The sequence below is a fragment of the Lepidochelys kempii genome, chromosome 1 (assembly GCF_965140285.1).
Source record: "Lepidochelys kempii isolate rLepKem1 chromosome 1, rLepKem1.hap1, whole genome shotgun sequence".
In the NCBI taxonomy this organism is placed as follows: Eukaryota; Metazoa; Chordata; order Testudines; family Cheloniidae; genus Lepidochelys; species Lepidochelys kempii.
The window spans coordinates 224,840,525-224,904,020 of NC_136380.1; the positions used below are offsets into that span (position 1 = coordinate 224,840,525).

Consider the following 63,496-nt stretch of genomic DNA (forward strand, 5'->3'; position numbering starts at 1 on the left):
TGTATTTGCCTGTAGACATTAGAAATTTTCAGACATGTACTAGACCACTGTTTTGTGACTACTCTACCCACATTGGTTATAAGGCCTTTATTCTTGAAAATATTCCATTAGCCAATTATCTAAAAAGGATGGTGGAAGGAAACAGCCACAGACTCCAACAAATTATATTATTTCCACAAATCACTCACAATTTAAACCACAAACGATTGCATTCATTAATACAGGCAATACTGAAGAGGCAGGTTAGATGGATTGATCAGGTCCAAGGACTGGAGGTGATGAGTAGTCAAAACACTTAGTCTATTGGGAGTGAGAAGAGACTGAATCCTAGGACCCTAATTGATGCTGTTAGTCTTTATTCAAAAGAAGTAACTGGGACTATTCATGAGTGAAATTCAGCATATGGCCAACACACCACTTAAATCCTATTTTTGATATTTTAAGTGGGACTAAAGTGGTACATATACCTTTACGCTGGGACTACAGGAATTACACCACATGAGGAAGGGCTGTAGGAACCTCTAACTTGGGTGAAGGAAACTTCCAAACAGAATTTACAGCTATGTAGTATTAGCAGAGCAACAGGAAATGACAACTGAGCCAATTGATGATTATTTAGTGCTGAGGCGCTCCCGTCAAGGACCAGGATCCCGATGTGCTAGGCTCTGTACAAACACCAAGTAAAAAGACTGATGAGTAATAATAAATGAAGGAGTGAGGCTGAATGGGCAGAGCCAGTCACTGACTTGTAGCTATTTAAAGGTATTTTGTACCACTGGGACAACCCTATGACTAATTATGACAATCAGACCATTAGCCAATGTTAAAAGGAACAAAGATCCCCACACTGCACTTTCCTTTAGGGAGGAAAAGTTCCAAGCCGGTCCAAAACTATGTTTTCATTCCTTGAAGTTACAGGTCGCACACTTGACACAACTGCTTATGGCAACTCTTTGTGGCCATCCCCACAGGGGGACTTAGGATATGGGGCATCATGCCTTTGTCTTTCTAGGGAGTGGGTAGAAGGCAAAGGGGTGGGCGCAGTTACCCCTAGGACAGGAAAGGAAAGGCATCATACCGTGCGGGGACCAGGCTGTGGGCTGCATCACGATTTCTCCCATCTTTTACTAGGGCTGTAAGTAACAATAAGGCAAGAAAAGGCTCAGCTGGGGAACCTAATTGAACATCCTTCCCCCCCGCCCTGTGTCTTTGTCCTTTCGACTGCCAGGATCCCATGGTGACCATCACTGAAGAAAACCATCCTCTTCAACAATCCCACCCGGACCATAGCACCCGGCACGTCAGCGCGGCTCCTTAGCCCCACCAGGGGCCAGGGCAGGTTTCCGTCCCGCCCTGCCCTCGGCCTGGCGGTGCTGGGGCGGGGGGGGCGGGGTAGGCGGGCAGGGCAAGCGCCTCGCGCCATGAAAAGCCGGGCGCACGGGCGAGGGGGCGGGGGCCGGATTGCTCCATCGCGGGCTCGCCAGCGGCGTCGGCAGGGAAGCTCCTCGCGGCAACGCGGCGTTGCACGTGCACCTAGCGGCCCCCTTGGCCTGAGGCTCCTGCCAAGCGGGCAAACGGCCCCAGTCACCAAGGCGCCGCGCCGCTCTCCAAGGTCCTGAACGAGCCCCGCCGCTGGGCTCGGGGCTGGATTTTCCCTCCCCGGCGCTCCGGGCAGGGCCTGGGGCGATGAGCGGCCGCGGCCGCAGGCTGCGGGGAGAGCCGGTTACCCATTTCTCGGACTCGAGCTCCTGGTGATCTGGGAAAGCCGAGGCGGGGAGTAAAAGCCTTGGGCGGGGCAGGGGGCGTTCCCATGGCTGGGCAGAGCCGGGGCTCAGGCAGAGGCAGCCTCTGTGCTGCGACGGCTGCCTGTTCGCTTAAGGGAGGGGGATCGAGATTGTTTGATCCGGGGCGGGGGGGAGGGGACCCCACATGATCCATTTCCCACGTGACGTATTCCGGGGCTTGGAGAGAAGTGGGTGCCCGCAGCCAGCCCTGCAAACGTCATCCCTTTCTCCAGCAAAGGAAAAAGAGGCACACACAAAGACCGCCCGCTCACCCCGAGACATTTACACGTCCAGGCAGCAGAGCCGCGAGCAACATGCAGTGTGGCTTCCACCATGACTGCTGCCGTCCCGGAGGTGCTTTCCAGTGGGGTGGCTGAGAGGCAAAGGAACAGACGCTTGCCTCGGGGACTGGGAAGAGGTATGTGCACTGGTGGGTAGTGGGTGTTGAACGATGTCATGATTCCGGGGGGCTGGGTAGTTCCCCTCCTTCGGGATAGAAATGCGGGGGTTCTCTTCCATTGCTTTGTTGCCTGCGAGTTTTGCCAGCCCTTCTTTCAAACCTGCCCTAGTGTTAAGAAGAGGATGGAGTCCCCGGCCCTAAACCGATTCTCCTGAAAGCAATGTGCAGTTCTGTAGAATAAAGAAGAGGTTTAACCAAAAAAAAAAAAAATCACCAGAAGCTACAAGGGGCTCCACACTTTTGAAAATCAGGCCACTTATTTGTGTGCCTAAAGATGGCAGTTCGGCCTCTGCTTAAAAATCTGGTTAACGTCCTGCCTCCGGTTAAAATTCTTCAGCCCACCAGCGGCTTCCCTTCTTTTGTTCCCGTTTTAAAACGTGGTTTTGTATTTCCGTGTGACTGTTCTGGTAGTCTCCTCCTCTGCCGGAAAGGAGCACACTGTTATCTCTTTGCCAGGGATGGGACACTGGAGCTACCTGGGAAGGCCTTGCAGAGCTCGGAACCACCTTTGCTTGTCGGCAGACAGCAGAGGCTGCAAGTTTTGTTGCCTGCAATTCCATAAATCGGAACCATGTTCCCTGAAAAGTAACGGCAGTATGTGGAGTTCAGCCGGCTGGCTTTCAGCGCTGTGAAAAGGAGTGAGGGTTCCACAGTGCTGTGAAAGTTCCCGCCTGGGCCTGTGTGTGAGGCAAGGTTGGAACAGCATTACTTCTCCCCGGATCCAGATTTTTTAAAACAAGTGCCCGAATTCATGCTCTGAAGGCCTAAATAAGTGTCCTGATTTTCAAAAGAGCTGAGCACCAAGCAGCTCCTCCTGAGGAGAATGAGAGGTGCTGGAGGCATAGCATTTTAAAAAAATCATTTATTCAGGTGCCTAAATATGGATTTAGCAGTCCAGCTGTTGGCCCCCATTTTAAACATCTTGGCCTTTAAGACCTTGAGCAAGACTTCTGTGCCTCAGTTTCCCCACTTGAAAACAAGCACCCTAAAGCTCCCATTCACCAACTGTAAAGTGGGAATAGCTATTCCACAGAGGTGTGGAAGGGATGTAATAATTATTTGTAAAGCATTTTTAAGTCCTCTGATTTTTAAGTCCATAGAACTGCAAAAACCTATTTTAATTTCTTAACGGTTAGAAAAGTAACTTCTAGTAAGAATTTAGCAATCATTTCTAAAGTACATATAAGTTTGTAATTTTTTAAATAGGAAAATCACCAGTCAACATTTTGGTAACAATGATGCAAAAATTTATGTTAAAGGGCCAAATTTGCTGCCAGTGTTAATGGTCAGAGCTCCATAGACCTCAATGGAATTTCATCCATTTACACCCTATAAGAAAATGTCAGTATTTCACTCTTTCCAAGTGTACAGAATTAAATCATACAGGATACATTTTAGAATATGTAAATATTTGATATAGCAGTTGCCACATGGCATCAGATCAGTGGGCCATCCTGTTCAGATTCATGTCTCTAACCATGAACAGTACCAGATGCTTCAGAGGAAGATACAAGAAACCCTGCTGTATGCAGCTTTGGAAAAATTTTAAGGAAGTTTTCTTTGAATACCCAAAGAGACTTGGGTTTCAAAACCCTCCTCTAGACAAAGCCTTCTTCTTTTTCACTAACTAATGCTCTCTTGAAAACAACAGGCCTGATTACAATCTCACTTACACCAATATAACACCATTGACTTTAGTGGCTTTACTCCTGATTTACACCAGCGTGTGTGAGATCAACATTATGTCCAATTTATTGAATAAGTTAGACTTGTCGAGTTTTAGATCCAAAGACTGATGGTTCTGCTTGATAGTTTTAGGACTGCTTTATTGTATTGTATTATTGTTATTAGCCCTACGAGCCAGAAAAATGAAAGCAATTCTTCAAAATTAACTTTAAAAATGCAAATGCAATTCAGGAACCAGAGAAGGAACCAGATGAATAATTGCTTGGCATATTGTCCTTCATACAAGTATAGCACAAACACTTGACAGAATTAATAATATAGAGCCCTGTACTCTCCTTCATTGCGCAGCACAGAGGAGAGTCAAAAGCAGGGCTCGGAAACAGCCAGATCATTCTCTAACGCCATACCACCACCACCTCTCTGAAACTACTTATTCTCCAGAATCTCCGCTTTTATTTTAAACATAAATAAGTCCTTAAGTGTTATGGTTGCAAAGAAAACCCCAAAAATGTGACCCCTGTGTAACTAATGCATAGATGAGTCTACACAGAGCATGGAACAATAGACGTGAGGGGTGTGAACTGCCCTATTCATCTCAGAGAGGGGTTAATTCAGAGGTACAGTGATGATTATTTAAGTGGCAACATTGTTAACCATTTCATTCTTCCTGTGAGAAAGGGGAATCACAGATCTGCACAATTTACTAGACTGACATCTCACTTTGGTGCCATAAATGAATGGTGTTTGAGAGATTGCACCTCTTATCCCCCCCACCCCGGATCAAGAAGGGGTCCTGCCCAAAGAGCCTAGCTGAACCAATGGACACGTTGAAGCCCCACCGAGGGGAACCAAGTGGTATGCCAAATTCTATGTTAAAACTAGAGCAGAACAGAAAAAAAAATGGTCAAAACAGTTTGTCAGAAAAAGCTATTTCAATTAGTTATTTTTTGTAAAATTATAATCACTTCAGTGAAAATTCCTGCAGAGAAAAAATTAAAAAAAAAAAAAATCATTTTGGAAAGTTAGTGATGAGAAAGACTTCACAATTTTATCTTGGATATTATATAGGGTTTTTTCCCATTTTTATTATTTTTACATTACTTCATGACATATCAGTAGGCATATTATACAGTACCAATCTCATAATAGGACATAATACATAGCTGAATATTCTGTTTTTATTTTTAAAGTCATTAAGGGCACCTGCTACTTAATACTGAGTGAAACATCTTATCTTTTTCCTGGATCAAAGTGTCTCCTGTTTGTTTTGTAATGAAAAAGTCTAACACTTTAACACATTATGCACTACTACTGTTACCAACATGTCATGAAATAATGTAAAAAGATAAAAAATGAAATGAACTAAAATAAAATTCTAAATGAAATATTCGCAAAAAGAAAAGGAGTACTTGTGGCACCTTAGAGACTAACCAGTTTATCTGAGCATAAGCTTTCGTGAGCTACAGCTCACTTCATCGGATTCATCGGATGCATCGGAGCTGTAGCTCACGAAAGCTTATGCTCAAATAAATTGGTTAGTCTCTAAGGTGCCACAAGTACTCCTTTTCTTTTTGCAAATACAGACTAACACGGCTGTTACTCTGAAACCTGTCATTAAATGAAATATTGACATTTCAAAATTTTCAAAACTGAAATTCTTTGGAAATTCCATATTGCAGAAAATTGTAAAAGATATTTCTTTTCATTCCAATCTGGAACAAAGATAAATTTTGTTGAAATTTCCCATGAAGCACAAATTCCAAGTTTCTACCAGCTCTATTTTGAACATTTGCACAGTCTACTCTGAGTGGCATCCTATTTTGGCAATTCCAGTTGGTGAAACTTATTTTGTGGGCCCCCGGTCAAAGGCCTTGATTCTGTTCTGATTGATATCAACATAAATCTGGAGTAGCTCCATTGAAGTCAATGAGTTACACTGATGTGAGATTAGAAACGGCCTAGTGAGTTTTAGAAGCAATTTCCCTCTTTCATTTATTTTCCCCTCGGGGGGGGGGGGAAGAATCCATAGTTATATTAATTTATAATAAATGTATGTTAATGTGTCAAAATTTTCACCCATTAATATTTTCTTGGGCAAAAATCCAGCACTCCACAATCTGAGTAACTTCACTAGGGGCTGGGCTGATGCACAAGAGCAGGGCAGAGAAACGGACTGTCTCCAGCCGGACAGCTGCTCCACATAACCTTCTCCTACACAGTGACTGCACTGGGCTCCATAGGAGCTTACGTAGCTCCCCGCCCCATGGTGGTGGAGGATTAAGATCCCTACAGTATTCAGAGTAGCAGCCGTGTTAGTCTGTATTCGCAAAAAGAAAAGGAGGAGTACTTGTGGCACCTTAGAGACTAACAAATTTATTTGAGCGTAAGCTTAGTCTCTAAGGTGCCACAAGTACTCCTATCCTTACAGTAGCAGTTCCTGCCCATGCCACAAAAGGGAGACCCCCTCCTCAAAAGAGCTGAGCTCTGTGCCGACGATGTGCAATCCACACACAGCCCACCAAGATCCACCCCATCATTGTTGGAGAGAACTGCACCTGTTGCACTGCATTTTGTACTCTCAGAGGTGTGGGGGGGGGGCATGTATTTTGGTGCTGGGAGGTGTCACTGCTTTTTGGTGTGATCTTTCTAGGAATCTCATCTTTGCCTAACTGACCCTCCTTAGTTTGTTCTCACTCAGATCAGTTACCAGATCCTCACCTCCAACTGAGTCTGTCAGCCCTTCAATTTTAGGGCTTTCAGTCTCCTGGCTATTTTTCTTGGAAGCAGCTTGAAGCAGAGCTATTACCCCCATGCTATCTTAGGCCTTTGTACTTCCCCTTTCCATCCCTGTGCTCTCCCCTTTATAGCAGGTCTTGTTTTCTCTATTGGTTGCAGCTGTGGTTGCCTGCCTCCATGCTTAGCAGCTCTAGCAGCTGCGTGGGGGGTGTGATCAAGCTGCTTGTTCGTAAACAGGAGAGACCTTCCTCCCCCCTCTCTCTGTGTTCAGTATGGGGTTTGTAAACCCCATTGCAGAGGCCTGATTCTTCTTTATACTGAAGCCACTTTATAGCCATCTGGCAGTGGAAGGGAGTCTGAAAGTGCATGTAAATATGAATTACAGACACTATAAAGCTTCTTTTCACTGCCAGAACAATAAAGCAGCCCCAATGTAAATCAGAATCAGGCTTCATTCATGCATCTACAGCATGAAACAAATATTGTCAGCCCACAGCAGGATCTGTAACCACCCGCTACTCTCTTGTATATCATTCAGTTAACACAGGAGGTCCCTTCTGATGAGAGCTGGATGAATCATGGATTTTTCAGATTGGGAGCCAAGCTGAAAAATCTAGGAGGGGGAAATCTGGTTCAATTCAAACAAACCAATTTTAAAAAAAATTGTCAAATCAAAAAACTAAAAAAAAAAATCATTTTGAATCAACTGAAACAATTTTGGGGGACTCAAAACTTTGTTTTTCATTTCAAGTCAAATGTTTTAAGGTATTTTCCACCCTCTTTTGTGTGCATGGTTTTTTTAAAAAAAGTGGCCAAATTTGAAAATAAAATGTCATTTTGAAATAAAAAGCCAAAAGAAAACATTTCAACCTTTTCAAAACAATTTTTTCAGGGTTTTTTTTTTTCCTTGGCCAAAAGTATTCATTGAATTTGCCTCCAATTTGCAAATAGTTTTGAAGCCCTGAAAATATTCATATTTCAGGGCTTCAATTTCAGCAAAATTTCTATTTGCCAAAAAATTCCCCCAACTCCACTTCTAATGTCAATCTCTGATTCTGTTAAAGAAAATGTTCGATAAATGTATTGAGATTGGCCACATAGCTCCTTTTTCAACCAGCTTTTTTCACAATTTGTAAATAGGGCAACAAAAATCCAGGTACTTAGCACATTTGATTAGTTTGAACTTAATGTTGTAAAGCAAAGCTTCTTTTGAAAGAAATAAGTCATGTGGAGGTCTCATAAAGCCAGAAAATCATCTTATCACCTTAGGAGTTTTTTTACTATGTTAATAAGTATATATAAGGATGCATTACAGGATCATGACATACAAGGATCATTACAGATGCTTTCTTAGGTGCGATGTAGCTACTCAAGATTTAGAACCATAGAGTTTAAGGCCAGAAGGGATCATCTAGTCTGACCTCCTGTATGTCACAGGCTACTAGCACTACCCAGCACCCACACTAAGCCCAACAACAAAAACCAGACCAAAGCAGCACAACACACAGGAGACTAGACTATAATGTACCACAGGCAGAGCGTAGGAGGAACCAAGCTGCACCATTGCCTGAGGTCCAAGCAATAGCAGGGAAATGTTTAAGTGAGATATACCCGGATAATCCTGGCAAGTGACCCTCTCACTCATGTGCTGCTGAGGAAGGTGAAACCGCCCCGCAAGGTTACTGTCAATCTGAGCAGGAGGGAAATTCCTTCCCAACCACATGTATGGTGATCAGTTAAACCCTGAGTATGTCAGCAAGAACCTGCCAGCCAAGCTCCTCAAAGGGAAAGGCTTAGAGAGAGCCTCTATGGCCATGGAGCCTGGATGAGATGCCAGACTTTGTGCTATGGATGTTCCAGGGCCAGGATTTAGATCCAATGCAGAAAACCAAATGCTACAGTCCTTATGAAGTCAAGGGTATTACTCCACACATGTTTAAGTGTAACTGAGGGGAAAATTTGGCCCCTGATGTCTTTCATTGACTCATTTGGGAGCATTAAGCACAGTTGCATCTCTAACCAATTAGAGATATGAAAGTAAGTTGAGGGAGTGGGAATAGTTAGGGTTAGAATTGCTGGGAACAGCCCACAACATATTTGCTAGCTCCACCCCCTGGTGTGGCCATTACTGTTTTCTACTGCACATGTAAAAATCTGTCTGAGACCTTCTGTGCTCCTTCCCATTAATCAAGCAACAGAAAAATTGTTCCCACCAATGCCAAGAAGTCTGGAACAATTTGGCTGCATTGTATATTTTAGAAGAAAATGCAATTTCTAGTAGCTGACAGAAAGGATGTTACCATTTCTGGTATTTGAAAAGCCAATATTTCGATATCGTCCACTCTGGATATTTGAATACCCATAGCACAGCCAGGCAGACACTCTTCACATTCTCAAATGCCAATGTATGAAGGGAGAAAGGAAAAAAAAAGCCAACTATTCCACTCTCAAAAGATAGAACACTTGCTGAAACGGGTCTTTAAATAGTACCATTAATGGATTGAAGGAGGAATCTTCATCAACGACCAATCACAAAAAGTAAATAAAAGAAATGGGCCATAGACACTACTAAATTCTTGCAATAAGTATAATAATAATTATTATTACCACTTATGTAGTGCTGTCACATTCAATCACTTTATGGCCAGGATTTTCAAAAATTGACAAGTGATTTTGCCCAAATTGAGAAACCTGAAACCTTAAAGACCCTGATTTTCAGAGGGTGCGCGCTCGCTTTCTTGAAAATCTGTGCTTATCCCACTAAGGCAAACAATGTAGCTTAGTGGAGCACCACTAGGCCTCAGGAGAACTGGGTTCTAGTCCCACCTGTGTCACAGTCATGCTGGGTGACCTTTGCCCCACCAAAGCAGCTCTCTGTGCTAGAGTTTCTCCATCTGTAAAATGGGGATCATGACACTGACCTTCTTTGTAAAGCACTCTGATCTATATAGGAGGTAGGTATTATTGTAAGGTAGTTTGTCTCCTGAATACCCATGTGAGGGAGGGAGGTATTATTATGGGAACAGAGACAGAAAGATCCAGTGACTTGTCTAAAGCCAAGAGAAGTTAGTAGCAAAACTGGGGTTAGAACACAGGAGTATGTGACTTTGATTCCTCTGCTTGTACTATTTTGTCCTCGGGTGTAAATAGCCCAAGGGACTCAAGTGTAAACATACATATAGTGGGAGTGGGAGCCTCCTTTCAAATCCCAGAATAAACAGGAGCAAAAAATAAGAAAGGATTGTTGTAACAAGCAAATGTTTGTGTGTGTTGGCAGAGGTCCTGCTACATTTGAATATGCTGGAGGAATTGTCAGCGTTAAATAAAGCATACCCCATTAGGAGCCAGAATCTGCTCTCCAGTGCTCTAGATTTAGATGAAGGTTTCTAACCATTAGAGGAGTGAAGTTCTGGAATAGCCTTCCAAGGGGAGCAGTGGAGGCAAAAGACATATCTGGCTTCAAGACAAAGCTTGATAAGTTTGTGGAGGGGATGGTATGATGGGATAACCTAATTTTGGCAATTAATTGATCTTTGACTATTAGCGGTAAATATGCCCAATGGCCTGTGATGGGACACTAGATAAGGTGGGATCTGAGTTACTACAGAGAATTCTTTCCTGGGTGTCTGGCTGGTGAGTCTTGCCCACATGCTCAGGGTTTCAGCTGATTGCCATATTTGGGGTCAGGAAGGAATTTTCCTCCAGGGCAGATTGGCAGCCTTCCTCTGCAGCTTGGGGCACGGGTCACTTGCTGGAGGATTCTCTGAACCTTGAAGTCTTTAAACCATGAGTTGAGGACTTCAATAGCTCAGACATAGGTCAGGGGTTTGTTACAGGAGTGAGTGGGTGAGATTCTGTGGCCTGCATTGTGCAGGAGGTCAGACTAGATGATCATAATGGTCCCTTCTGACCTTAAAGTCTATGAGTCTATTTACAACACTGTAATTCCAGTGATTTCAGTGGGGCTGCTGGACTGTGGATTAACCCTTATGTAACTCAGAGCAGAATCTGGCCCTGTTATTCTATCTGCCTCATAAAGCCTCAGTTTTGTCAGTTAAAATTGCCTGTGGGTAGCCTCAAATTCCCCAATAATGCTTGATATTTTCTAGTGCAGGTGGGGCCCAATTCTCATTGATGTTAAAGCCCCTTTGGACTGCTCTGTCTCTCTCTAAGGGCTTTAAAGTGAGTGTACATGTCGCTTACAGTTTAAGGCCCTTGTATCCTGCCAAAGCAGACACTCAGAGTTTTGCCCATTGATATGCTGGCATTCTTTGCTTGTTTGTGTTGGTTCACCCTCTTATTTTTACAATCAGGTCTTTTAGCAAATATCACATGACCTGCTCCACTGCCCAGCCCCACTGAAACACACACATTCACAGAAGGGGCAAATTCTTCTCTGCTGGCAGTTTCCTGTAAAGAAGAATTCTATCACCTGACTAAGACATTGCTCCTAGTGGCAAGATATAGAAGCAGTGCACCTCTTTGCAATGTGATTGGTTGTTCTCAGCATTTATATCCCGTGTTAATTGGGGTTAAAGAGATAAGACAAGATTGATGACTGAGAGAATCTTTAGCTCACCTTGGCCATTCCCAACTGCTCAGCAGAAAAACCCTGTTTAGGTTTACGCTACAGCTGTAGCCCTGTGCAGCAAATATGCATAACAATATTACTGGACACAAGGTATGTCCTTTTATTAGACTTGGCCCATATCTCCCGCTCAAACTGTGATGGAAAGTTTAAGCTGTATTGTAACGGTTAGCCACTAGGTGGCATTGTGTGAAGAATATGGCCATGCATCTACCTAAGCAACAGAGACAGTCTGCATCTTTTTCCACAATAAAATTGTTGCTGCTAGTGTCCATTTTGCCCTCGTCTCTGCATGACTAACCTGACATGGAGTCAGAAGAAAAACAATAGAAATGGCAGTATTTCATCAAAATGTTAATGTTTTGGGAGCTTCAGCTTTGACAGACCATCAGCCTGGCCTCATTGGACATTGATTTGCATGTTTTGCATCAATTTATTTGAGCAGAAGCTTTCGTGAGCTACAGCTCACTTCATCGGATGCATTCAGTGGAAAATACAGTGGGGAGATTTATATACACACAGAACATGGAACAATGGGTGTTTATCATGCACACTGTAAGGAGAGTGATCACTTAAGATGAGCTATTACCAGCAGGAGAGCAGGGGCGGGGGGAGAAAACCTTTTGTAGTGATAATCAAGTTGGGCCATTTCCAGCAGTTGACAAGAACGTCTAAGGAACAGTGGGGGGGGGAGGAAATAAACATGGGGAAATAGTTTTACTTTGTGTAATGACCCATCCACTCCCAGTCTCTATTCAAGCCCAAGTTAATTGTATCCAGTTTGCAAATTAATTCCAATTCAGCAGTCTCTCATTGGAGTCTGTTTTTGAAGACTTTTTGTTGTAATATTGCAACTTTTAGGTCTGTAATCGAGTGACCAGAGAGAATGAAGTGTTCTCCAATTGGTTTATGATTGGTTTTTCTTTTTGCGAATACAGACTAACACGCCTGCTACTCTGAAACATGTTTTGTATCGCAACTAAACTCCATGAGGAGATGGGGGAGGTGCAGGTTAATTCTCTCTGTCATGGGCAGGGAAGCTGAATATATTTTAAATCTTTTGCCTTTGGAGAAGAAAGCCCCAGGAACAATTATGCTGTGGTGCTGGCTAAGTTTGATGAGCATTCTATACCATAGCACAATGTGATTTATGAGTGAGCATGTTTCTGCCAGTGTGTCCAAAAGCCTAGGGACTCTGTGGAATCTTTTATAAGAGGCTTGTATGACATGGCAGAAAAGTTATTTTAAAGACAAAAAGGAAGAGCCTATTAGAGACAGAGAAGCGACTGGCATTTTTAGACAAAGGGCTGTCAGAGAAACTGAAAATGAAAAGAGATTTAATCATAGGCATCGACTCTATGGGTGCTCCATAGCTCAAGCACCCATGCAGATCAGCTGTTCTGCAGGTGTGGGAGGTGCTTAGGGGAGGGCAAAGAGCAGCGAGTGGCAGGCAGGCGGGGGCCTCAGGGGAGAATGTGGAGCAGGGGCTGGAAGAGGTGGAGTGAGGGCGGTGCCTCGAGGGAAAGGCCAGAGTAGGGATGGGACCTCAGGATGGAGCGGGGTGGAGCACCGCTGGGGAAAAATAAAAAAGTCAGCACCTTTGGATTTAAGCCTTCACGATGCAGTAGAAATGGCAAGACAAAATGTTTGCAAACCAAAATAGAAACTAATGGCCACCAGAAAGAAACCTAGAGGAAGTGACTTAGAAAAAGAGTCACATTAGCAAAAAGCAACTCATAAATCCTCAAGGCATGATGGAGTTAGCCCTAGGCAAAATATAACACTTTTCAGACTCGATGCACAAGATTTGGGAAAGATCACAGTCCAAAAGATGATTGCCCAGCTAAAGGAGCCAAATACCATAAATACACAAAAATTTGACATTTTGCCACTGTCTGCCACACAAAGGCAATACTGAAAGTGACCACTGAGAGTCAAGAGCCATTTTTCCTGGGATCAATCATGTGTAATGACACAGAGCCGGTCTAGAGGATGGAACTGAATATTTGTGGAAAAACTGTTCATCTTAAAATAGATTTGAGTGCAGATGTACATTGTAACAGTCATATCAGGAGTTGTAATCAACTTCAACCTCTCCCACAGCTGAAACTAGCAGATACTGTCCTAGATAGCCCTGGAGGTATTTTGAGCTGAATTGGACAGTTTTCCACAGAAACAACATACAAAACACAAAAGCTTTAATTTTAGGGTGTATATGATTCGAGGACTGGAGGCTGAGAATCTCCTCAGTGGCAGTGTGGTTGCCATGATGGGTGAGAAAGGTGGAAGAAGTTGATGGAATATTTGGTGATATTGGACCTTTAAAAGGAGAGGCTGTAGAAATAATCTTAGGAGAAAATGCTGAACCTTATGTGCCACACGGAATTCTTATCCTGTTACTTCATAAAGAAGAAACGGAGTTAAAGAGAATGGAAAAGCATGGCATAATTGAGAAAATCTTTGAGCCAACTGCATGGTGGGTTCCAATGGTACCTTCAATAAAGAAAAAATGGGAAAATATGAATCTGTGCAAATCTTAAAAGACTTACTGAATCAGTAGTCAGAGCAAAATATATCTTCTCAATACTAGAAGAACATCTTTTCTAAAGTGGCTGGAGCTACTGTATTCTCCATGCTAGATGCCTCAGGTCATTTCTGGCAAATTCCCTTACCCAAAGAGATTGTTAGATTGATTACATTCATTACACCATTTGGGAGAATTTGCTTTCAAAGATTACACTTTGGGATTACAAGCGCTCCTGACATTTTCCAAAGAAAGACGTCCAAGCTACTGAACAATTAAATGGGAGTGTTGCTTATGTGGGTGACATTAGTATATGGGTCATCAATGGAAGAACATGACAAAACTCTCAGTGAAGTTTTGAACTTAATCTGTGAGTCTGGACTCAAGTTAAATAAAGAAAGGCGCGTTTTCTGCCTACACCAAACTGAATCGCTGGGACAAATAATAAACAAGAATGGAATTAGTCCTGACCCTGAGAAAGTAAAAGCAATTACAGAACTGAATGCACCAACAAATGTAGCAGAACTAAGATGCATACTAGGGATGGTAAACTATCTTCACCAATACCTTGCCACAGTGACTAAACCACTGAATGAACTATTAAGGTTCAATACATCCTCGCTAGGGGGGCCAAATCAAGGGAATGCCTTCAAAAAGGTAAAAGAAATTATCTAAGATGCTCCCGTTTTAAAATTCTATGATGTAAAACTCACAATGGTCAGTGCTGAAGCCAGTAGCTATGGCCTTGGTGGTATGTTGTTGCAACTACATGGATCTGAGTGGAAGCCAGTTGCTCTCTGCTCTCATACACTTACGGAAAAAACAATCTCTGCAGAATGAAAAGGAGTGCCTGGCAAGGATATGGGCATGTGAGAACTTCCACAGATATCTCTGTGGGTTGAGGTCCTTTACACTGATAGCTGACCATAAACCTCTTGTAACTCTTATCAACAGAAAAGATTCTGAGATGCCAATGTCTGTTGATTAAGCTAATGCAATTTAACTCAGTCATTGAATATATTCCTGGTACAAATCTGATAATAGCAGACACACTGTCACAGAGCCCAGCATCACACTCAAACGCCAATAGGCTAGAGGAAGATGGAAAGGTTTACATTAGGGCTGTTGACTAATTGCAGTTAATTCATGCGATTAACTCAAAAAAATTAATCGTGATTTTGAAAATTAATCACGATTAAATGTCGTTTCAATCGCACTGTTAAACAATAGAAAACCAATTGACATTTTCTAAACATTTGGAATTTTTTACATTTTAAAATATATTAATTTCAATTACAACACAGAATACAAAGTGTACAGTGCTCACTTTATATTATTTTTGTTACAGATATTTGCACTGTAAAAATGATAAACAAAAGAAATAGTATTTTTCAGTTCACCTCATACAAGAACCGTAGTGCAATCTCTTCATCATGAAAGCGTAACTTACAAATGTAGATATTTCTTTGTTACATAACTGCACTCAAAAGCAAAACAATATAAAACTTTAGAGCCTACAGATCCATGCAGTCCTACTTCTTGTTCAGCCAAGCGCTAAGAGAAACAAGTTTGTTTACATTTACGGGAGATAATGCTGCCTGCTTCTTGTTTACAACGTCACCTGAAAGTGAGAACAGACATTCGCATGGCACTTTGGTATCCAGCATTGCAAGGTATTTATGTGCCAGATATGCTAAACATTCATATGCCCCTTCATGTTTTGGCTACTTAGGGTATCACAACTAAATACAACGTTGAACAACTAGATTAGCATAAGTAGTTAGCACATATTCTAAGGGACAATTCAAGATGAAGCAGCCTGTTAACACCGCTGAAATCATAGGACTAAAAGGGGGGTTGTGGGTTACATAGTGTTGTAATAAGTCATAAATCATATTAAGACCAGGATTTTTAGTGTCTAGCAAAGTTATGAATTTAAGCTCCCAGGCTACCCCACAGACCAGGACACATCAACTCAAAGCGCCACCAGGCCCCCTGCCAGAACAGATGCAAACCCTGCAGACATATCTCCGCTGCTACAATGATCAATACCCCAAAACACACCTTTCAAAATCTAGGGGTCCTATACATGCCTATCACATGTGGTGTACCTCATCCAGTGCACTAAATGCCCCTATAACAGCTATGTGGGTGAAACCTGACAATCACTACACTCTCGAATGAACTCACACAGGAAAATGATAAATGACAAAACACCACATCACCTGTGAGTGAACACTTTTTACAAAGTAATCACTCTATATCTGACCTCTCAGTCCTCATCCTCAAAGGAAACCTGCACAACACTTTTAAAAGATGAGTTTGGGAGCTTAAATTCATAACTTTGCTAGACTACTTTGCTGTATGAGGACAATTAAATGAGTTCAAGATGATTGCACTGTCATCCCCAGTGCTTTGAGAGGAGAAATTCTAGACCTCATCCATGAAGGATATCAAGGACCAAATAAATAGCATGAACAGGCCAATCAGTCAGTGTGATGGCCTGGAATCAGTAAGAACATGACAAAATAAAGTATCCTCCTGTGAATATTGCAGAACTAACAGACCAGCACAATGCAAAGAGCCTCTAATGACAACACTTCTACCAGACAGATCCTGGAAGAGGCTAACAGCAGACTTTTGTGAATTCAGAGGACATTACCTAGTTGCAGTGGATTATTTTTCTATATATACAGTATTTAAATAATATATTTGAAAGATGCAATATGTCTCAATATTATTGAGCAATTAAAGAGCACAGTAGCACATTTTGGTATTCCAGGACAACTAGTAATGGACAATGCATAATTCACCGCAGCTGAATTTAAGTAATTCTAAACAAAATATTATTTTGAACACATCACTAGCTTCCTGTATTACCTGCAAGCAAGTGGAGAGGCTGAGAGAGCTGTACAGACAGCCAAGAAAATACTGAAGCAGGAAGATCCATTCCTAGTTCTTATGCGCAATAGATCAACACCATTAATTGCTACCATTTATAGCTCAGCCCAACTCCTGATGGGAAGGCTACTCAGGACCCATTTCCAACCCTGTAAAAGATTCTAGCCCCAAAGAGGCAGACATCAGAAGAATAATCAACTAACATCAAAGGGCAAAAAGAGCTTAGGAATACTTTTGTAAAAGACATCTGGAACCTGGTGGCCCTGTTTGTGTCAAACTGGATGGAGGAAAAGGATGGAACACTCCAGCTGTTGTGAAGTAAAAAATATATATATATATATATGCATCACCCAGATCATACACTATTGAGACAAACTGGGGAGTTCAACAGTTTGTTTCAAAGATCGTATAATCACTGAGCAAACTCTGCAAATTGCAGATGAAGAATAAGGAGTAGATTCACCTATTCCAAACCTGCCAGAGAAAGCCATTGCCAATAAAAGACTGTCTAGTCACCAAGTGGCTGTATAGTTAAAAAACAACAGTGCCATTTAAGGATGAGTAACAGATGGAGGCATGTTAGGATTAAAAGTTAATTTTGAAGAAAAAGTTTTAGTTTTAAAATTGTAAAAATGCAGAAAAGAAAAATTAAAAAGGGGAGAAATGTGATGGACAGTGTAAACTGCAGTATAATGTTTAGTCCCTAGGTGGGGTTGAGTGAAGAATACTGCAGCACATCTTTACCCAGTGCTGAAGATTAGATGGCTAGAGGATAGATCAAATAAATTTATTGCTGCTAGCTTCCATTTTCCCCCGTCTCTGTTTGACTAACCTAACACCAATGATTTCCCCTGCAGTCTAGGCCAGGGGTAATCAATTATTTTTTGTCAAGGTCCAAATTTCTTGGTCAAGGTATAGTCAAGGTCTAGACTCCAGAGAAAATAATTTTAAAAAAACAACAATAATGATGATAATAATAAATAAGTAAATAAAAAGATTTCAGGGTCTGTTCAAAAGTGTCTGGCGGTCTGCATTTGGCCCGTGGTCCACCTGTTGACTACCCCTGGTCTAGGCTGATGCCTCATATGCAGGTGTAAAATGCACCCATTTGTATCTCATGAGTACATGGAAGTTGTTACCAGTCGCTGGCTGAGCATTTTCCTGTGTGAAAAGTGCTGATGGTTACAATCCAGTTCCTGGTGGAAAGGTATTCCCATCACAAACCATCTCTGCATTCAGTACCAACCCAGCTGCTTTTGTGAGCAGTCTGTGAAGGACTTAAGACACAAGGGCTCATATTGAGAGAGATTCCTTCTGGCACAAAGTTGAGGCATATCAGCCGGGGCAGTATGTGGAAGCTTCCTGTGTTGCTGCCTTTGCTGTATCTGTACTGGGGACAGAGATGTTATTTCTGTGTCCACAGCTGTTGATCCAGTTCCTTTCACCACCACTAAATCCGCTATAAAAGAAAATGGCTATGTGCCTCTGAGATCATACTAGGAACTTTTACCACCGCTAGCATGGTACATCGTGCGTGCACAGTAGTCAGAGCAGACCTGCTGCTGGCATCAGACAACCTTCACTGCATCTTTAGCTAAATATGGTGCATATCTCAGCCAGCCTGGATGCGTCAGGGTTGGAAACAATGGCACAGAGGCTGCAGGTTTGATCCCTATTTTATTTGATTTGTTCTTTCAATTTGTAAGTGAAGTGGGGGGGTTGGTCATTTTCCACTTCCACTGTAAGACATAGGGGGAGTGCTGCGGGGTAGGTACACTCCATCCCATGTGCTGGGTCACGTATGGTGAGAAGGGAAAGAAAACTGTATAGCAGCCAGTTAAGTCCTGTGTTCATGACCCTGACTATAAAACATGGCAGTACGGCCTAGTGGCCAGAGTCAATAAGGGCATCCGGGCCTAATGGCCAGAATCAATAACGTAACCCACCTCGGTGGGATTGTGTGGCCGAGTGACCTTTGGGGAATGGGGCACTACTTAGGGGTGTGTGGCGCCCAGGGTGGGGGGACTCGGGCCTTCCCTGCTCCTCTGAGTCCCAGCCCAGGGCCCTGGCAGCAGTGGGGGTGCTCAACACTGAGTCAGTGGGGATCCTCCTGAAACACACTGACTAGTTCCCTGGTTCACTCACTGGAGAAATGTCTATGTTCCCTGGGCTGCTTCCTACCCTTTCTCCCTTGATGAGGTTCCACGGTTCCCACGGGTTTCTGGGGCCCTCAAGTGGTGTAGCTCCTGATGGCGCGGTCCCTTCTCTGGGCTCATCAGGCACTGCAGAGTCCATCTGGAGCGGTGTGTGCCATGGCTCTGTAGCCAGGGCCTGTAGCAACTCCCTGCAGAGAGCCTGCAGTCTGCATCCTCCTCCTTCAGCAACCTGCCCAGACTGAGTTGGGCTGCTTCCTTTTATACTCTGCCTCCAGGCTGAGCATGCACAGCAAAGTCGGAGGGACAGGGTTTCCTCGGCTTGCCAGGCACAGTTAACCCTTTCGGGGCTGGTGTGGGGTAGATACACCTCGTCACAGGGCGACAGACAGCACCTCACCTCAAAATTGGAGCTCTTCAGAGCTTTCTTGCGTATCTGAGGAGATGTCAGGTGCAGGCCAGCCTTAGTAGCAGAGCTGGTCACTATGCGTGTTCATCAGTACCATGCTAGCAGCAGGGACAGAAACCAGCATGGTATTAGTGTGATTACAAAAAGCAAGGATATTTGGAATTCCTGTGCCACACAGGACAGTCTGGCTTCCCTGGGTAATTTTTTTGCCATCCACAAAAAGCTAAATAGAAATGCAAATGTATCAAGTGACATTTGTATGCCCAGTAACTTGTACTGATTAGTTGGCTATACAGTATTACATACAATTATTGTTACTCTGATAAATGAGCATCCAGTGCATTCTTTGTAATGGGAAGACAATTCTTTGCAGAATATACTTGCTATTGTACACTCCTGATAATACTTTGGGGAAGGTAAGATAATACTTTGAATACAAACATCAATGTCTTAACAAAACCTCACTCAGTGCTCAGATTTCATGCAACTATCATATACTGATTAGTCTCTTAATTGATTTGATTAGCATTTTAATCTGAAAAAGGAAAGAAAAATGAGTCATGCCTTTGCATGAGTCACAAAAGGACAATTTATAGCATGAATTAAAATAGGTTTCCTTCGTGAATCAATACATACATTTTTAGCTGCCTCAAACGACAACAGAACTCAGAAAACCATGATTCTAATCATGACAGTAAATGCATAATTGCACTGTAACCGTGCTAGACATCCTGCTAGTGGAGTGATAACAGATTTCTTGGTGTGCCTCAGGTAGTTACTGGATTTGTAATCACCCCAAACACACCAAGAAATCTCTTATCTACAGCCAGGCACTCACAGACCACAGAATATGCTCCAAGGAAAGTCCAGGGTTCACACCTAAACAAACTTAAAACAACTTTCACCAAACAAGGACACCACACCATGGAACAGGCCACCCAAATGCCCTGAGAGAACCTACTTCAATACAGAAGGGAAAAAACCCTCCAACCGCATATCCCTAGTTGCCACTGACCACCCCACAATGGAACCCCTATGAGGTATCAGTAAACAATTACAACTCAAACTTGATGGAGACCACATCCTGAAAGAAATCTTTCCTGAATCCCCCCATTTCTGACCTTCAAACAACACCAAGCTCATCATCAGAAGCAAGCTCCCCACAGACCAGGACCCACAAACTCAAAGAAGCACCAGACCCTGGCGAAACAACAGATGTAAACCCTGCAGACAGATGTCCACTGCTACAATGATCGATACCCCTCACCACTCACTTTTCAAGATTCATGGGTCCAACACATGCCTATCATCATGTGTGGTGTACCTCATCCAGTGCACTAAATGCCCCAACCTGATAATCACTATGCTTGTGAATGAACTCATGGAGGAAAATGATAACACACTATATTATCTGTGGGCAAACACTTTTCACACAACAGTCACTCTATATCTGACCTCTGAAGTCCTTGTCCTCAAAGGAAACCTGCACAACACTTTCAATAGACCAGCCTGGGGTCTTAAATGCATAACTCTGCTAAACACCAAAAATCATGGACTTAATAAAGACACTGGGTTTATGGCTTTGTGACCAGGGTCCCAGGGAGCTGCACTGAGGTTACTCAATTAGGGTCAACTGAAAAGAATGGGGCAAACAATCCCCAAAGCTGGTAGATAGTCCAATACTTAGATTTACCAAGCCAGCACAAACCAGCTTCTATATTACCTTACTGGTTACCCAGAAGCCAACAACACCATTTCCTTAAAGCAACCCAGTCTCAGGCCTCCACCCAGACACCCAAGTCAAATATGATGAGGATTACTGAAAATCTTACTCATCATATAAGAAAGTTCTACCAATCCCAAAGGATCGGACACATTACCTCCCAGTTTAAGGAATATTTCACATCTTACCCAAATACACACTTACAGCCAATTCTTATTAACTAAACTAAAATTTTAAATTTTAAATAAAAAGAAAAGAGAGAGTGTATTGGTTAAAAGATCAGTATACATACAGACATGGATACAGTTCTGAGATCAGATTCATGGTAGAGATGGTGAGCTTCATAGCTGCAAAGAGTTCTTTCAGAATTACTCCATAGGTTATACTCCAATGTTCATATTCAGGGTGAACTTGATAGGACTGGAGATCTCAGTCTTACGACTTGAGCTTCCCCGGCATGAAGCATCAAGCAGATCTGAGATAAAAAGGATCAGGACCCAAGACATCTTTATATAGTTCCAGGTCTTCTCCTGCCAGCTCAGAGTCCTCAGGCGAACAATAGGCAATTATGGAGACTTTGAAGTAGACCTATTTCCCAAGCATCACCAGTAATTAGCTACACCGATAAGGCAATTTATCCATTAGGCAGTTTATCACAAACTTTAAAGAAACATATAGGCAATGACATTATTTCACCCAAGTTTCATCTAAATGTTAATATTCCCTTTTGATCTCTGAATCAATAGTGACAGACAGTTTAACACCTAACAAGATATAAGTACACACATACAATTAGTATCACCTCTAATTCTCTAACAATGCAGGTTTTCATTTCAAAGTTCTAGCCCATCTAACATGGACTGGCCCTAATTACCATTCACTTACTTTTCTAACATGTCTCTAAAGGTTGTTTCTGGGTCATTTAGTCTGCGAGCCACTTAACCCTTTCTATTGACATTTTCTTGGCACACTTTGTTATATAATTGCAATGAATTTTATACGGTGGTAACAGCAATGATTTGCATGGTCATATTTTAATCAGATAATGTCACAGGCTTATTACAACAATCTATAACCCACTAACCCCACTTTTTGACCTATGTCTGCAAAGGTGTTAACTGGCCACTTCACCTTGAATGGTTTCTTACAATATGTGTTAACTACTTATGCTAAACAATCTGTTCCATCTTGTATTTAATTGTGATACTAGGAGTACCCTTCCCAGACCTTAAAACAAGTTCTGTATAGCTCAGAAGCTTGTCTTTTCACTAACAGAAGTCAGTCCCATAAAAGATATTACCTCACCCACCTTGTCTCTCTCATAGATTGATCTTTTCCAAAACCAAAAGGGACCACTGTGATCATCTTGTCTACTTCCTGTATAACACAAGCCACAGAACGTCCCCAAAATAATTCCTAGAGCATATTTTTTTAGAAAAACATCCAATCTTGATTTTAAAATTGCAAGTGATGGAGAATCCCCCAAGACACTTGGTAAGTTGTTCTAATAGTTAATTACTTTCACTGTTAAAAATGTATACCTTATTTCCAATCTCAGTTTGTCTAGCTTCAACTTCCAGCCATCGGATCTTTGCTAGATTGAAGAGCCCATTATTTAGTATTTTTTCCCCATGTAGGTACATATAGACTGCAATCAAGTCTCCCCTTAACCTTCTCTTTGTTAAGCAAAATAGATTGAGCTCCTTGCGTCTGTCATTAGAAGACATGTTTTCTAATCCTTTAATCATTCTCATGGATCTTCTCCGAATCTTCTTCAATTTATCAACATCCTCCTTGAATTGTGGGCACCAGAACTGGACTGATTATTCCAGCAGTGATCACACCAGTGCCAAATACAGAGGTAAATACTACTACTACTTCGACTCAAGATTCCCCTGCTTATACATCCAGAGATCGCATTAACTCTTTTGGCCACAGTGTCACACTGGGAGCTCATATTCAGCTGATTATCCACCACGACACCCAAATCTTTTTCAGAGTCATAGATTATAGGATAGAGTCCCCAGTCATGGAAGTATGGCCTATATTCTTTGTTCCTACACATATAAATTTACATTTAGCGATGTATAAAATGCATATTGTTTGATTGCTCCCAGTTTGCCAAACAACCCAGACCACGCTATATCAGTGACTTCTTTTCTTCATTATTTACCACTCTCCCATTTTTTATATCATCTGCAAACTTTATCAGTGATAATTTTATGTTTTCATCTATGCCATTAATAAAAATATTAAATAGCATAGGGTCAAGAATCAATACCTGCAGGACTGAACGAGAAACACCAGTTCAGTGATGATTCCACATTCACAATATCTGTAAGCTGCCATTCTACATAGATGCTACTTCCTGGGGGCGGGTGTGTGTCTTTGATTCAGAGAGATGATAATAATAGAGCATTCTGAGATTATAGCTAGAGTGGATGGCTCAGTAGTTGAAGCATCAATTTTGGAATATCTAGACTCCCTTGAAGGGCAGGTTCACACTCTGACAAGATTAATTATGTTTCTATCTTAGGGTTGTTGTTTTTTAAGGTTCCTATCACCTTAGTGCCTAAGCACCAAACAAGGTATAAATAGAACATTGAATTAGCCCATCATCCTGCTGATAACATTGGGTACCGTGTTATTTACTGCATAAGGGACTTTCAGATAAGATCTTGGCCTCTAGCTTCAAGATCTCCACAAACAGATTGCTAGAGTCAGGAAACTAAACCATATTTAGGTGCCAAGTTAAGTGACATGAATTTCAAAAGTGCTGAGCACCCAGCAGCTCCCATTGGCCACAGATCTTATCTGTCCTGCATGGACTTTAAAGATCCCATTGGACTATTCAGAAGAGTAGAGGCTTGCCTGGATGTTCAACATTTCCCCCTCTCGCTATTAGTGTGTGCTTTATTCCAGCTGCTTGCCATCCACCCCAGAAGTGGCTGCCTTTCACTGGTGTATAGATAGCTTTTTACATGATTTGGGATCCTTCGGTGTTAGATAAATATATTATTATTATCATCATCATTTCCATTAGAGCCATTTTTGCTTTTCCAATAGTAAAGCAATAGCCACAAATGCATGTCCAGAAAACAAAGCTATAAACAGGGGAGTTTGAGTAGGAGTTCTGTTGGAGGGGAAGGGAGGAGGCTAGCCCCTGCTCCTTTGGGGGAAGTGTGTGAGTTTGTAATGAAGTGATGACTCACCAGCATGGCACCTCCTGCTGGTCGTCCTGGGAATTAGCTCATTCAGCACTCGGCGCACCCTCGCAGGCCAGTGTCTCACCTGCCGCTAGCCCTGTGTCCCTCCTGGATCCTGGTGCCCTTTACCTCGGGGTTCTGCCCCAGCAGTACGCCCATGCTCTGGGTCTCCCCTCCAAGGGGAAGCCCCAATCCTCTAAACCCACCTTGCCTAGGTGGCTACTGCCGTCATTATCTAGCCCCTGTTCATTAGGGAAGACTGCAGTGAAATGGCCACTCATTGGCAAGGGGGGTTTGGACCTGCTGCCTTTCCCTGCAGCCCACTACCTCTCTAGGCCTTCCTGTCAGGCCGCAGCCTGGGAGGTCGCCAGGCCTGAGCTCCCCAGCTCAACCTGCCTCTTCTCCAGCACTGCTCTGTCCACAGTAATCTTTGCTCCTTCAGGCAGCTAGGTCCATCTCTCTCCAAAGCTAGAGGGGGACTCCTTCAGCTCCTTGCCCCCAGCCCTCTTATCAGGGCCAGCTGGGCCCTGATTGGGTGTGGCCCCAGCTGTGGCTGCTTCCCTAATCAGCCTAGCTTGGCTGCTTTTAACCCCTGTTCTCCAGGAGTGGGGCAGCCACCCCACTACAGGGTATTTGTGTTTTTCTGGGGTTTTTTTGGGGGGGGGTTGTTTTGACGCTCTGTACCTCAGGGGAACACCCGACAACCCCATGTTCATCTTTATAAATGATTCTGTGGTATCCAATGCAAAGTTTGTCATGTTGGGTGTCTTCGGAAGACTCATGATGCACTGAGCATGGTTGTTATAGTGATGTTATAGTAATTGTTACAGTAAGGTTATAAGTTATAATTTCATATTATATATATATATATATATATATAGTTACAAGGCTGAAAATGTATCTTCATGGCTTAAAGCAAGCCCAGGCAAAAACTCTTCAAGAGCAGAGAGGCAGTTCATACCTCATCAGGGCAGGTATGGGACAAACCCAGCCCAGCCTCACAGGAACAAAGGACATTGGCCTCGGCAACAACAAAAGGATCTCTTAGACTCTTGAGGGAGTCACTCCAATTCCTTTTGTCAGTTTGGAACTGTGATGAGGTAATGCTCACCTGACTCTGAAGGGGGGAGGGCAAAGCCAAGAGGGAAGAAAGGACATGATAAAAGGGAGGGACATTTGCCATGCTCTTCCTCTCTCTTCCGCCTACATCTACAGACACCACACCAAGTGACTGAAGTGCTGATCAAAGGGGAGAGCCTGGCTGAAGAGCAACCAGCCAGCCTGTGGTGAGAAGCATCTAAGCTTGTAAGGGCACTGAAAGTGTTATGATTAGTTTAGAATGCGTTTTGCTTTTATTTCATTTAAACAAATCTGACTTGTTATGTTTTGACTTATAATCACTTAAAATCTATCTTTATAGTTAATAAATCTGTTTGTTTATTCTACCTGAAGCAGGGCGTTTGGTTTGAAGAATGTCAGAGACTCTCCTTGAGATAACAAGCCTGGTACATACCAATTTCTTTGTTAAATTGACAAACGCATATAAGCTTGCAGCATCCAGCAGGCACAACTGGACACTGCAAGCTGGAGGTTCCTAGGGTTGTGTCTGGGACCAGAGATATTGACTAATATCATTCGGTTGTACAATCCAAGGAGCAGCTTACATGCCAGAGGCTGTGCGTGAACAGCCGAGGAGTGGGGGTTCTCACAGCAGAGCAGGGTAAGGCTGGCTCTCAGAGTCAAGGATTGGGGTGACCTAGCAGATCGCCAGTTCAGATAGCAGCAGAGGGGAACGTCATGTTTGTTTGTTTTTCCTGTTCAATTTGTAGAGACTGGTAGGGGACAGTGTGCTGTGAGAGAGGCAGAGCCCTGTTTAGGGAATGGGACATCCCTGATTAGGGGGTGGGGCTTCCCTGATGAGGCGTCCTATAAAGGCATCCAAACAGTTAGCCAGCAGCATAAGAGTAAGTAAATAGCTGTAAATTGGTGTTTGGAAGAGTACAGGGGGAGTGTGTGGTGTTCCAGTTTTGTTTTGGTGTTTGTTGGGGGTTTTGGTTTTGGATTGGTTTTTTGCTTGACAGGAGCTTAGGCGGGAAGATTATGACAGACAAAGAGGCAACAGTGTTAGTGACCCACGCAATGGAAGACACAATGAAGATGACTGGATATGGAAGCTGCAGGATGTACATTATCCTGGAGCGTGTACCTGAAAAAAGCTTTGGTGGTATGAAGTGCCACATGATGGAACTGATGTAAGAGAAGATCTGAGGTTTGGAGATGCAGGTGGAAACTATGATTGAGTTTCTACTGGGATTCGAGCAGATGATGGAGGGAAGGCAAGAGGAGGCTGAAGGGAAAAGCTGAGACTCGCGGATGCAAGCTGGACTGAAGAACTCAGAGGGGAGATTGCTGGGCGAGGAAAGTAGCCAGGGGAAGCATGTGACTACAAGAACCAGGCAGAGGAAAAGACCAACTAGCAAAGGAGAAATAGAGCTCGGGAACAGGTTTGCCAAGTTGGAGAAAGAAGAAAGGGCACAGCAAGCTGTAACTGAAGGTGGGAGGGCAAGGAAGAAGAGAAGAGTGGCTAGTCCTATAAGAAGATGGGAAGAGCCAATGGAGATACCCTGAGTTCAGAGCCTCAGGAGGATACAGAATGACTCACAGAAGATTTCAAGGGAGAATAAAAGACAAGAGGACTTGCAGCCAGAAAGAACACAAGGAAGGCCAGAGAATCGCACCAGCACCAGGAAGAGGCCAGTCTACATGGCTGGGGACTCCCTATTAAGAAGGACAGACAGGCCTGTCACCAGAGCTGTTCTGGAGAACAGAAGGGTGTGCTGTCTGGCGAGAACTAAGATACGGGATGTTGTGCTGAGGTTGAAGAAAAATCTAACGGGAGCAGGAAAGACACCACTGATTCTCCCTCACATGGGAACAAATGATACAGCTAGATTCTCACTGGAATGTATCAAGGGAGACTATGCCAGGCTGGGGAAGACGCTTAAAAAAATGGATGCTCAAGTGATCTTTAATGGGATTCTACCTGTCCCTAGAGGAGGAGGATGAAGGTGAGACAAGATTATGATGATCAAAGATGGCTTAGGCAGTGGTGCTATAAGGAGGACTTTGGGATGTTTGACCACTGGGAGGCATTCATGGACAGAGAACTGTTTTCATGGGATGGAATCCACTTGAGTTGGGAGGGAAATAGACTTCTGGGATAGAGGTTGGCACAACTGACTAAAAGAGCTTTAAACTAGGAACTTGGGGGAGACGGTTGGGAGATGCTCATGTAATCGCCACACCTGATTTTAACATTGAGAATGAAGAAAATCAAGTAAGAAAGGACACAGCAATGGAGAAAGGAACAACAGTGGGTAGGAGAATGGCCATTAAGAGGAAAGATAGCTTCATTGGTATTGGCACTAACAGTCAGTACTGGCAATACTGGCAGTAAAATGACTGTATCTAACCGGGCAAGAAATCTGGGTGAAGCCAAGCAGCAACAATTAACATTTTTGTACACCTTGCAAGGAGCCTGAGTAACAAAATGGAGGAACTAGAGCTACTGGTGCAGGAAGTGAAACCGGATATTATAGGATAACAGAAACATGGTGGAGTAGTCGTCATGACTGGACTACAGGATATATGCAGTTCAGATAAGACAGAAATAAAGGGAGAGGTGATGGAGTAGCACTGTATATCAATGATGAGGTAGAGTGTAATGAAATTAGAAGTGATGGAACGGATAAGACAGAGTCTGTTTAGGCCAAAATCACTTTGGGGAAGAAAGCTACACCCTTGGGCTAGTGCTTGGGGTATACTACAGACCCCCAGGATCCAATTTGGATATGCATAGAGGCCTCTTTAATGTTTTTAATGAAATAACTATATTGGAAATTGTGTGATTGAGGGAGACTTTAACTTCCCAGATATAGACTGGAGGACAAGCACTACCAATAACAGTAGGGCCCAGATTTACCTGGATGTGATAGCTGACAGATTTCTTCACCAAATAGTCACCGAAGCAACTTTTGAAACTTTTGATGTGAAACTCAGGCCTAATCATGAAAGATTTCACAGCACTTTTTTCCAAGATTAGGTGGGTTGGCACCAGTTTCCTGTCCAAATCTCAAATTGGGCAATTACATTCTGTCTAGCTAAATTTCCCCTGTAGTTTCAATTGGAGAAGTAATGCTTCATTCCCTTCCTAAAACTGTGTACTGTAGCTGGGAAAGAATAACTGTGTCGTTGGACCCAGAGATGGCTGCATTTCCGTGGCATGAAATGCCATAGTGAGAATGTTCTGCATTGCTAGAGTCCCATCTTGCAAGATACCAAGTGCTCACAAATCCTACAAAAAAGAAAAGGAGTACTAGTGGCACCTTAGAGACTAAACAAATCCTACAAAGTCAATGCAATTCTAGGACACTCAACCCCTCACATGATCAATACTCTATGCACTTTCCAATCTTACACTTTCTTTTTTGGCTGATGGGTTTGCTAGGGAATTCCATCCAGCCCTCATTAGAGGCATAAAGGCTATGACACAGCTGCATGGGGAGGATTGCTATGAAGTTAGAGAAAATGAGGTTCTCTGTAGAGCTCCAGTAGGGAAACAGATGGAGCCATGTGAGTGTAGAAAAAGATAATGAGTCTTTGACATTGCTAAACTGAGCCATGCATCTGTCTCATGTTGCAGATTGTTCCAAAACAATCAATTTTGACCACTGGAAAACAGTATGTCAATTTATAGTGTGGCCTCCAAAACACACAGAAAATAATTTCACACATCTCAAAGCCAGCCAAAGCATTTCCACGTATTCCCAGCGCCAGACAAGAGCTTCTCTATGAAATAGCTGTGGGCTACCCAAGAAGTCTCAGCTTTTAAGTAGTGAATTGATGGCTACATTCAACAGTTCACTGCAGCAGTTTATAACCCGGTCATAAACCTACAGGATTTATTTTTACAGTGCATCTAAAGTAGACACAAGTATATTCTCTCACTCATTCTCTCTCAGGCAGAGTCTGAGGACACAACTGAGCATAAACTGCTGGGCTGGACAGTGCTCCAAGACTGTCAGGTGCTTGTTTTAATACTCGGAATTCATATTCCAAGAATGTCAGTGCACATCTTCAGAATTTCACCTACATCCATATGCCACTGCACATGTACCCTGCTGTTACAGACCCCAGCTTGAGAGCCTGACTCCTATAAAGACTTATGCTTTCAACTCGGCAGATCTATGGTCCTGACCAAGATGTCAGCCATTGCACAAAGACAGGGGTTGGCAACATGTCCGTGGTAAAAATTTTGAGGTCCGTGGGGGCGCTCACCTCAGGCGACTCCCCGCAAGTGGCTCCCTGTCCCTGCTGGTGGTGGCAGAGGCGCGGCCAGGCGGCTCTGCATGCTGCCTCTGTCCCCGGTCCCTGAGTGCTGACTCCGCGGCTCCCAGCCCATTGGCTGGGACCCATGGCCAATGGGAGCTGCGGGGCGGCACCTGCAGACAGGGCAGTGCACAGAGCCACCTGGCCATGCCTCCGTGTAGGTGCTGGAGGGGGGACATGCCACTGCTTCTGGAAACTGCTTGAGGTAAGCACCGCCCGGAGTGTGCACCCTGATCCCCTCCTGGGCCCCAATCCCCTCCCCCAGTCCCAGCTCCAATCCCCCTCCCATCCTTCAATCCCCTTGATCCCAGCCTGGGCACCCTCCTGCACCCCAAACCCCTCATCCCCAGCCCCACCCCAGAGCCTGCACCCCCAGCTGGAGCCCTCACACATCCCCAAACCCCTGCTCCAGCCCGGCGCCCCCTCCCGCACCCTGAACCCCTCATTTCTGGCCCCATCCCAGAACCCCCACCCGCAGCCCAGAGCCAGAACCCCCACCCACACCTCAACCCCCTGCCTCAGCCCAGAGCCCACTCATGCCCTCCGCCAATGTCTATCACTAAGTCCAGTAATTTTGTCAAGTGTCCATCGCGCAACATGGTGGTGCTGACCCCTGCACAAAGATCCCTCCAGAGCACACAATCCTCAGAAGTTGACTATATTTCCTATCTAATAAAAAAAGCAATAGGCAGAGACAAAGTCTGGATAATCAGAGCATGAGACAAAAGCTAACAGCTGGGTCCCCCTCACCTCCCAGCTTTTCACCAACTCCCTGTCTTTCATGAACAGACTTTCTTCTACTGTATTCTTCCCCATCCCTATTTATAAAGTTCTGTAGGTGGTACAAATATTTTAATTCACATTTATCTTAGCGGTTAATCCTCAGGTGAGGTGACTGGGGAAGAAGCCGATAACTGAGGATGGGTGAAGCAGGTGAGGCTGGCAGCATTCTCCAGGGTGCTTTATTCCAGTGTATGGTTCTCCTATTGCTGAAGGAAATGGTGCACAATCGCACTAGGTCTCACACTGTGTCTCGGTCACGCTATCATTCAATAACCCCACTGATACTCTCAATAACCTTCCACACGGCCTTTTACTCACCCCACTAATCCAGCCCCCACCACCACAACTCATTCACCCAGTTACCACTGCAACCAGTCACCCACCACACACACAACCCTACTTTCACCACTCGCTCCTCTTAGTTGCCCACGCTCAGCTCCACAAAGGGACATAGGCATTGTGATGCTCAGTATCACGAGGCCTAACTTTTAGGAACCAAGAAAGCCACAGGATCAACACTGTGATCAACAAAGCCTGAGACAGGCACCTAGGCTCCCCTATACAATGACTAGGGGAGAGACAGGCACCTCCAAATGCGATCCACAAAAGCCAACATGCTAGGACAGAGGTGGGTAAACTAAGGCCCGCAGGCCACATCCGGCCTATGGGACCATCCTGCCCAGCCCTTGAGCTCCTGGCCGGGGAGGCTAGCCCACAGGCCCTCCCCTGCTGTCCCCCCCAGTTACACTGCTGCGTGGGGAGCGCGGCTGGCTCTGGCCAGGTGGCGAGGCTGCAAGCTCCTGCTGCTCTGAGCGGCATGGTAAGGGGGCAGTGGGCGGGGGGGTTGGATAAGGGGCAGGGGATCCCGGGGGAGGGGGCAGTTAAGCGACAGGGAGCAGGGGGCAGTTGGATGGGGTAGAGGTTCTGCGCGGGGGGGCAGTCAGGAGATGGGGAACAGGGGGTTAGATAGGCGTGGAAATCCTGGGGGGCCTGTCAGGGGGTGGGGATGTGGAAAGGGGTTGGGAGTGTGGATAGGGGTCAGGGGGCCAGTCAGGGGACATGGAGCAGGAGGGGTTGGATGGGTCGGGGGTTTTGAGGGGGGCAGTCAGAGGGTGGGAAGTGGGAGGGGGCGGATAGGGGGCAGGGGCCAGGCAGTTTGGGGAGGCTAAGCCTTCCCTACCCAGGCCTCCATACAGTTTTTCACCCTGATGTGGCCCTCGGGCCAAAAAGTTTGCCCACCCCTGTGTTAGGAGCTGCCTAAGCCAGCCAACAGGAGATACTGATGAGAGGGGGATGTCCTCAGCTCCACTTCTCTCACAATGTTGGGCACTTAACTTCAGGCACTTATCTCTGCAGTGACCCACAGCCAGGAACACCTCTCCTGGAGTCAGGCAGCCAAGCCTAAGTCAGTCTTTGTGAGAAAGAGTCAGGCACCTGCCACACTCTACACAAAACAACCAGAAGAGGTAGTGCAGGTGCCAACCTTTTACGTTTTAGTCTAGTGATCAGAATGCTTCCCTGCCAGACCCGGGTTCAACTCCTCCCTCTACCAGAGCAGGAGAAAAGAACCTGCTACCTCCCAAGCAAGTGCAACCATGGAGCAATGAGACAGTCTGATGTGGGGCTCCCTCAGTCTTTCCTGCTGAAGCTGTTCCACTGTGGATAAATAATCAAAGAATGACTAGGCCAGAGAGAGAGAGCGAGAGAGAGCAACAGGACGACAATGACTCTGTGGCCTGATGTATAAGGAAACCCACAGGGGAGGTGGGAGACCCAGGGTACAGGCCCCCTGCTCCAATAACTTTTTAGGTATTTATCCACAGTGGAACAGCATCAGCAGGAGAGACTGAGGGAATCCCCACATCAAACTGTCTCATAATTCAGTGGTTAGTGCATCCTCCTGAGAGGTGGGAGACTCCTGTTCAAATTGTTTCTCCCCCTCAGGCAGAGAGGAGAATTGAACCTGGGTTATCCACAGCCCCAGATGAGTGCGATAACCATTGGGTTACAGGGTGGGCAGCAGGAGCATCTTCTCCTCTGGTGACCAGATTTTTGAATGGGACCAGATCTGGTGGGCAGCCTCTGAGTATGAGAAAGGCAGGTGAACACCGATCTTCCCCCGTTTTGTGGATCACTCTGGGGCTTAGGTGGGAGAGAGGCATCCGGACACCTAGAGTGTGCAGGGTATGCCTGGAAGTAGAAACTTAGGCGCTTCTGGAGATTTTCTCTTAAAACACAGGTGCTGAGTGAGTTTAGGTGCCTATCAGGTTACATGGGAATTTTGTGGATAGCAGTAGAGCCAAACCTGGGATTTAGGTATCTAATCCCAATACGTACCACATCACAACACACAAATACCTCACTCTCTCACTCACCCCTCTCAATCACTCCACCACACATGCCCTCTCTCCACCACTCCCTCCTCTCAGTCACCCACCACCACTCTTCACTCACACTACTTTGCTGATCACTCTCCCAGATAGTGGGGAAAGGATCTTCTCTTCTTCTCCCACAAGTGGAAGGGGAGCAGGAGCTATGGGAATCGTCTCCCTTGATTCTTTGCAGGATGCAAGAGCTTCTTCTCCTCATCCCGGGAGAGTGCAAGGAGGCTTCTTCAGCCCATCTTCCTTCCCTGTCCATCACAAAGGGCCTGGGTCTTCAATTTCACATCTGTCTGTATGCCTCTCTTCCCCAGAGCCAGCAAGTCCTTGACTGCCTGAAACATGCCAGGGGAGAGAAAGGATTCAGCCACCCCTTGCTGCTACTTGATTTTAAAAAAACTTGTTCAGATTAAGTGGGCTGGGCAGCACACAGGTTAGTGAAATAAGATGAAGTGAGTCCATGGGCAGCTTCTGAGCAGGTTACTAATTTGGAAGTAGTTAGCATTTTTGTGCTTACCAATCACGGTCTCGTCTGTGCTATCTCATCTCTGCAGCTTTCTGTGCACTTGTGTCCAAATGTCAGTCCTGCTGATAATAGCAAAGCTCTGACCAATTTTGATGGGAGCAGCATTTGACCTTTGATCCATGAAGATCTGGGATATTGACATGAAAAATAAACAATTCTCCACCCCACATTTGAATATAAAAAACAGCTCCTGTTTATAATCTATTCCACAGATCCCTGACAACCTGGAATGATAGATATAGACACAAGCATTTCAGCATGTGTGTGTGTGTGTGTGTGTGTGTGTACAGGTTGTCAGGGAACTGTGGACTAGATTATAAACAGGTGTTTCTTATATTCAGACTTGGGTTGGCTATTTGTTTACTTTTCATAATATCCCAAAGCAAAATGTATTATTTGTTAATCAGATATTTCTCTCCCCCTTTTAACAATAATGTTCCTGCTTCTGTCTCCATTCAGAGCTCAAGAGGAAAACGTGACTATGATGTTTGCCTATGGTATGGATAATAGCAAAGGTTCTTTTGTTATCCCAACAGTCCTGCTACCACTACAGAACGACAGCCACTCTGAAACCTCTATGTCTCTGGCAAGCCATGAGATGACAGACGTATCCACGGAATACAGAGCCAAGAGGAACAGTACTGTCTTGCAGTATGAACTGAGACCAGGGGAAATAGTAGTAGCCAGCATGATTTTTGGAGCATTATGGCTGTTCTCTGTCTTTGGAAATTCCCTTGTTTGCTTAGTGATCCACCGGAGCAGGAGGACTCAGTCTACCACCAACTACTTTGTGGTCTCCATGGCTTGTGCTGATCTCCTCATTAGCATGACGAGTGCTCCGTTTGTGCTGCTCCAGTTTACATCTGGCAGGTGGACACTTGGGAGCGTTATGTGCAAGCTAGTGAGATATTTTCAGTATCTCACTCCCGGTGTCCAGATCTACGTGCTGCTGTCTATCTGCGTAGATAGGTTCTACACAATTGTCTATCCTCTGAGTTTCAAAGTGTCCAGAGAAAAAGCCAAGAAAATGATTGCAGCATCTTGGATCTTTGATGCCGCTTTTGTGTCCCCAGCTTTCTTTTTCTATGGCTCCAGTTGGGACAACCATTGCAACTTTTTTCTCCCCTCTTCTTGGGATGGAGCTGTCTACAGCATCATCCATCTTTTGGTGAGTTTTTTGATTCCATCCATTTGCATCATCCTCTTTTACCAAAAGGTCATCAAATACATTTGGAGGGTAGGAACTGATGGCAGAACAGTCAGGCGGACCATGAATATAGTCCCAAGGACAAAAGTGAAAACCATCAAGATGTTCCTGATGTTAAATTTAGTATTTCTGCTATCGTGGCTCCCTTTTTACGTGGTGCAGCTGTGGCATCCACAGGAGACAGACTACAGAAAGAGTTCTTTGGTTTTCATGGCTATCACTTGGATATCCTTTAGTTCGTCAGCCTCTAAGCCCACCCTGTACTCAGTGTATAATGCAAACTTCAGAAAAGGGATGAAAGAAACATTTTGCATGTCCTCCATGAAATGCTACCGAAGCAATGCATACACCATCACCACCAGTTCAAGGATAGCCAAAAAAAATTACGTTGGAATCTCAGAAATCCCTGCACCAACCAAAACTGTAACCAAAGACTCAATCTATGATTCATTTGACAGAGAAGCAAAGGAAAAAAAGCTTGCTTGGCCTATTAATTCAAACCCACCAAATACATTTGTCTAATTGATTTGAATAATTATTATGCACCACTAGATCTCTTTTTTGAAAAGACATATATTTACATATTTTTGCATACAATTTAAAGGGAGACAAAATATGCTTTATTTTATGAAATGCATTGATTTTCTTGTATACAGTATTTTTTTTTAATTTTCGTTACATTCTGCTTTTTGGAACAATTATCCTAGAACCATGAACAGTCTTTTCAAAAATCTCATACTATCTACATGTAAATAAAATAAAAACTGCTTTTTACTACTGCATGTTGACCACTCTGTATAAACATGTGAAGCCACCCAAGTCCATATAGACTACCTTTTGGTTACTATCCTAATGAGATGTTGTTGGAGTGTGTTTTTTCTCTTTGTGGGTGAGATCTTCGGAAGTGTTCAGCTTAGCTTAACTTTGCTCCCATGAAAGTTAATGGTAAAACTCACACTGACTTCAAGAGTAGAATTAGCCCAGTGCTAAATGCTTTTGAATATCCCCCTGCTTGTACCTAAAGGGCTCCTGTTGCTTTTCATGCCTTAGAAAAATCTCTCTTTTGTCTTGGGTGCATTGGCTTCTTAATATTTCTATGAGACATTTCCCCCCACCACACATCTACATGTTGGTCTATGAAAGAAAGGCAATCCAAGGTCTGCATCCTTCAGACACTTACATGGGTGAGTGACTTTGCACATGAGACTAGTATCACTGAGTTCAATGGAACTGATCACATGTGTAAAGTTACTCATGGATCAGGGCTCAAGCACCATGTGTTCCAGGAGAACTAGCATTTGGATCAAGGTTTTGAATAAGTAAAACCAAAACTAAAAACAGAAATTCACTGCATATTAGTGCAATAGATTTGGGGCAGGAGGTGGGGCCAGAGTGTGGGTTTTTACTACATCTTTGTGCAGCAGCTTACACAATGGGGTCCAGTCCCTAACTGGAGTCTCTAGGTCCTACCGTGATACAAATTATTATTAGAGAGACTAAATTGCCAGACCCAAGCATCCATGGTGTTCACTGGAGGTCTTTTAAAAGCAAATTCCATCACTCAAATATGTTTTATAAGTGTGTGTTGTCCTAAAAGCTTTGCACACATTCTGAGTGGGAAAGGAATTGTTCTGATGCCTCAGAAACCCTTTCCTTCTCTCTGTCAAGTCTTGACCCCCTGCTACCAAAGAAAGAGGAAGAGGGATGAATAACAAGTGAGGATCAATGACACTTCTAGGATCAGAGGATGTCACTAGAGGATGATGCAACGTACTTCTGCCCATCCTGTTTTACACACACACACTTTCTGAATAGTTTTGCCAGGATCATGAAGCCCAGGACTGAACTTGACTCCCCTGACATTTTGGCGCACATTAAAAATGGTTCCTGCATATCTATGACTCACAGTGATGAAAAACAGGCTAGCATGGTCTGCATCCTTCGTCATATATAAGGGGTATATAAGGATATATATATATATAGTAAGCTTCTATAACCCTATCATAATAATACACACTTCTACAGCACCTTTCATCCAAGGATGCAAAAATGCTTTGCACAAGAGGCTTACAAATATTATCCTCATTTTACAAGTGGGGGAAACTAAGGCACAGAATACATTTGAAGTTACTGACCGAAAGAAGTTGGCAAAACTGGAAAGAAACCCACATTTCTTTGCTCCCCAGTCCCTGCTCTAACCACTAGATTTGCTGGCTCCCCAGCAAATATGACATTGTCGAGCTACTTGAGCTATATAGGTTACATTGTCAGCCCTGTGTCCATTTCAGGAGTGTTATAACGTCTGCAAAGGCATTCAGTGTAGCTTGTAGTACCTCAGATATAACAACTCTGCATTGCATTTGCCCTCTGATGGACCTGGAGACTGCAGTTCTGGAAACCTTTACTCTGATGTGATTTGAAGGACATTAACATCGACTGCTACATTTGTTATCAATCCTTATTGCACCTGCCAATCTGTATAACAGATTTAGATGGCATTCCCCTCCTGCTCAGGACTACAGCCATTTGCTGATGAACAAGGAGGAAGGGCCATGGCCTGGCTTCCCATCCACTTCCAAGGATATAGTGCTTCCAGTGGCATAAGCACTCCACCACCTTGCACTCAGGGAATAATGGCTGCCAGCTGGTGGCTGCTCCCTGGGTGAGAGGACCAAGAAGGGACTCCCATACCCACTCTCCATGCCAGTGCACCCACACAGAGGTCGACTCACTATAGAGAACGTGTACAAACATGTACCTAATAGACATCTTGGAAGAGACAAATTGGCATGTAGACTTTTTTCACTGACAATAAACATGGCTTCAGCTCATATCTCTGTACAAGCACAAAACAGAAGACTTTCAGGTTTGTGTGATGGGGTGTATTAGCCCCACACTGGTGCAGCAGGATTTAACCCTTCTCTCTTGACTGAGGAGGCCACACCTCGTCGGTTCTGCTGAGCATGCTCTAGCTGGAGACACGATATAAAAGGCAGCAGAGCAGCTCAGTCTGGGCTGACCACCGGTGAGGAAGGTGCTGTGCTGCTGACTCCTCGGGGAGGAACGCCTCCACTCTAGGACACAGGGGCCAGCCAGATGGAGACGGACCCCGACACACAGGCTTGGGACACCACAGAGAGGGGTGAGACCGTGGAGACCCGGACATGGCAAACTGCAGAGAATCTGGTAGGAAGTGACCCAGGGAAACTTTTCGCTTTTCACATACACTATTGACTCTGGCGGCTGGGCCGCACTGCTCTGATAGCAAGGGCCATATTGCTGACTCTGGCCACTAGGCTGTACTGCCCTGATAGCAAGGGATGGGCTACTGACTCTGGCTACTAGGCCACATTGTCCTGCACACAAGGGCTGGGCTACTGGCTAAGGCCACAGGGCCACGGAGCCCTGAGACCGGGGCCAGCCCTACAGACTAAACCGCAGGGCTCTCACACACCTCTCTCCTGCCCCGAAAGGGTGACGGGATGTATCAGCTCCGCAACAACTGGTGGAGAAAGCAGGCAACAATCGGAACCTGCTAAAAGTCCCAAAGCAGATGGATGGAGGCCAAGAAGCTTCGGAAATGGTTACACAACAGCAGACACAGCTGCTCCAGCAGCTCCCCTCCCAGCAATAGCTCCAGATGGAGCAGCAGCAGGAACAGCAGCACCAGCTCATGCAAGAGTTGGCCACCCAACCACATGTGCAGCAGGAACATCTAGTCCAACAGATGGCATCACTGTTGTGCCCCCCCTCCCACTCCAACACACACACACACACACCTGAACTCTTCCCCTATCCCGGCAGGAGCAGAGACAGGGGACAGTCTGACAGGGATTCTGGTACGCCTGACGAAGACGGGACCCAGTGATGACCCAGAGGTGTTCCTCATGACCTTCGAGCAGGTCGCCACTGCTGCCCGGTGGCCACCCAAGCAGTGGACCACACTTCTGGCCCCTTACTTAACTGGCCTAGCACAGACCGCATACAGGAACCTCAATCCTCAGGAGGCGCTATCCTGGACCAAACAGGCATCAACCCCAAACCATACTGCCAGTGACTCTACTATGAATGGTACCTGCCAGGGGCCAGACCCAGGGCTGTGGCACAATGACTCCGGGATTATTGTTGGTGGTGGCCTGAACTGGAACACCAGACTGGGGTCTAAGTGGCCAAAGCCATGACCCTGGAACAATTCATCCATATCCTGCCTGCAGGGGGGGAAAGTGGGTGCAACAAAATTGCCTGGCAACTCTCGCTGAAACAGTCTCCCTGCCAGAGGACTAGATGGCCGCTGAAGGATCGGGCCATAAACCGGGGACCCCAGGAGAGCGAGACTGACCGGCAGGCCGAGACCCCGCAAGACCGAAAGAGGGAGTCCCCGCCTCTTCACCAGTATGCCAACACCCACAATGGCACTCAGTACAAGGGACCCAATCAGGGCAACCCTTACCCAGGGAAGAGATGACCTGCTGTAGGGACAGAGCGTACTCCAGACCACTCCACCTACAACGGTAAATCGTGACCAGTGTTATGAGTGTGTACAAGAGGGACACTTCAGGAGAGAATGACCCTACATGGACTATAACTATGGGCAGGTATGGGTGGCCAGTCACCATACCTGCAAGAGGGAACTGGGTAAGATCTTGATTCCCATTTGGGTGAACAGGATATCTACAATGGCCCTAGTTGACTCAGAATGCAGTCAAACACTCATCCAGGCTGGCCTAGTTGAGATCACAGGCCCGGCAGGAGCACCCATACATTTGCAGTGCATCCGTGGGGACATGAGACCCTACCTGACCACTTGGGTGTGACCTGAGGCCACCCATCAGGAAGGACTATGCTTAGTTGGGATGGTCCTAAAGCTAGCCTACCTGGTGATCCTGGGGCGTGACTGGCAAGGCTTCACTAACCTCTTTCAGGAGTGGAGTGCACACTCCTCAGAAGTTAGGGGACATGCCCCACAAAGTGGGGGTTGCTGGGCTTTCCAAGGCTGGACCACTCCAAAGATGGACCCTCAGGGAACCCCAGGACACTAGAGGCAGGCCACCCCCTGGCTGAAGGCCTGACAAGAGAAGGGCTAAGATGGCTGAACATAGACAGGGACTTCCTAGAAGAACAAAGGGAAGACCCAACCCGTAGGCAAGCCTGGGAACAGGCAGCGGGCCCTACCCAGAAGGAGGACCAACCTCAGCACTTTCCCCAAGGACCCCGGTTTGAGATCCGCAACAGTCTTCTCTACCAGTTGGTCCAGGACCCGCAGATGAAGGAAGACCTGTGCCAACTGCTGGTCCCACAGCGGTTCTGGCAAGGCTTGCTCCACCTGGCCCACTCAGTATCCTGGGAGGGAGAAAATGCTGCAGAGGGTGGCCCAAAGATATTTTTGCCCTGGTATTCATTGAGAAGTTCAGGACTACTGTGCCTCTTGCCAGAAAGCCAGCCCAAAGGGGGTACCGAGGGCCCCCCTTGTGCCCTTACCCAAGCATATTGGCCTGGATCTGGTAGGACCCCTGGAGAAGAGCAGCATGGGCCACAAGTACCTTCTCATCATAGTTGACTACACGACACGGTACCCCGAGGCTGTCCCTTTGTGGACTGCCACTGCCCCTGCTATCGCTAACGAACTCCCGAAGATCTTCGCCAGAATTGGACAACCACATGAGATACTGACAGACCAGGGAACTAATGTAACATTGAGGTTAATGGCTGAGCTGTGCCCCCTGCTAAATATTCATGCCTTCAAAACTCCTGTTTACCACCCCCAGATTGAGGAGTTAGTGGAGTGGTTCAACGGGACCCTGAAGTCAATGATGGAGGACAATCTCCAGCACTGGGATAAGTTGCTGCCCGCACTACTCTCTGCCGTACGAGAGGTCCCACAGGCGTCCACTGGTTTGTTCCTGTTTGAACTACTCTATGGGAGGCAGCCTCAGGGAATCCTGGACCTCCTGAGAGAGACTTAGGAGAAAGAGGAAACCCAGGTCAGAGGATCTATCCAGTACATACTATGGTTTTAAGAACAGCTCCAGGAGCTGGGTACCTCAGCGCTGGACAACCTGTTGAGGGCCCAACGCGCCCAAGAGAACCAGTATAACAGTGGAATGAAGATGAGGAGCTTCGAGCCCAGAGACCAGGTCCTGTTGTTATTACCATCCTCGGAGTCTAAGCTGCTGGCCAAGTGGCAGGGCCTCTTGGTAACCAGATGGGTAGGGCCTGTTGACTATGAGATACAGTTACTAGGACACCAGAGAGATGTGCGGGTCTACCACATGAACCTCCTCAAGGCCTGGAAGGAATGGGAAGACCTGATGATTGCCTCATACCCTCTGGAACCTGAGTTGGGGCCACTGGTTGACAAACACTCTGAGTCAGGGCCAGTGGCAATCAGCCAGGAGTTCGATCCCAAACAGCAGAATCAGGTATGATGGCTAGTATCAGCCTTCCCCACTGTCTTATCATCCCGGCCAGAGAGAACGAATGTGACGAGCATTCACATCACCACCATCCCTGGCCAGAAGGTGAGAAATAACCAAAAAGAGGTGGAGGGTTATACAGAAGGAACTAGAAATGATGCTAGCCCTGGGAGTGGTCAGGGAGTCCAGGAGTTAGTGGTGGAGCCCCACAGTCCTTGTCCCCAAGCCCAATGGAGCAGTCAAATTCTGCATTGACTTCAGGAAGCTGAATCCCGTCTCTTGGTTTGCTGCAAACCTTATGCCCCGGGTGGACAAACTGCTTGAGCGGCTGGGTGATGCGGAATTTATCTCTACATTAGACCTAATCAAGGGATATTGGCAGATCTCTTTGACACCAGCCTCCAGAGAGAAGATGGCCTTTTCCTACACCATTTGGCCTATATCAGTCCACTATGATGCCTTCTGGGTCGCATGGGGCCTCAGCCACATTCCAACAGCTCATGAATCAAATACTGAGCTCCCATAATTCATACATCACCATGTACATCAACTATATTGTCGTCTATAGTGCAGGCTGGGAGGAACATCTCCAACACCTCACCAGCATGCTGCGAGCCCTGGGAGACACAGGCCTCACCGCAAACCCAGTCAAGTGTCACTTGGGTCAGTGGGAGGTGACTTACTTGGGCTACACCATGGGTAAGAGAAAGCTACGTTCCTTAATAGAAAAGGAGCAGGCCTTAAGGGACTACCCCACCCCCACAACAAAGAGACATGTACGGCAATTCTTAGGGCTGGCTGAATATTACCATCGTTTTGTACCCAAGTTCACCACACTTGCTGCCCCACTGATAGACTTGACGAAAAACTTCCAACCACAGAAAATCCAGTGGTCAGAGGACTGTGAGGCCACCTTCCAGGCCCTATGAGAGCAGTTGACTTGGGAGCCAGTGTTGTCTCAGCCTGACTTCACAAAATCCTTCATTCTCCAAACGGATGCTTCAGAGGTAGGTCTTGGAGTGGTGCGGTCTCAAGAACTAGAGGGGGAGGAGCATCCAATCCTGAACCTCAGCCACAAGTTGTTCCCCCACTATTCCACAATAGAATGAGAGGCCCTTGCTGTTAAGTACACAGTCGATGCCTTAAGGTATTACCTCTTAGGGAACCTCTTTCTCATGTACCTGACCATGGACCCCTCCGATGGATCCATAGTATGAAGGAAAGCAACACGCAAATCATGCAGTGGTACCTCTCCCTCCAACCTTCTGCCTTATGCGTCCTGCACCAGCCAGGGAAGGCCCATGCGAATGCAGACTTCTTCTTTGGGGAGAGAGGAGAAGAGGGGGAAGGAAGACAGCCCTCAGGCAGCATCTTAATGGGGAGAGTGTGTGAAGAGGGAGAGTGTGTGATGGGGTGTATCAGCCCAACACTGGTGCATCAGGGGTTAACGCTTCTCTCTTGGCCAAGGAGGCCACACCCCCTCAGCTCTTCTGGGCATGCTCTAGCTGGAGACAGGGTATAAAAGGCAGCAGAGCAGCTCAGTCTGGGTTGACTGCTGGTGAGGAAGAAGGTGTGCTGCTGACTTCTTGGGGAGGAATGCCTCCACTCCAGGACATGAAGGCCACTCAGACAGAGATGGACCCTGACACACAGTCTCGGGACACCACAGAGAAGGGAGAGACCACGGAAACCTGGTGATTGCAAACTGCAGAGAATCAGGTAGGAAGTGACCCAGGGAAACTTTGTGAGAAAGTGGTTGTAAAACCAGAGACAGGCTCAGCGTGTTTCAGTAGGATCCCCACTGAGCTGGTGGTGGGCAACCCTGCCACCGATAGGGCCCTGGGTTGGGACCTGGTGGAGAGGGCAGGCCCAGGTCCCCCTATCCTGGCCATTACGCACCCCGGTGTGGTGGCCCAGCTCACCTGCACTATTGATTCTGACTGCTAGCCGCACTGCCCTGATAGCAAGGGCTGTATTGCTGACTCTGGCCACTAGGCTGCATTGCCCTGCACGCAAGGGCCAGGCTGACTAAGGCAACAAGGCCATGCAGCCCCGAGACTGGGGGCAGCCCTACAGACTCAACCATGGAGCTGTAATGCACCTCTTCCCTGCCCCCAAACGATGGAGTGTATCAGCCCCACAACAGTTTGTCACAAAGAAACCAATCAGTAGTTTGAAACAAGACAGGGAGCGATCACTGTCCCAGCTGAGGAAGAGGGAAAGCTGTGCTTATCCAAGCCCAGGAGGGGAGCAGGAGCTCCCCTGTGCTTTTAGCAAAAGGAGAGAGCTGCAGTTTCCCCATTTCCCCTTTCCTCTAAACCAAGATTCCAACTAATGGTCTGTCCATTTTAGTATCTTGTCTATGACAAGCAGGACACTTCAGAGGAAGTTGTAAACAGCCCATCTCTTAAAAAAAAAAGCACATACATATGCAATTCCTGGAGCTGGCTACCCACAGAAACCTCAGGAATTATGTCAACACTTTAAGGAATCAAGCCAAGTCAGTGCAGTAAAAATATATGTGCAGCTTGGTCAATCTCCATTGCCAGTTCCTAATCTGTAGTCCCAACCCCACAGTCCTTGTTCAGCCCCATGGTTGAGTCACTGAAGAGTAGGCCTTGTGTTGGATTAATACAACTGATACTATACACACACACACACACAAACATATATATATATATATATATATTGTGACAAAGTTCCTCCTCTGCCTTGGTGGGTCCTGCGCTTACTGGCAGATTTTCTTACCTCAGAGGTTCATGGCAGCCCTCAGTTTGCCCATGTTTGTGGCTCAAATCTGCCATTCACTCAGTTAGCCTCATCACTGGCCCACACAGGGAAAGGAAGAAGAACAATCTCCGCAGTCTCTGCTGATCCACCTAGTGGATCAGGGAACAGGCCAGAGACCTTCCCCTCTGGTGGAACCCACAGTCCAGTTCAACTCCACCAGTATCAAGTAGGGAGTTGGGGGGTGGAGGGATGGGGGGAACCCGGGCCTGCCCTCTACTCCGGGTTCCAGCCCCGGGCCCTGTGGATTGCAGCTATCTACAATGGCTCCTGTAACAGCTGCGTGACAGCTACAGCTCCCTGTGCTACTTCCCCCTGGCCTCCTCCCAACACCTTCTTTATTCTCACTACAGGACCTTCCTCCTGATGTCTGATAATGCTTGTACTTCTCAGTCTTCCAGCAGTATGCCTTCTCACCCACAGCTTCTTGCGCCTCTTGCTCCCAGCTCCTCGCATGCACCACAAACTGAAGTGAGCTCCTTTTTAAACCCAGGTGTCCTGATTAGCCTGCCTTAATTGATTCTAGCAGCTTTGTGATTGGCTGCAGGTGTTCTAATCAGCCTGTCTGCCTTAATTCTTTCCAGAAAGTTCCTGATTGTTCTGGAACCTTCCCTGTTACCTTACCCGAGGAAAAAGGACCTACTTAATCTGGGGCTAATATATCTGCCTTCGATCACTCTCCTGTAGCCATCTGGCGTGACCCTGTCACAGTATACATGTGCACACAAACCAATTTGTCCTGCATGGGCTTGACGCTCGATTCTGAAGGTATAAGGACTGCTTATTCTTTGAATATCCAACCACACAACCATAATTTTAGACATTTCACTTTTCTGATTATACATAATTAACCACTTGGTGGCACTGTGGACACTGGGCAGATAAGTCCAGCTGTTAATAATGCTCGTCACATCTATGATGTAGGTTAAATGCCAGTTTCATAACAACAAGGCAATAAGAGCTGTTTAAAAATCATGAGTACCAAAAGACAGCTGCAGCAGCAAAGGATAACTTGATTCATCTCTCACTGGCGTCAAAATACAGACCAATGTCCAAATGCTGGGTGAAATTCCAAAACCATGCCCATAGCAGCCTGAAGATTATTTCAATTTCTAACCGACAAAATCCAGCATGCAAGTTCCTTAGTTGCCAGCTCGGCCCAATCAAACTTTAAATTGACCTTAACAAAAGTATTGGGCAAATGCACCTCAGATCCATTCACTTTGTATGGCTGACTCCAGGGATAAATTTGTCCCATTATGTCTGGACTACAAGTACATATCTTGCATATACTAAAGGGCTGGGAAATGGTAGCTCATATGAACCAGATGACAAGACCTGTTACAAAAATATGGGGGATAATGAAGATTCCTATTGTAGATTAAAGGTTGACTAGAGCATGAGAAGTATTTGTGTCTTCCTGATGCAGGTATCAGCAGCATTATTGAGAACTTGACAGTGTATATGTTTTGAATAATAACTTTTAGAAAACTTATAATGTTGCTTCAAGGTACTGTATTGATACCTTTGGAGAATGAAGAGAACTATACAGTCACTCACAGAACACGTAGGCAGCAGCAACACACACTCTCCTCCCCCTCTCCCATCAGCGTGCCTCAACTGTGTATTAAGCAAATTGTCTGCTCCAACAGACACCCCATGGCTTCAGTTAGGTAGGAATTTTGGTTAGCTGGATTTTGGTGAATTGGGGTTTTTTCAGGGTTATACGTTAACCATCAAAAATTCTGTTCAAATCCTAGTTCAACAAAACCATGCCACCCAGGACTTCAGGTTTCTCACTATGCTGCATTGCAGAGTCACTCAGATCTTATTAGTAGCAAGAGGATAGAACCCAAATCCTCCTACTCCAAAATCTCAGGCCTCTACCATAAGATTTAAAAGGACAATCTCTCTTGGATCCAAGCTCTTTAGGTCAAGGACTGTCTCTTTGTTCTGTGTTTGTAAAGCACCTAGTACGGTGGGGTCCTGATCCATGATGGGATTCTAGGCAATATTGCAATACAAAGAAATAATAGCTCTTAGCAAGATAAGGCTGATGACACACATTTGAGAAGCTGTGCTTTCATGCAGCAGGGAGTGGTGGTACACATGCATACTAGCCACAGATTACAATATTTAAAGGGATCCCACCATAGCATGAAGGAACGCCTCTCTTTGCAAGTATTTCTGCAAGCATCACATACTTCATATTTCTCTTCCTCTTTTTATTGCTTTTTAATTCTATGAAAACAGAATTGTTTTCCTTAGAAACATTTTACATGTTTCATGCACCCCTACAAATCCCATTGACTTCAGTGTTAAACAATTGTATGTGCAAGGAATATTCCTAGGAATTGAGGGTCTGATCCTATTTCCATTGACATCAATGGCAAAACTCCCATTGACTTCCGTTGCAGCAGGCCTTCAAAATGAGGGAAGACAAATAAAATATACATATTGGCTCATAAAAAGAAGTTGCTCTAAGTAAGTTGTTTCTCCATGAAACATCAACATTTGTTGTTTTTTGTGTCAGATTTAGTTACTGCAAAACCTGGAAATTCAAACTTCAGGGTTTCCATGGTGGCTACTCAGGTCTGGTCAATCCCACAGTGTTATTTTTAACATTGATTTGCTGGATTAAAATCCCTTGGTTTGTTCTTTCAGACAGTAGTTTCATTAAAGGCATCAGTCTAAATGGAATCATTATGACTCTTCCATTGAGATCGTACCATCTCCATTAATGGAAGGCCATGAGGCAGTATTACTCAACTCTCATTGGGTTTCGCTGCAGTGCAACTCTTAACAGTTCTTCCATTGAGGTCAAATGAATGGAAGTACATGAGACAGCCCCATTATCTGTGGCACATTGATGAGACAGACTGTAACAGTGGCTCTATCTGTCAGTGCATACCAAACAAGTCCTTAATCTGTGGATCCCCAATGCTGAGACATTCCAGTATATTGTGCTAATGCACAGAAAGTTGTGGATCTGAGTATGGAGAATAATTCTCAAAGTATTACAAATCCTGAAGGATAATAGTAACTGCACTAACCACAGGCAGGGACTGTTTTTTTCTAACTTGCTCTATTGCTTTGAACGATGGGGGAATCTACCTCCAAGCACTAAAACCACAGGATGAACTAACGAGCTGCTAGATATAATTTTAAAAATCAAAATGCTTTTCAAGCTACAGAAGCTCACTAATGGGTCTGAAACCACAACATTCTTCATTTTTAATTGTTTCTGTTATAAAATAAAATACAGTTGGATGTATTTCGCCCACCTCACCCCCCCCAAATGTAAAACTAAACTGAAAGGACAAGGAAAATATCTATCACCACTATTATTCACAGTTTGGAATTCCACATCACCATTTTGAAACTGAGGGCAGGTTTACACTTAAAACTTCTGCTGCTATAGCAATGACAGTTAGGGATTGATTTTTTTTTTTACATTACCATGCCACTAAAACCCCTAGCATAGACACAGTTTATACCAGCATAAAAGTGTGCAGGCTGGTATAGCTTATTTCACTCAAGAAATTGGTATAAGCTATACTTGCAAAAAGTACTTTTTTGCTGGTGACACTCGGAAGGTTTGTCTGTATAGCTATGCATCTACTGCTTTATTGGGCTGGCAAACCTTTTCTTAAAGGCCTTAAAGGAACAGTTTCAGCTACTTTAGGGCCCAAATGTGGGTTCTATTAAAAAAAAATCTAAATAACCCAACAGTCCTTGAGTTATCAAGTAAATTCTTCAATCACCCAAGGCCAGACTCCTCCCAAAGCCACCTCCCCCATAAATTAAAGGGACAGTTGTGTGCCTTTTATTGCGCCCTGTGTTTTCTTGTACCATTAGCTTTCTATTCAATAGCTTTTTTAAAATCCTAGATGGCAAGCTCCTTACGTCAGGCCTGACTTCAATGGAACTATTAACAGTTCTTTTATCGAGGTTGTATGAATTCACATGTAACATGATTTATTTGTATCATCAACTTTAATAGAAAGTGCAGCAAAAAACTCCACACTCTCACTGAGCTTCACTTTACTGCTCCAACTTGCAGGCTAGCTGTAAGAAGCTAGCCTTAAAACTAAAGTATACTGTCTTTGCGCATCGGAGATGCAAGGGCCTTTTCTGAGCAGGCTTCTCCTACAGTCCCTGGGCGCATTCTATCTGCCTCAGCACTCAGTAGGCAGAATGCTTCCAGCCACCCCTGGTTTGGTGCTACCAGTGCAAAAGCCAAATATAGCCCAGCAATATTATACAGCAATATTACTAAACCTTTAAGGGTCAAGTTTTCTGTGACAGTCACTGCCATGTACATTGGCCAAACCAGACAGTCTCTACGTAAAAGAATAAATGGACACAAATCAGACGTCAAGAATTAGAACATTCAAAAATCAGTCGGAGACCAGACCAATCTCTTTGGTCACTCGATTACAGACCTAAAAGTGGCAATTCTTCAACAAAAAAACTTCAAAAACAGAATCCAACGAGAGACTGCTGAATTGGAATTAATTTGCAAACTGGATACAATTAACTTAGGCTTGAATAAAGACTGGGAGTGGATGGGTCATTACACAAAGTAAAACTATTTCCCCATGTTTATCCCCCACACACACACACACTCTCACTCACTCTGTTCCTCAGAGGTTCTTGTCAACTGCTGGAAATGGCCCACCTTGATTATCACTACAAGAGGTTTTTTCCCCCTCCCGCTCTCCTGCTGGTAATAACTCACCTTAACTGATCACTCTGGTTACAGTGTGTATGGTAACACTCATTGTTTCATGTTCTCTGTGTATATAAATCTTTCCACTGAATGCATCCGATGAAGTGAGCTGTAGCTCATGAAAGCTTATGCTCAAATAAATTGGTTAGTCTCTAAGGTGCCACAAGTCCTCCTGTTCTTTTTGCGGATACAGACGAACACGGCTACTACTCTGAAACCTGTGTATTTAGAGTTTACCTGAAAAGTTTGTAGTGAAAAGGATAAACTCATAACTAGAGACTAACAAAGATGACTTCACGTTACCGGGCAAGTAGAATTTTTTCAGTATTTGTGTGGTGTTTTTTTTTACGTTTTCTGTCAGTTTAACATTAATGAAAGATGATGGCTTGACAGCACTGGAGACTATTTCAGATTCAACTCTCACCCTGCCATGGCTCAAACATGGGCTACGAAGTATGACAAGGACCCAAGAAAAGAGACGAACAAATCATTCAGCAGTAGGTGTAAAATGCTGCTGGATTCACTCATTAATGTATATAGATTCACTCCATTAATGTAAATGACTCTTTCTGCAATCTCCATTTCATGATTCTTTATTTTGATGTAAATAACTTTCATCAATAAATGAGGTGGCATTAAATTCACTTTGGGTGGAAAGAACTTTGGGACTAAAATGAGCAATGTCCCTCAAAATGGGTAACTTTGAGAGGTGTGATTTAGAGCATGCCTAAAACACTGCCTCACAAACCTCTCTCAGCTCTGAGTGAGCACCTATGGGGGTGAAAACAGTTCAGTCTCTGTGGTCCATTCATTCTTTGGTCTTAAATGAAAGGGCAAATTAGGTAGTGCCAATCACAAAGGTGTTTTTCTTTAAGTTGTGGACACCCTGTTCACTAGGAACTCCTCCATTACCTATGAGTTTCATATATGTCATTAGGCAGCCAATATATTGGAAGAACTTTCAGTCACTATTTGGGGAAGTTGAAAATATTCCATCAAAACTGTTTTTTGACAGAAAATTGGGTTTTGAATTAAACATTGTTTTGGGGAAAGTGCCTGCAACAGAAAATTTAGATTTTTCATAGAAAAAATGAACACCCCAAACCAGGGAGAGCAGGTGAGCCTGGCCAATATGGAGTGGGAACAGAATGACAGCTCCAATGGGCACTGCAACAGCATTTCCAAATAGAAGTATTTTGGTTTTGGTCAAAATTTTTCATTTAGCAAATTTCTGCTGAAAATGGAAATTTTCTGGGGGAGGGTGGTGTCATAAATATAAAGGGAAGGGTAAACACCTTTGGAATCCCTCCTGGCCAGAGGAAAAACCCTTTCACCTGAAAAGGGTTAAGAAGCTAGGATAACCTTGCTGGCACCTGACCAAAATGACCAATGAGGAGACAAGATACTTTCAAAAGCTGGGGGAGGGAGAAACAAAGCCTCTCTCTCGCTGGCTGTGTGATGCTTTTGCCGCGGACAGAACAGGAATGGAGTCTTAGAACTTAGTAAGTAATCTAGCTAGATATGCGTTAGATTCTGATTTCTTTAAATGGCTGAGAAAATAAGCTGTGCTGAATGGAATGTAGATTCCTGTTTTTGTCTTTTTGTAACTTACGGTTTTGCCTAGAGGGATTCTCTGTTTTGAATCTAATTACCCTGTAAAGTATTTACCATCCTGATTTTACAGAGGTGATTTTTTTTACTTTTCTTTTTAAGAATCTGAATGCTTTTTTCATTGTTCTTAAGATCCAAGGGTTTGGGTCTGTGCTCACCTATGCAAATTGGTAAGGATTTTTATCAAACCTTCCCCAGGAAAGGGGGTGTAGGATTTGGGGGGAAAGACGTTTCCAAACAGGCTCTTTCCCAATTATATCCCTGTTAGACGTTTGGTGGCAGCGAAAGTCCCAGGGCAAAAGGTAAAATAGTTTGTACCTTGGGGAAGTTTTAACCTAAGCTGGTAAAAATAAGCTTAGGAGGTTTTCATGCAGGTCCCCACATCTATACCCTAGAGTTCAGAGTGGGGAAGGAACCTTGACAGGGGGAAATATTTTTCAATCAGCTGTAGTCACTATGAATCCAAGGTGGATTGTAACCAGTCACTGGAGCTAAAAGGTTCCATGTCTTCTATTGGCAATCTCCTGAGCCTTTCAGTCTCCTCTATTTGGCCAACTTAATTTTAGATTAAGTTGGCCTTAATTCAGGAGCTGATTTTCAGAGGCATTAAGCTCCTGCCATTGACTCCCAGCTGAAGTTACAAATGATTGGCTCTTCTGAATATCTGGCCCTTTATCTCTTAAACAACAAAAATTATATATAAAATCCAGGTCATAGAATCATAGAATATTAGGGTTGGAAGGGACCTTAGGAGGTCATCTAATCCAACCCCCTGCTCAAAGCAGGACCAACCCCCAACTAAATCATCCCAGCCAGGGCTTTGTCAAGCCTGACCTTTAAAACCTCAAAGGAAGGAGATTCCACCACCTCCCTAGGTCTGTATGCTCAATGGGAGGACTATTATCCCGTCAAGTCATTCGGTGAGGTAACATGTCTTTATGAATTAGCTTTTTTCAACCTACCAAATGCTGTGGAATAGATCATTATAAATTGCATCATTGTTATTTGAATTGCCTTGTAGTAAACATAACTCATCCCCTTCTGGTGAGTTGCCTAACTAAGAGTCAAGGACAGAGTTTTCTCTAGCTTATAGCTATTGTACACAAAGTTTTGTTTTCAAGTAACTGCTCTGTGGGTCAAATTCAAAGCTGATGTAAGTTGTTGTAACTCCATTAGTTTCAATGACATGCCAACTGCTTATACCATCTCTGAATTTGGTCCTGTATTTGCAGCAAAAGAAACTATAACACCAATTAATTTAATTTTCCCTCGTCTCGGACATGGTTGGAAATTTGCTTCATTAGTTTGCGAGGCACTCCTGTTCCCATGGGTCTGCTGCATTGCTTGAACGGAGAGAAGGGGCTTGTCAGGGCTTTCTCTTTTTTAGCTCTATGTATCTATGGGCAGCAATATACAGCTTCGGCCAAATTCAGATCTGGCATAAGGGAGATTACACTAATTTCAAAGGGGTTGCACTTGCTTACATCAGGTTTTAATTTTGCCCGACACATGTGCTGTCATCAGTGCTACATGTACACTGATGAGTCCCCCACACCCCACCCCACCCAATCAGCCTGACTAGCATGGGAGGATAAAGAGTAAATGGTACCTGGATTCAATAAGATTTCAACTTCTCATCTGCCATGACACTTCCTCCCATGTCACCTCTCTGGGCCTCAGTTTCCCCACCTGTAGCATGGGAATGATGCTATTTACTCTCCTTAGTCAGGTCTTTTAAGATCCATGCATGAAAAGTGCTGTATAATACTTAGCTCTAAGTATTATTTTTATTCCAATTCCCCAACACCTTATATTAAGGGTCCATTTATAAATAGTTTATAAGGAGTTAATAAATGATTGATTGATGTTTTTAATAAATGGTTAGTCAATTGTTTCAGAGGCCAACAGATCAATAGATGTTTGTAACTATCTGTAATAACTTTTCATGCCTTTAATATGCCTATGATATTCATTAATTATTAATCTTTTATAAACCATTCATAAACGCACCCTTGATATAAAGTGTGAATGACTCAGGATTTCTTACTGACTCGCCATAGTATCAGCCACCCCTTAGACATAGGGATTCTGTCTTAATCTGCCCTCTGCCCATCTGCAACAGCATTACAGAACTGGCTTTTCATTATCCATTTATGAGGATTTCTTAAATTAAACGCTAACAAAAAAAGAGAGAGGCTGTTATTGATGGGATACTCCTGGTGTGTCTTTTAGGCCTGGATCCACAAAGGTATTTGGGCACCTAAGACCTGTTTTTAGGCATCACGGCAATCCACAAAACACCTGCTCAGCTGCCACCTAAGTTCCTGCAACTGGACAATTTTGCTCTTCTATAAGACCTTCTCAGTCCACATTGCCTAAACCACATCTCTTCTGCTTTGGAACTACTGGACTAGTGACTAGCCTCTCCCTGAATTTAAGACTGCTTCATGTCATTTTCAATGATGCATTGGCAGGTGACTGGATCTAGACAACAAGTTTTTTCCACCTCTAAGTTCTACAAAATCACCTATCTTGTGCTTATTTTATCTTACCTATAAAACTTACTTATAACTTAGTTAATGTGGGATGAATCTTTAGACAAGTTTAAATCAAAGCTTAAAACTCCTCTTTTGGCTTTGCTCTATAACCTAGGACAGCAGAGCTGTATAGGAGGAGGGCAGAAGATAGTTGTAACAGACACAAGCCCATACATTACAGGGTTACCTCTACATTATCTCAATACCAGTAAGAGATGACGAGAGGGGAGTGGAGCTTTCTTCTATATCTGTGTGATAACTGACTTTTAACTTGGCTATAAGAAAAAAGAGCACAGCCTGGTGCAGTTTTAGCCCAATGGGAAGATGATAACCCCAAGAAGGGCTAGTGGTGGCTCTATGGAAGGAACCTCCACCCTGCTATCGTAATCAACATCACAACGGTACAGCTGTGAGTGTTGTAGTAAACCAGTCCCAGCACGCCAAGAACCAGGCTCTTGGGTTCCCGTGAAACACTCGCATGCTTTGAATAAGCAACATGACTTTTTTGTTTAAATAAGGCTGGTAGATTTTTTTTTTAAGTGTGTAATTATAGCCCACTGGTGTGTTACAGGGCTCACTCTGTGCCTAAGCTGCAGTATATAGGATTTGTTACAGCCACTAACTATGGTGCTTTAGCAGCTCATGTTTTAGGCTTTGGAGGTGCCTAGTTCAAACCCCAGCATGTCAGACAAGATAGCAGCCATCACATAAACACCAAAGATACAAGATATAAACAGATTAAGAGGAGTTCCAAAATCAATCAGGGGTTGTCTAGCAGAGTGTGTACCCAGCTAACTGTGCCCCCTGGGTTTCTCAGGCCCAGGACCTGGGGTAACCTTTCTAGTCCATCCTTCTCTCAGAGAGCATTGAAAACTGGCATGTAAGTCCACCCTGTCATCTGGTGTCAAGTCACCCATATGAGGCAGTTGCCTCATGCCCCCTGCTTGCAGGCTGCTGCCCCTGTATCCTGCTGTTGCTACTATTAGAGCTGGTCCCTGACAGAAACAGCCTGCTTTTCAGGGCCAGCTTCCCAGCCTTCCCTTCACAGACCGTTCCCTCCTTGTTGCTCACAGTCTCATAAGAACATAAGAATGGCCATACTGGGTCAGACCAAAGGTCCATCCAGCCCAGTATCCTGTCTACTGACAGTGGCCAATGGCAGGTGCCCCAGAGGGAGTGAAACTAGCAGGTAATGATCTAGTGATCTCTCTCCTGCCATCCATCTCCACCCTCTGACAAACAGAGGCTAGGGACACCATTCCTTAACCATCCTGGCTAATAGTCATTAATGGACTTAACCGGATCAATTCATGGAGGTTCTCTTTTAAACCCTGTTATAGTCCTAGCCTTCACAACCTCCTCAGGCAAGAAGTTTCACAGGTTGACTGTGTGCTGAGTGAAGAAGAACTTCCTTTTATTTGTTTTAAACCTCCTACCCATTAATTTAATTTGGTGGCCCCTAGTTCTTATATTATGGGAACAAGTAAACTTTTCCTTATTCACTTTTTCCACACCACTCATGATTTTATATATCTCTATCATATCCCCCCTTAGGCTCCTCTTTTCCAAGCTGAAAAGTCCTAGCCTCTTTAATCTCTCCGCATATGGGACCTGTTCCAAACCCCTAATCATTTTAGTTGCCCTTTTCGGAACCTTTTCTAATGCTAGTATATCCTTTTTTGAGATGAGGGGACCACATGCGTATGCAGTATTCAAGATGTGGGCGTACCATGGATTTATATAAGGGCAATAAGATATTCTCCATCTTATTCTCTGTCCCTTTTTTAATGATTCCTAACATCCTGTTTACTTTTCTGACTGCCGCTGCACACTGCGTGGACGTCTTCAGAGAACTATCCATGATGACTCTAAGAACTTTCTCCTGATCGGTGGGCAGCAATCGATCCAGCGGGGGTCGATTTATCACATCTAGTCTAGACGCGATAGATCAACTGCTGAGCCCTCTCCCGTCAACTCCAGTACTCCACCAGAACGAGGAGCGCAGGCAGAGTCGACGGGAAAGCATCAGCTGTCGACTTACCGCCGTGAAGACACCACAGTAAGTAGATCTATGTACGTCAACTTCAACTATGTCATTCACTTTGCTGAAGTTGCATTTCTTAGATCAACCCTGTGCAGTAGTGTAGAGAAGCCCTCAGACAATACACCCAAGCCCTCCTGCCTGACAGTCATTTGATTTTCTAGTTCAACAGGCATCATGGAGCCCTCTACAGGACAGATTCTGAAATGGCTCCCTTTCCCTCCCAGAATGGACTATGGCCCAATCCAGCTCAGTCTGGGGAGGGTAACCAAGTACTGAGACATCAAGTTCCTAACACTATGAACTTGGGCCCAGATTAGGGTTACTACCATTACTTTGGCCCAATTATTCTATAATTATTATGGATTCGATTTAGTCACAGAGGTCACGGATTCTGTGACTTTAGCAGACCTCTATGACTTTTCTGTCTTTTGCTGTCAGTGGTTGTGGCTGGGACAGGAGCCAGGGCTGTGCCTTCGCCCATGGCGGTGGGGCTCGGGCTGTCAGTCCCCCTGCGGTGGGGCTCGGGCTGTCAGTCCCCCTGCGGTGGGGCTCGGGCTGTCAGTCCCCGCCCTAGTTATTTTTAGTAAGGTCACAGGCACCAGTGAATTTTTGTTGTTCACAACCTGTCCATGACTTTTACTAAAAATAACCATGACAAAATCTTAACCTTAATAATTATTTATCTGCAGTGGAATAGCTTCAGCAGGAAAGACTGTGGGAGCTCCACACCAGAATTTCCCATGGCTCAGTAGTTAGAGCATTCTGCTGGGAGCTGGTGACCACTGTTCACAATTTATATAAGGGAAAGGGGGGAATGGAACCAGGATATTCTACATCCAGAGCAGGTGTGCTAAAAACAGGGTTAAAAGTTATAAGGCAGGCACTGCTGCTGCTTGAGGCCATTTTATGTGGAGTGAGGCAGGCACCTACTCAGCCTCACAAGAAAGGACTTAGGCACCAAAGCCACCGGACTCCAGGAGAAGTGTGCCTGGCTGTGGTCTCAAGCAGAGATAGACACCTCTCATGGGTTAACTTAAGCAAGGAGCCAACCAGCATGCTGGGTTTGTGGCTCACGCTCTAAGACACCTATTGCTCCCCTTTCATTCTCTAGGCACTAACTCAGGATTTGTGGGTCCCACTGTTTTTGCAGTGATTTTCCATTGCAGTTAGGCATTGCAGTGCTTTAGTCCCTTCTGGTGTCTTTGGAAAGGGGAAGGAGGAGCAGGCCCCTAGAGTCCTCTGATCCACAAAACTCCAGAGAAATGCGAAAACCTGGCCAGCAACAGCACTTCACAAAACTCCCTGCTGCATCAGCCTCCACTTACACTTAGTATCATTTCCCATAGTTCATTGTAATGGATTTTCTTTCTTCACAGCACTATATAATAGGGATTGATTAGCACTGTCTCCTTTGCTACTGTAATACCAGGATTGTTCCCGACACAGGGTAATCATCTCTTCTTAAATAAGAAATATTTCCCTTTAGCTGAGAGGCTTATATAACTACAAGATTCATGCAGAGTAACAATTAAAATGAAAGGTTTATGAGCTTAGGCCCAGATTTTTAGGCATTGTTCCACTCAATTTTATTTTCAAAAGAAAGTTAGGCATATAGGTAGAGGCGGATTACTGTTTTATGGAGCCCTGGGCCAGAACAAGTGTGGGCCCCTCCCCACCCCTTCTGCCTGCAGTTGTCCCTTGCCCCTCTCACCACCCGCCCAGCGCTCCTGCCAGGGAGCAGGGGAAGCCCCCGCACCCCAACCCCTCTCCCTGGCAAGAGTGCTGGGTGGGCGGAGCAGGTCGGGGGTAGATTAAAAAATTGTGGCATGTTTAATCTTGAGAAAAGATTGAGGGACAGACCTGATAAGTCTTCAAATATGTTAAAGGCTGTTATAAAGAGGACTGTGATGAATTGTTCTCCATGTCCACTGAAGGTAGGACAATCAGCTGAATCCACAGCATGGGAGATTTAGGTTAGATATTAGGAAAACCTTTCTAACTATAAGGCTAGTTAAGCACTGGAACCAAGGGAGGTTGTGGAATCCCCATCATTGGAGGTTTTTAAGAACAGGTTGGACAAACACCTGTCAGGGATGGTCTAGGTCAGGGTTTCTCAACCCATGATTCGGTACCCCAAATTGGGTCTCCAAAATGTTTCAAAGGGTCATATGGCAGCTCCTATGGCTCCTGTCCCATGGGGCTGGCTGGGTTCACCTCTCTGCTCCAGGCACTGCAACCTCTGGGGTCCCAGCACCACACAGGTTTGACCCAACCTTTGTGATGACAGGAGTCCAGATAAGCCAAATTTGAGTGAGCGGTACTGCAACCCCATGAGCTAGGTCACAACTCCACTCATGCAAATTTGGTCCAGTCAGGGGGCAGGGCCAAATCTGAGCAGTGCTGCAACCCCAGAGGGTGCAATGCGCTGAGGAAAGAGCCAAGCCCAGCCAGCTCCACAGCACAAGAGCTGCAGGAGCCACCACTGTGGGTGAGTGCCAGAGGGGCAGGATCCGACCGAAACCACCCAGGGCAGGACTGTAACCGGGGCAGGGAGAGCAGGGCAGCCGCCCAGGGCACAAAGCCACAAGGGCAGCTCAGGCCAGCCCCACGTGGCAGGGCTCAGGGAGGGAACACCATCTCTACCTACTGACTCACCTCAGTGGGCCATCCAGCCTGTCTGGGTTGGGGGGCGGGCACAACCAAAATATATTGCGGGGGGGGGGGGGATGTGACCCCACATGCTCCCCCTGCCCCCACACATCATCTCTGGTAGGGGATGCACATATGCTTGCTCACCCCAGGTGCTAAAATGCCTAGTTACAGCTCTGCCCCAGGGCCTCCACCCCCAGATTATTTACTGGGTTGCGACAGGCCATAAACATTTACAAATGGGTCCTGAGCCCAAAAAGATTGAGAACCACTGCTCTAGGTATACTTGGTTCTACTTCAGCGCAGGGGGCTGGACTAGATGACCTCTCAAGGTCCCTTCCCTTTCTATGGTCCTATGATAAATTCAAGTACCTGAGAGGATGTACATTTTTGAAATAAAGCAGACTATCACAGTTTCCATAACTCTCAAGTGTAGTGAGCACACTGCAAGAGACTTATTATCACTTGTGAAGTCCTAACGTTACCTCCAATTCCACACAAATTTGATGTCTCCTCACTTTTATTGTTGAAAATTGTTTAAATCACAAATAATCATGTAGCTGAGGTGACAGAAGACTCATTTACACCAAAGGAATAGTTCCCACAGCATTTGAAAGTGTCCTGCATGATTCATTTCTTTGTGGCCTTCCTATTTGGTCCTTGTCACATGTTCTGCCCCACATTTGGGCCTTGGTAGGCAGTGGCAGATTATCCAATGGGCCAACAGGGCCCATGCCCAGGGGGCCCTGGCCAACTGGGGGGGCCCCAGCAGAAATCCACAGCAGAACAGCGGAAGCCCGGAGCCCTGGCAGAAGCCATGGGATGGATAGGGGTAGCCCCAGCATCCTGACCCGGGACCTGGAAGAAGAGCTGGACAAGGCGGGGTGGGAGAAGCCTCAGTGTCCCGACCCTGACAGAAGTGCCGAGTGAAACAAGGCAGGTAGGTAAAGCCCCCGTGCCCCCACCCATCCCCAGCAGAAGTGCAGGGTGGGCGAGGCTGAAGAAGCCCGAGCGCCCCAACCCTGGTCCCCCACAGAAGTGCAGGGCAGTGGGGGAATTCCCAGCACCCAGACCCCACCGCAGCCCTAGGACTGGAGGAGCTCTTATTCCCTGCTGTGGCCTCAGGGGTGGAGGAGCTCTCACTTCCTGCTGTGGCCCTTGGACTGTGGCGGGGGACAGAGCTTCTCTGGTCTTGGAGACAGAGGGGGCAGAAAAGAGCAAATGAATTGTGGGCTGCAGTGTGCGGGGGAGTGGAATTATTATTGGAATTATTATGTGGGGGGAGGGGAGGGGCCACGGGGGAAGGGGCAGAATGGGGTGGGGCTATGGGCTGGGCCACAGGTGGAAAGGGAGGAACAGGAGTGGGGCCACAGGCAGAAGGGGTGGCCCAGGACCCCAGGAAACCTTAATCCACCTCTGTTGGTAGGTTGAGAGGTAAGGTTTTGTCTACAGTGTAAAATAAAGGTGTCACTCACAATGGTGGTTAGCAATGGTTTTAGCTGAAGTTGCTGAATGCAGCACAGGACAAACCTTCAGCTGCATTTCATTTAATGCTGATAAACCCTGCTCCAACAAGATAAATGAATAACATCAATTGGTAGTAAATGATTGTCTAGTGGTTCATTTCCTGTTTATGATCTGAACATTTTTTTATAAGTGAGGTTTTTCCTTTTCAAGATAATGGATGTTTTTTACTCAGAGGAAGACGCACAAGTTTTATCTTTCCAATGTTAAAAATTGATTCAATTAATCTAGCAGTATTTAATTAAAATATGTTGGGGGAATTAGAAGGTTTTCTTTTGTGAGAACCTTGAAAGACAGCAAGGAATATAGTTTCTTGATCAGATATCCCTTTCACTGATCCAGTGAGAATCCATTTTGATTTGGCTGAGTTGCAATGGCTTAAAAGATATACTTTGTGCACTGGCTTTTGTGGTATGACATACAGTAAAAGCTCAGAGTAATGAACACCAGAGTTACAAACTGACCAGTCAACCACACACCTCATTTGGAACCAGAAGTACACAATCAGGCAGCAGAGACCAAAAATAAAAATAAAAAATTAAAATAAATTTTAAAAAGGCAAATACTGTACAGCCCTGTACTCTCTTAAATGTAAACTACTAACAAACTAAAGAGTTTTTAAAAAATTAACAAGATAAGGAAACTTTCTCTGCTTGTTTCATTTAAATTAACAGACTAAAAGCAGCATTTTTCTTCTGCAGTAAAGTGTCAAAGCTATATTCAGTCAATGTTCAGTTGTAAACTTTTGAATGAACAACCATAATGTTTTGTTCAAAGCTACAAACATTTCAGAGTTACAAACAGCCTCCGTTCCTGAGGTGTTTGTAACTCTGAGGTTCTACTATACTAATGATCCCCCACTGTTCCATGGGGCTTCAAATGGCTGGGTAAGAAAGCTGAGTGACCTCCCAGCTGGCAAACACAGCAGCAGTGATGTAAACAAAGCAAGGTCACAAAAGATCAAAACACACCTATTAGGACATAACAGTTCATCTTCCTAAAGCACTGACTTAAAGGTGAAAGCTTCTCTATCCTATTATGAAGCCTCCCATCTATCTCATCCCCCAGGTCTGATTTTATATAATTTCCAGAATGGGTAACTCTGTTACCATGGCACCTTTACTGGATTTCCTCCAGTTCCCCATGACAAACAGAAAGCGCTCTATATTTTTCATGGATATCTTAAATTAAACACAGGGGGCATAACATTCCATATGGAAAGGGGCAATAAGGAAAGAAACAATAAAAAAATGGAAAGTCAGTTTAAAGTAACATGTAGTCATCAAAAGAATGACGACATCATTTATGTTGGGAAATGCTATCAACCAGTCACAGAGGGCCCTCACTATCTTGCAGGATAGCCCTCCAAACGTAAGCAGGGTCCCAATTCTGCAAACACGTATGCACATACAAGCCCTCACATTTTGCAGCATCAAAGCCCCTTTAAGGAGATTTTATGGACACGAGTCACACTTGCGATTTTAGCTTATACACTATGTAGGGCCAAATCCTTAGCTGATGTAAATCAGCATACCAATATACACCAGCTGAGAATGGGTCAAAGTATCTGGGGAAAAGAACTGTGTATGATATGAATGAAAGAGATTGGAACAATTAAGCCAAAACCTTCTATATTTATATCCCAGTTCAACTAAAAAATGCAACTAGCTACAGCATGAATGTAAGGGTTCTAAGGTGAATTGGTTAGAAGTGTACATGAGAATCCAAACACTGACCCAATGCAAATACTGGGTATTAACTATTACTATTTTAAGAAACATCTTCTTCTGTAAAGATATTTAAGGTATGTCTTTAAAGTGCAATTTTAAGAAATAAAAAGATCTTTCCTTTTGCTCAGCATTTTATTTTATAATAAATATACAATGCTCTATGGGGGGAGGGGGAATCACCCCATATACCAGCATTATATTTCTGTAAATTGAAGGAAAAATCCACGGTGGTTTCCTATTTTAAAATAGCAGAAGCTCTAATGCAACTCACCTGTTAATTTCACATTCACAGAAGATGAATATTTATACTCAGTCATGAGTACGGTTGTCTTCCATTATCTATACATCTTTGATTTGATTTGATCAAACTGGATCCAAAACATAGATTTTGTAACAAATCTTTTACAAAGTCTGAGGCCAAAAAAAGGGTTTAATGGAATTTTTTAAAATTCAGATGGTAACAGTTTAAACTCCTTAAAATTCAATGCCAACAATGCAAACTACACAGCATTGTGTCAGCGAATGAGAACATGAAATGAAATTGAATAGAAAAAGCATGAAACTAACAAGGATGTTTTCATTGTTCAAGCTAATAGAAAAAAATTAAAAAGGAAACTAACAAGTGAACAGTAAATTAGAATTTTAATTTTTTTCTGCACATAGATTAGATGACTAAAACTACCAGAGTGAGTTTTACAGTCTGAAGTGTTGATTAACACAGGTAAGGATATTTTTATGATTATTTTTTTTAAAATAGGAGGCTAGATCACTCTCTCCCAAAAAGAATCTCTCTGGATGGGCAGGGTGATAGTGGGGGAGGAGCAGGCAGGCAGAGAGGCTGAAAACTGAGGTTAACGTTGCAGTAACATCTTAAGCTTTTTAAGGGGGGAGGTGGAAGGAGAGAAAAGGAAGAGTGGAGGTGGGGAGATGCAGAGCTTGCAGGGAACCAGACTTCTAAACAGGTTCTTTCAGACAGAAATATGGTCCCTAGCCTGTACTCCAGCCTGTCACCTTCTCTGGCAGCCTAATTTCTGCCTGAGCCATGCTGTTCTTGGCAGGGTCCTCCTGTGGTTGAAAGGTAGCAGCCATAAAAGGAATCGATGGATCTTGGGGTTGTATTGACTACCTATTGGCATGGATAGCGGGTATAGTAGGCCCGAAGCCCCCCACTCTTCCTCCATGGCCCCACCCACACTACTCCTCTTCCCACCCTCCCTCAGCCTCCCCCTCAAAGCTGGCAGGGCTTAGAGAGGGCAGGCTGAGGTGGCTGGGGCTGGAGGGCTGGGACTTGGGGCAGCTGGTGCTCAGGCCAGCCATCAGGCCAGGGCTCCTCTGGTCACGGTGGGGGGGCTTGGGGCTTTGGCAGGAAAGAGATGTGGAATGGGAGGGGCCTCATGCAGAAGGAGCGGGGTCAGGGGCTAGCCTCCCCAAACAGCAGGTTCACGCATCACCCATGCCTACTGGATCTCCATAACTGACTGAGCGCAACAGGCTTGATCCCCAGCATTTCAGTGAGGAGCCTCAGAAGGGGTCATCCATGGAGTCCCAGGGAAAGATAGCATGTGTCAAAGAAAAGATGCCATAGGGCAGGAGCACCCTCCATGCTTTCAGGGGCTATGGAAATTCAAGAGGGAATAATCCTGTGTAAATTTGCAGCCTAGCAGAACCCCTTTATAATAAAAGAGACAAAGATATTTGAAGTAAAGTATACGCCACATAATATGAGGGTGGGTGGGGGAAGAAAATCCAGTCTTACAATGTATATTTTCTATATACTAGTTAGTGATGGTGTTTCAGATTGCAGTTTGTGACAGCAAGGTTCTGCCTCTCTGACAACGGCAAAGGTGTTAATTAGTTCTTTACCTTTTGGTTTGTACAACTTATTTCATGCAACCAGCGTGATGCAGAGAAAAACTGGGATGAATTCACCATTCATCACTCTGCATACAAACTTTTTTCATTAGTATGTTTACAAAACTGTCACTGTGCTCATTCAGTAAGAGGAGTGAACGTCAGAGGGATTAGACAAACCACTTATCTCCTCCTCCTGCTGCCACTCAGCTCTTTGTTATTTGTCCAGGTGGGTAGGAAACTTCAGATCCATTACAATACCACTCCTGTAGTGGCTAAGAGAATGATTGTGTTGGTTTTAATCAATGACAACATTAATTGGCATACTTTAAACAAACACAAAAGGATGGAAGTCCAAAAACCTTCAGTTTATTCACTACTATTAAAAGGCTAATTACTATTTTATTTCAAGAGATGACAGATCAGACCCAAAGAACAACCTGTGTGAAATGAAGGAAGTGATAAAGATATTACAGTGCAGAGATGTATTTTGGAAAGCACAAACAACTCCAAAACCTCACAATTTGAGGAAAAAAATACTCATCTTAGGAATATTAGCTTGTCCCAGATGTGTACCACCCATTCCCACCCTTTTCTGTTTTAAAGTATCTGGAAATTATTCTGATTTCAAACCAAATTAATATTGTAATTTTGTTTACTGGGATGAAGTTACTCTTGGTTTACACTGAGGCACAGTGTAGCCTAGTGGATAGAGCACTGGACCCTCCCCTGGAATATAACCTTGTGGCAGTTATCACCAGGTGGTGCTGTTACACAGAATCTTACAAGATCATCTTCCAGCGTGCGAGTAAATGTTCAGTTTTGGGAAGATGTCTGTGATATTAGTTTTGTTATGCAAGGTTCTGGCTAGAGGGAGCTGTGTGAGCAGCCTGAGCATTCTCTCTCTCTCTCTCTCTCTGCCTTTGGCTCTACTTGAAGTCAATATTTGAAGCAGAGTTGCTCCCTGGAAACTGGGCCATGGTTTTGGCTGAAATTCCTGAAAAAGGGGATCGTTCTTCATGCTGTTTGTGACCATCACTGCTCCAGGACTGGAGTATATATGTATATAAAACATGTTATACTTAAGGCTTATCTACACAGACACACTCAGGAGACCTGAGTTCTATTCCTGGATCTTCCACCAGCCTGCTGGGTAACACTGG

General features: G+C 44.7%; 1 protein-coding gene across 3 annotated transcripts; it reads left to right on the forward strand.

Annotated features, from left to right (window-relative positions):
- The first annotated feature begins 1,926 nt into the window (after positions 1–1,926).
- GPR19 (G protein-coupled receptor 19) lies at positions 1,927–35,267 on the forward strand. Of its 3 annotated transcripts, XM_073315498.2 has the most exons (3): positions 2,135–2,202; positions 22,290–22,458; positions 33,708–35,267. In XM_073315498.2, exon 3 carries the CDS (start codon positions 33,730–33,732, stop codon positions 34,975–34,977), a length of 1,248 nt encoding a protein of 415 aa, XP_073171599.1. In that variant the 5' UTR covers positions 2,135–2,202; positions 22,290–22,458; positions 33,708–33,729; the 3' UTR covers positions 34,978–35,267. The 3 variants fall into 3 exon arrangements, with proteins under 3 accessions (XP_073171583.1, XP_073171592.1, XP_073171599.1); XM_073315482.2 differs by lacking the exon at positions 22,290–22,458 and having other exon boundaries at positions 1,927–2,202; positions 33,785–35,267; XM_073315491.2 differs by lacking the exon at positions 22,290–22,458 and having other exon boundaries at positions 2,114–2,202.
- Positions 35,268–63,496: the final 28,229 nt, after the last annotated feature.

Bases quoted from the DNA above. Each gene is read 5' to 3' on its own strand.
- GPR19 (XM_073315482.2), top strand. From the start codon at position 2,118: ATGACTGCTGCCGTCCCGGAGGTGCTTTCCAGTGGGGTGGCTGAGAGG. The intron at 2,203-33,784 runs GTATGTGCACTG...TTATCCCAACAG, and splicing joins GCCTCGGGGACTGGGAAGAG to TCCTGCTACCACTACAGAAC.